Source organism: Triturus cristatus, chromosome 2_2 (genome assembly GCF_964204655.1).
Source record: "Triturus cristatus chromosome 2_2, aTriCri1.1, whole genome shotgun sequence".
In the NCBI taxonomy this organism is placed as follows: Eukaryota; Metazoa; Chordata; class Amphibia; order Caudata; family Salamandridae; genus Triturus; species Triturus cristatus.
The window spans coordinates 455,748,168-455,820,256 of record NC_140582.1 but is presented as its reverse complement, the minus strand read 5'-3'; the positions used below and the strand labels follow the sequence as shown (position 1 = coordinate 455,820,256).

Genomic DNA, 72,089 nt, shown 5'->3' with positions numbered 1-72,089 from the left:
TTTTGGTTATTGATTGGTATTGATTTATGTACTAACACTCTATGTTGAGTTACGTTGAGTTATATGTTGTTTGCACGGCTTCTGGGATGTAGGAAGTCGGAAGTTTGTAACGGTTCCGTAGTAGAGCAGAGGTAAGCGCTGCTCTCGGGAAAGACAGAATTGTTGTTGCCCTGTAGGTACACAGGGAAAACGTGTAACTATTGAAGATTCACAACGCATTGTCTGGGTTCGATTCGGTGACATCGTCGTGTGTTGTCATTAGAGACATTTTCTGTGTGAGAGAAGTGTGTATGATAGCAAAGGTTACCTGTGAAATTCTGGTCTTAGGTACCAGGGATCCAACTGGCATTCAGATAACGCTTATCACTGGAAAGGTAATAGGTACTCTCTGAGCTTGTTAGAAGGACAAAGGAGAGGTAAGCGCTGCTTTGTTAACGTATGTCATAATTCTGTAGTAGAACAAACTGTTCGCTGTTCTCGGGAAAGACAGGATTCTGTGTGAATGTACTACATTTTTTGTGTGAATGAGTGAATGCAAAGGCATCTGGGTTGATTGCGAAACTCTAGGTTTATTTCTCAGGAGCATTGGGTCTCCAACTATGTGTCTTAAATACTAGAGAAACAATTAGCTAATGCTTGTTAGAAGGGTGAAGTAGAGGGATGTGCTACTTTATCAACGGAAGTAATGATTCTGTAGTAGGGCAGAGGTAAGCGCTGCTCTCGGGAAAGATGGAATTCTCGTGAGAAAGGTCTTTTGCTCTTCTTTGGTTAGCGAAGCGGACAATGGAGATGTGTCTATGTTGTTACTAACAGAAGTGTAGAAATTTAAACAAAAACTTACTGAGCGGAAATGTAAAGGAGAGGTAGACAGAAGCAGGAGCAGGAGCTGCCGCAGCGGCTGCTGACGTCAGAACGACCGCGCTGGGATTGGACAGTCGGTCAGAACTGTGAAACGCCCTGGATTGGTGCGTTAGTGTATGCTGCACTAGGATTGGAGGAAAACAGGGCGACGTAGACACTCCTTATTGGTGCGTTAGTGTAAGTCTCGCTAGGATTCGAGGACTGTGACAGTGACGTGGATGTTCTGAATTGGTGCGTTAGTGTGAAGTCGCGTTGTGATTGGATAGATTAGCGGTACAGTTGTAAAGAGTGACTAGCGTTGCGCGAAAGACAAGAAAATGTATTACGACCCACCAGAGAAGGAGAAGAAAACCTGGTTAGGCAGAATCAAGAAGTGGTTTAAGAAGGACAAACCAATTAAAACTGGGGAAGGACAGTTACTTCCTCCACCGAAAACCCCTGCATCCTTTATGATTGCCAAATATGGGTATCATACTTGTATTTGGTTAGATAATTGGGTGAGATACACCAAGGACGACGGAGTATTAGCTTTTCCAGAGCATGGTTCATTTAATTTGGCGGTTTTAAGAAATTTAAGGGAAAAGATGATGAATTTGGAACCAACACCTAGACCGACACAGTTTGAGGCTTTGACAGAATGGGAAGACGAAATGCATGAACGAGAAAGACAAAGAAGTGGCAGAGGATATAGGTACTGGTTTGGAAGACCATACGGACACGAAACGCATAGCGATCGAATGAAAAGATGGCGAGATGCGAGCATGACTGAGGGTGTGTTCCCTGTAAGAACTGTAGGAGAGAATGAAGGTCGAAAGTGTGCAGAAAAGAGGCATAATTTGGAGTCGAGAGGGTATGGAGCGAATGAGTCTGAGGATGATGTTCTTGATGATATGTTCTATAAAAATCCACCACCGTATCGACCAGAACCAGAAATGTTAACTCCAAGTGCCCCAATGAAAGAAACGATGCGAATTATGAAATCGGAACCAGAATCCCTAAGTTTGAATAAAAACAGTGGTACCAGGGAAGTAGAAAAGAGATCAGAAGGAAGAACAGATGGAGAAAATTCTGCAGAATTAGCAAAAACAACCCTGGAATTAACTGAGAAAATAAGAGAATTGACTAAGAATCTAGAAACAGTAACTGTTCCAGTAACGATAGGACCAGTAATGCCTATTTTTGAAAAACAGAAGGACAGTGAGCATTGTTTGACAGTCCCTAACAGAAATAATAACCCTGTAGAACAACCAAGAGTGAGTCAGAATGAGAATCCATGGAGGCAGACTATGAGTGTAATGGAACCAAATTTTACAAATAATCCATTTGTAGATCAGAATTGTGCAGAGAGACGTATGACAATGATAGAGACAGTGTCAGAAACACAAAAGGATTTTGGACACGGAAGTATAGAAAAACCAGTAGGACCATCAACAGACGAGTTAAGTGAATGGTTGAGAAGCTTGCAGAGGAAAGACAAAGAATCCCAATCAATTGATGTGGCCAAGTTACGAATGGTATTGGAAGAATTAATCGTAGGGACTATCCCGACAGAAAAATTGAAAACCTATCAGGATGAAGAATTATTATTTCTGTGCAAAAGTGTGACCTGGAGAGCGAAAAACTTGCATGAAAGGTTAGAAGAAGTAGCAAATGAAATGGGTATTGATATTGAAAAGGTAAAAGCCTTACAGAAACCATATCGAGTAGAATTCACTGAAAAGGATATTGAAAATATGAACACCACAGGACGAATAGGTCAAATTAAGGACATAATCATTTTGCTGAGAAAATGGGGAGACGTGGATAAATGGAGAAGCAGGTGGTGTAGAAAACGCAATGATGCCCCAGATAAGACATTTTCAGCCTTTCCTGTAAGAGAAAAGGAGAAGATAGTGACTGAGTGCCCTATGAGAGAGATTCCAGGAGGAGGATATGTACATGTCCCATGGACAAGACAGGCTATTTTGTCTTTTACGAATGATTTCCCTCGACTACGTGAAAAGCCCGTCGAGTGGTACAGATAGGTAGACAGATTTGTGAAATTGTCTAAAGTACTATGGATTGATTTGAAAAGTCTATTTGACATAATAGTACCAGCAGATCTATGGTCAGAATGTAAGTTGATGATAAATTGGCCAACCAAGGAATATCTAAGGGATCCTAAAACAGGAGCACCAGACCCCGAGGTAATGAAGAAGTATGAGCAGGTTATGGTATTTTCGAAAAATAAAGTGCCCCCTAAAGAAACAGACTGGGTAAAAATTGATCGAACACACCAGGAAAGTAAAGAGTCAGTACATGCATACTACGAGAGGCTAATACAAGCTTTTAAGTAGTTTAGCAGAGACGAGTGAAAAGGATTTGAGCCATTTTGTATACAGATTTGTATATGGTCTACAACCAGAAATTGGTGAAATGATTAAACAGCATACGGTGGATTGGCAAAACAAGAAAATAGATGAAGTATTGAGACATGCTGAATACTTCAGTGATGAAATTGAAGCAAAACAGCGGAAGTTAAAGGAGAAGGCAATGTGGGCACAGGTAAAGGTAGCGGAGAGACAGGAACCACAATTGGTAGAACAAGCAGGGACAAAGCCAAAATTTAGTAATGGGAAGTACAAGGGAAATATTGAAGAAGCGAAAAAGAAGTTCCCGTGTCATAATTGCGGCAGGATAGGGCATTGGAAATCTGAGTGTAAATTTCCCCCGAGTACTAACAATGAAAATCCATCCTTGAACCCACAGGTGCAGCATGAGGTGAGTGGTCAACTGCAGCAACAGCAGAAAGTTGTTCCCCCACAGAATCAGGTGCCAAAACCCCCTTTTCCACAGAGCAGAAACACACAGAAGTATAGTTGTGAATCGGGATTCTACCAAGGAAGAACAGGCAAATAAGCTGCCACGCGCTAGCGCTGTCTCGCAGTATTGGCTGCAACGCGATGAGAGTGACGCAGAAGAGAGTTATTGACGGTGCCGAAGGGAGGAAGAAGAGTGCGTACTTGGCGCAACTCTAGAAGTAGACCAGACAGGACCTTTTGTAGATGGGAGGGTTAATGATGAAAGTATTACTTTCCAAGTGGATACTGGTGCTACTCGATCAACTGTTAGATCAGCTGATGTTAAGAATCTTCCTCTCTCGGATGAAACGATCCAAGTAGTTGGTGTGTCCAACAGACAAATTAAGACATATCTTACAGAACCAGTGAAAGTCAGCATAGGGAAATTTTCAGAAATGCACCGCTTTGTGGTGTGTGACTCCAGTCCTGTGAATTTATTAGGTAGGGACCTGATGTGCAAAATGAATTGCACTATATTTTGTACTCCGGATGGAATAGCTTTTGAAACACCAGATGATGATGTATTGTATAAGATGACCCTAGCTAACAGAGCAAGTGAAGTTATTGAAATATATGCTGTATTCAACCCAGATGAATTACCAGAGCTGAGAAAATCTGTAAAGGCAGAAGTTTGGGATTTCACTGGAGAAGATGTAGGACTAATGAGAAATGTAGATCCAGTTAAACTAACTGTAAAAAAAGGAGTAACATATCCAAATGTTCCACAGTACAGATTGACACCTGAAATAATTGAAGGTGTAACTCCTGTGATAGAGAAAATGATCAGGCAAGGAATTTTAAGAGAAATAATGAGTAGTCCATGTAATTCACCAATAATGGGACTGAAAAAGCCTAATGGGAAATTCAGGATATTGCAAGATCTGAGAAAGGTGAATAAAATCGTGGTATCATGTTGTCCCATTGTACCAAATCCATCAGTGATTTTATATCAGATTCCCCATGATGCAGAATGGTACACAGTAATTGATCTGTGTCATGCTTTCTTTTCCATCCCATTGCACCATGACAGTCAGCAAATCTTTGCATTTCGTTTTGGTGAGCGTATTTTGGCATGGTGCTGAATCCCACAGGGGTATACAGAGAGCCCCTTAATATTCAATCAGTTATTAAAGAAGTCTTTGGAGAGTCTAGAAATGCCAGAGAGCTTTGTATTGGTCCAATATATTGATGACCTTTTGGTAGCGTCAAAAACACGTGAAGCCTGTGAGGTAGATACAATAGCCTTGCTGAATCATTTGGCAGACGGAGGGCTTAAAGTGTCACCCGCAAAACTACAGTTTTGTAAGAAGGAAGTGCAGTATCTGGGACACAACATTGAGAAAGGACTAAGGAAAATAACCATAGACAGAATCAGAATAATAAAAGGAATGAGAGCTCCCATGACTCAAAGAGAAGTGAGAATGTTTTTGGGAATGGTAGGGTACTGCCGTCAGTGGATTGGTAACTTTTCCTTGATCGCAAAGCCTTTGGTGCGATTGACGAGAAGTGATGTGAACGATCCCCTTGAATTAAACAAATAAGAATTGGCAGCATTTAGACAATTGAGAAATGGTTTGTGTGAAGCACCTGCATTAGGCATGCCTGACTATGAAAAAGAATTCGAGTTGTATTGCAGTGAGAGAAATGGATGTGCACTTTCTGTGTTGACCCAGAAACATGGAAAAATGAGAAGACCAATTGCATATTTTTCATCAATGCTAGATCCAGTAGCTGTAGGTTTACGTGGATGTTTGAAAGCGGTGGCTGCAACATGTCGAAGTTTGGAGCAGAGTGAAGGAATTGTGATGGGATATCCATTGAAAGTGTTTGTACCTCATGATGTAGCGATTCTGTTGACAAGGAGTCGTACTCAGTATATGGCACACAGTCGGCTTACTAAGTATGAGAAGGTCATATTAGGTGCGACTAATGTGAGTCTTGCAAGATGTGTAAATGTGAATCCTGCAACTTTGTTGCCTGATGCTGAGATTGTGGAGGTAAGAGATGTAGTTGATCATGATTGTCTGGATGTACTTGATTTTTGTACAAAACCACGACCAGACATAAAAGATGTAACTTTGCCAAAAAGTGATTTTGTGATGTTCGTTGATGGGTCATGCTTGTGAACAGATGAAGGTGTACTGAGTGCAGCGTATGCAGTATGTACGGTCGCAGCAGTAATAGAAGCATCATATCTAAAAGGAGTGAAATCAGCCCAGGTAGCAGAACTTGTGGCTTTGACTAGAGCATGCAAGATTGGGAAGAGTGTGAGAGTGACTGTGATAACTGACAGCCAGTATGGCTTTGGAGTCGTTCACGACTTCGGCCAACTATGGCTACAAAGAGGTTTCCTGACCTTTAAGAATGCAGAAGTGGTTGGAAAATTGCTTGAGGCGATACAGCTGCCTAAACAATTGGCTGTTGTAAAATGTGCTGCACATAGTCAAGGTGGTGATTACATTGCCACTGGGAATAGGTATGCAAACGACATGGCGCAGTATTGTACACGAAATCAGAATTTGGTCAATCGGGCTAAGGAAAGAGAAATGTCTTCTTGCTCATTGATGCTCACTAACATTGTGGGAACTTGGGAAGAGGTAAAACAATTGCAGGATGAGGCAGGAGATGAGGAAATGAGACAGTGGGTAAAAGCAGGATGTGCCCCAAGGGAAAAGGATCATGTGTGGGTCTATCGAGATGGAAGGCCAGTTATGCCTGATAGCATGATGTCTACCATGGCACGGATGTATCATGGCCAGGGACATATTGGGAGAGATGCCATGATCAGGTCATTTAACCCCTTCAGTGCCCGCCCCTTTCCCCGCCCTGTGCCGCGCCTTTCATTAGCGGGCGGGGTCTATGACGAGCTGGACTCGTCATGGGCACAGCGCAACCGCGGCCCATGACGAGTCCAGCTCGTCATGGGCACTGAAGGGGTTAAGCAGACCTGGTACAATGCAAAATTCAGACTTGTGGCAGAAAGTCTTTGTCAGAGATGCTTAATATGTCAGCAGTACAATCCTGGAAGGAAGACAGTAGTGAGTTTGGGAACAATAGGTCGAGAAGGAGGGCCTTTCACCAGAATGCAAGTAGATTTAATTGAGATGCCTCCCTGTAAGAGACTGAGGTATGTTTTGGTAGTGGTCTGCCTATTCTCCAGGTGGGTGGAAGCATTCCCAACAAGAAGAAATGATGGGTTGACAGTAGCCAAGCTACTGTTGAGAGAATTCATCCCCAGGTTCGGGTTCCCAGTGACAATTGAGTCAGACCGAGGAGGACATTTCCATAATGAGATTGTAGGATTAATTTGTGAAGTATTGAATGTACAACAAAAACTACATTGTGCCTACCGACCAGAGGCTTCTGGTGTGGTTGAACAGATGAATGGTACTATTAAAAATAGAATAGGAAAAATGTGTTTGGCTACAGGTATGAAATGGCCTGATGTCTTGCCACTAGTACTCATGACAATAAGGGCAATTCCAGACAGAACTACAGGATTGAGTCCTCATGAAATAATCATGGGACGTGCAATGAGACATGTGTTTATACCAGTCAACAAGCTGATGACAATAACTGATGACATGGTGTTGGAATACTGTAAAGGCCTGGCTGACGCAGTTCATTCTGTGTTTCATCAGGTTGGACCAGATGCCACCACACTTGAAAAGAAGCAAGCCCATGATCTGAGCCCAGGTGATTGGGTAAGGATAAAGGTCCACAGAAGAAGAAATTGTCTGGTTCTAAGGTGGGGAAAACCACGACAAGTCATTCTGACCACGACCACAGCTGTGAAGTGTGCTGGACTGAAAACTGGATCCATGCAAGTCATACATTGAGAATTCCAAATCCGGTGGACAGCACAGGAAAAGAATACTTTGATGAATCAGAATCAAGCACTGAATCAGATGACGAAGGGTCAAAGACACGAGGAAACTCTGAAAGGGGGGAAACAGAACCAAGTTCAGCCTTAGTCCCCAGAAGTAGCTCTCTGAGAAGAAGATTGCAGATTTCTGAATCCACGACACGGTCCATTTTAACAAGATGGCTAACATAGAAAGTAGTAAAGGTAGATGTACATTCATTAAAAGATGGTGTAAAATGTGTTGTTGTTGTACAGGATTATTAATGCTTTTATGGAGCATCTTTGCTCTTGTCATTTCCTTTAAGGCCACTATAGATACATTAGAAGGACATAGTGAGAACAAAACTAATATAGGGAAAATTCCAAAGGTAGTTCCAACTAGAATAGATAAAAATTATTTGCATAAAGACAGGTCAATAACAGATTTTTCTAATAATGTGTTTTCAAAATTATTGTATGAATATGTAAAGACAATGGACGTACGGGACTGCTACGTATGTATGCAGTTACCTGCATCTGTTTCTGAGGGAGTGACATATCATCACCTTCCGGCAGCGTATGGAATAACATGTAGTGTAATAGCTAGTTTGTTTTATGAGACAGGGAAATTAGAATATTACTTTTCAGATGTAGATAACATTTTTGCGCAAGTGCCTTCTTATAATAAATTGAACAAAGTAAAACCTGCTAAGGTATTAGGTGAATTCCTTTTAGAAACTATAGAACTAACATTAGAGTATATTTTTAGAAACAATCGAACATGCAGTTTGAAGAAGGAGGAAAAGACGTTCCTAGACATGGTTGAGGAAAGAAGATTGAAAATGCAAAGAAAAGCAGCAGAAGGGAAAGTAGAGAAAACAATCTGGGATATAGAGAAAGAAAAACATTTGAAAGGAGAAGCTAGTCCAACTATAGCTTTAGATTGGCCTCAGAAAGGAAAATTTTGCATTCGAAGGAATCAAACTGATAATTATTTTTTAGGTAATAGTGAGTGCCATGATACATATCGAATCATGGGTGGATGGGGATTCAAAGGTGGAAGAGATCCAGTCTTTCCTGGATTATATTTTATTTGTGGGAACAGGGCATATTATCGTTTGCCAGACCATTGGTATGGCACATGTTACGTAGGCCTGGACTTTCCAAAAATCTTTCATATGGATAGAGGACAAGATGGTGTACATAGCTTAAGTAATCATTTAGCTAGAACCAAGAGAGAATCTTGGGAAGAAATTGTAGGTGACATTTTTCAGGCATTGATACCAGCAGTGGGAATAACTCTGAATGCAAGCAAAATTAGAAAATTACAACAGTAGTGGATCGCTTGTCAACAAGCACCGCTGGAGGATTTTTATTGTTTAACACTGAAATGGTTGCCATGCGTGCTATGGTAATGCAAAATCGACTTGCCCTTGATATTTTATTGGCAAAAGAGGGTGGAGTCTGTGGAATGCTGAAAGTTCAACATTGTTGTACTTACCTTCCTGACGAAAGCAAAGATCTGAAAACTTATATTAAGAATATTACTGAATTGCATGATGAACTTGCACAACTGGAGGTTGAAGGCGTTTGGGATAGAATTGGAAAGAAAATAGCTGCTATTAAGAATTTCTTAGTAAAACTAGGTAGTACTCTTATAGGTAAAATATTGTTTCCATTAACATGTGTAATCTGCATAGTTTTAGTGATAAGATTATGTTGTATGTGCTGTAGAAACAAGAAAAATAAGAAAAGAATAAAAAGTGAAAATTCGAAAAGATAAGAAACAAGAAGGAGAAATTGAAGAAATAGAATTGGAGGAGAGGAAGGAGAGTATGTATGAATCAGTAAAAAGAGAAGACGTAGGTGAAACTGAATTATGATTAAGAGCAAGAAAACATTTTGAAGATTCCGTAAAGACAGAACAAAATTTTGGGTGGTGTGGTGATAAAATCACCAAAGGGGGGATTGCTGGAGCGGGTTATGCAAAATTTTGTATACCCACCCCAATTTGCATGTTGTTTTAATAATTAGATTAAATAATTAATTATAATCAAACTAATGGATTGGAGTGATGTAGAAATAACTAATCAACCTTATTAATGACAGAAATACATGTGGGATTTTCATTTGCATGGCCTTCTTAATGACGTGAACTAAATTTTGTATGCATATTAATGATAGATAAATAGAACATTGCATGATATATGTCGCTTTGGTGATGTAATTATGATTCGTGCTTTATTTAGTAAGTATAAATCGCATTGAGTGTTGCTTTTGGCAAGATAAATACACACACATATGGGTATTAGCGAGGGAATAACATTTAATTAGTAATTTCTATGTATTAATTACGTGTTTGTGTTTCTTTGCTTAAGTTGACTATTCTGGCCTTTCGAATGATGGCTGCTTTTGGTGCCTAACCCGACTGCCAACGCTGAACCAGGCTTGGGTGAAGTGCGCCTGTGCTAAGATGAGCAACAATGGCCCCGTCCTGACCCCAGGCAAGCTGTACTTATCAAGGCCACTGGGAATAGTGCCAATGCTACAGACAAAAGACTTTATTAAAGAACCGGAACCAGCAAGTATGCTGACACCATGGACTAAACCTTATGAGAACTTAGAGGACGACCCCTGATCAGCCAATCAGAACAGTTTAAAACTCAATTTTGTTACATTTTGTTATTGAAATTATTATAAAAACCCATAGAATAGAGAGGTCGAGAGTCACTCCTTCGATTTCCTGATGATATGCTGACGGAGAGGACGGTGACACTGCAGGACAGCTGTTAGCCAGAATCTTTGACGGACTGAATTATTGCCCAAACACCTGATGAACTGAACCTGCTAAAATTGATGGGCATAGATTTGCAAGACTGCCAGATTTGACATAGAGGACGACTTTAGCCAGAATAGGTTAATATGAATGGCAACTTGATCAAATGCATGATTTAATCTGCAATATTAATATAAATTTGGATTTGAACATCTACAGAAATGAGTTGGGTTGTTTATTCATTGAAATGTGTTAATGAAAAGGTTAATTAGAGTATTAGAAATTCACTTAAACCTACAACTAACAGATCCGTCCCGTTTATGAGGGGAATACCAAATGTGTAATCTAGGGCCTAATGAGTATAAGAAGGTTTTGTAGGTTTGTTGCTCATTAGGGTAAAGTGGTATCTTTCCTCCCTCATTATCCAGCGCTTGGAAGGATAATCGCCTCTCGCATGGACTGATGGTGAGTGTGTGTTGGTGTTATGGGCCCCACCAGCGAATGTATGGATAGTGTGCGTGTGTGAGATCTTTTGGTCCGTGACGGTAGAGAGGGATTTTGCGCTCGGCGCTGCATCACCGGCACAGAAATATGATGCTGTGCGCCACGGACACACCTTTGCGCCATAGTGCAAGGGTGTCTCTGTGAGTCTAGTATAGGTTATATATTTGATGGGATCCTTCCAGTACGACATACCATGCTTAGACTAACTTGAAGCCTTTTCCCGCTTTGTAGGTGTGCTGTACAGTGCAGCACACGTACTAAGTCGGAAAAGAACGGAGAACTGAAAAAAAATTGCTTTCATAGTGCCTATTTGAAATTGGCACTATTTTCTCACACTAAACCCTGTCTACTTTTTCATGTAAATAGGGTTTAGCGTCAGAAACCTTGGGTGGTTGCATGGGAATGCCTATGCACCACCTAGGGTATTCCCCCTTGGTGCTAAGTAATGCAAAGCAGCGCTATGCACTGCTTGTCATTACTTTCAAGTGTTTTCCAGAAAGTAAATTAGTAAAAAAAAGATTTTACATAGTTTGTGTCACATTTGTGATGCAAAGACGGCGTTAAATCTTAGTAAATAGACCCCTCAGTTTACTAGGAGATGAAGGGCTGTACATCATGGTACTGTTGTGTGTCTTCTGCTAAATTAAGATAGAATTCTAATTTGTTGTATGATGATGTATCAGGACTTGGTAGTAAGCATCATACATGGTCAGCATGCTCAGAAACTTTGAAGAAATCAGGCCAGATTCTACAGATCCAACACTAGACTTTATTCCCCCATATATCTTTCAAGAAAAGATGGAAAGAATGTATATAGAGAACAAACCTATCCTTTATTCTTCACTGCACAGGAACAACTTTCCAAAACAGTTGTTTGCTTGCCTGCACCATCATTGTTCTTTTTACCTTGTCCTCGAGTCATGAAATATGTACCATGCCTGTCTCTGGAGGAATCTCAGATAACTTCAAAACGTATTCTCATTATATCACGTTCAACCCCATCAACTCAATGCAGATTTCTGCCATACGTGGAAAATCCAGATAGCTACCCTTCTACAGGGAGAGTTAGATCTGAGAAGTCTCCAGGATGGTACTGATATGGCTTTGAGGTTTAGCTGGAGGTGGTTTTGAAATGAGAACCACAGAGGGTTTCTAAACAAACTTGATGTTCCCTATTTGCAGCCGGGGTCCGTGCAGGTAACAGCGGTGGGACGGTGGGGCCATGTAAGGGTGGATTTCGAGGGACGATGCCGAGGGGAAATTAAATAAATAATTAATTTTCCCTCGTCATCTTCCCACCAAATCCCCCGTTACACGGCCCCACCTCTGGTACCTGCACGGAGCACGGCTGCCTAGTTGTTGGAAGAAATTATCTGAAATGCTGATGACAATGTGGGTACTTTTTGATGATATTTTCTACATAACGTGAACGGGAGGGACAGCTGTTTTACTCAAATGCCTTCTTCAGAAAGGCTTCAAGATATGACATTGCACCCTGGTCATTCCACTGAGCAATAAAATACTGTATTTAATTTGTATGTAGGCACTTATGGAGTTTGTGTTATCCATGTCGTAAATGTTCTCTTAAATGTCAGCATTGTGAGTTTATACCTGCCAGCAAGGGGGAAGGGGGAAGGGGGAAGGGGGGAGTGGGGGAAACGTTCAGGGAAACTTTTTGCATAGTGAGTAACTAGTAGCACATGACACAATCCGCTTTACCATGTATATGTCACTGTTACACGCTGCATGACTGGATAATATGTGTTTACCTATTTGTCACAATTGCAAAACTTGTATACACCTTTCGAAACCCTAATAAAGTTTGTCGAAAAAAGAAGGTTTCAAGATATGACCAAAATCACTTCTTTTCATGGAAAGGCAATTTCAGGATGCTGTTCCTTTGCACTGCATCTGAATTCCAATCCCTCAATTACAGATGGGGTAGCTGGTGATAGAGACCTGCCAGGGCTGCGGCCCTAGTAGGGTCAGAATTCAATCTGCTTACAATGGTTTCCAGTAGCAGTCTGAGCCCTTGTTGAATAATCCGTCCAGTGACTGGGAGGCCTTAATGAGGGCTGTGAGATGTAGGCTACCAGAATCGCTGTTGTAATGACAGGTCCAATCCTGAATGCATCTCCCACTGTAGAGGCGTGGCTATGTTTTCTGCGACATTCATAGGGTAGATATTGTCTAGTGTCCCTGTCAGACCCAGCTGTATTTAATCCACCTTCACAGAACCCTGTAGAATGATCTCAGAATCCTGCATCTCATAAACATAGCCACTGAGCCTCTGTTCCATCTCTGTCCACTGGTCGATCTTCTGAACCCATCCCATGCCAGAGCTTCTTTTTTTATAAATGTTTTTATTGTGTATTTTAACTGTCACAATTAGTACATTCATGCAGAAATACAAATAACAGCAAGTCATTTATTTCGCATACGCGTTGTGTTTGTGTGTTCTTTGTCCTAACTACATATTCATGTCTGGCGAATAACAACAAATTGTAAACTTCAGTGCTATAGCCCAGATTAATGCATGCTGTATAAGTATGAATTTTAGTTTCTAAATGACAATGCCTATGTGGAAGGTTGGATACCTTGGGTGACTGTTTATTGAGGTCATCCACGGAATCTGTGACAAGATAGAAGGAGGGGTACGATTTACTCAATGCTGGCCATTTTGCGAGTTTACTTATTATACTCGCAACGCGAGGCTCTTTACATGTTTGGGCTAAAGGTCTTTTTTTCCCACATAGGTCTCGAACTGGGGCATGATATGGGCCCCTTACACCAGCTGTGGACGGGATGGATGTAACCCCGTGATATAACGATTGCAATAGGATGGTACATCAACCAATACTCTAAAAATACTGTAAATACCCTATACTACACCTTAAGGTGAGATCCGTCAGCAAATAACAACATATATGAGAAATAGAGTGCCTGAAATGCTATACTAGTAGTTTGGAATTTGTTATTATCATGGAAAATCAGTAGAATGTAATTGTCATTCCAATTCGAACAGACAGTTCCATTAGGCCGCTTTTGTGTTCTCCTTTCTCTATTACTGTGCTGCGACCTATCTAAACTCAAGTTTTCATTGTACATTCACGTGAGGTGGGGTAGGATGTGGTGTACAATTTTATATGTAATCAATATCTGTATATAAATGTGTGTGTTTGATATGAATTTCTATACTACGTAGCAGCTTTTTTGTGATGACCTCAACTATATGTATTTGTGGGTTGCTTAGGGGTAAACTACTTTTATTGTGATCTTTATGTGGTATGTCATGTGCCTAAAACCTGTATGAGATACATAGAGATCCAACTGTGTTGTATATCTTTTTATTTGTAAGTATGTGAAGTCATTTTACATGTTTTATATTTGGTGACTTTCTATTGTTATTTATGTGATTGCTTCAGCCCTGATGAAGTTCCTAGGCATCCAGGAACGAAACGCGTTGGCTGAGTTTTAAAATATTTTGGAAAAATAAAGGAACATGATGGACTCAATCTTGCAAAATTGGAAAGTTTTTCCTGGTGCACCTTCCTTTCGAAGAATTTCACGTTCTCTGGTCTCCAGTGGCACCGAACGGCAGCAAGTGCCGGAAGCGTATGCACAGAATACTAAACTTTATTAGACTGAATTGAGGTGCAAACACCTGTGGTCCGCCGCTGTTGGTGTTGTGTGTATGCACCAAGTCAATCTTTTCCTCTAACCCCGTCCTGGAACCTTGTATGGCTGTCATTAGTTGTGTCCTGGTGGGTTCCCCCGTGGGAGGGGGTGTCCTGTGAGCTGTCAGATGCTCTGGCACCTTCCTGGCATGTGATGAGCTGGTCAGTGTCTGGGTATATTGTGTGTTGCCCTGGGTTGCACTGGATATTTTGTCCACCCCAATGGCTTGGTGCCAGTGGCATTCACTAATCCTCTTCTCTGAGGCCCTCTTTTGTGGCTTGTGACAGGGGCCACCTATATCCATGTGCCTTCGCCTCAGTAAGTCCTCCTGTGTCAGCAATACATCTCCTCAACATTTGGCCAGCAGGGCTACTTCAACGACTATAGATGGTGACCTATTGCCAGGTAAGCGTTCTGCGATGATTTGTTGACTGTATGCTCACTAACACAAAAAGGTGTTCTTTCTGGGGAAAGAAGCCATCCGGAAGGGAGGGGAGACCTTCTAAACAATTAAGGAAGATTCTAATACGTTCTACCGGATTGTGAACTTCAAACCAATGAAGTATCCTTCTGCCAATGCAAAAGAAACCCACAGAACCGAAATAACATTGTTGGAAGTCTTGACTTTCAGGTGAGGTAAAAGCTTTTATAAACAGCCCTCACTCACTCTAGTGAGGGTTCACCCTTACTGCTAAAAGCCAGGATGGGCTTAAACTCTTTTTTATATACAAACGCCGACGCCGCCCCTACAAATAACGCTGATCACAAGCGCCGCGCACTAAGATAGATGTGCTCTTGAGGCGGAAGCTGAGAGCGTTTGCAGCTAATTTTAAACTTTTACCCTTATAATCACTTACTCTTGTTTGTTGCACTTGTAACCTTGGTGTCTGTTTGTTGGCGCGCAGTGGACATAGCGCTGTCGCGGACCCAGACACTGCAACTTCTCCACACCGCCATCTCGGCGAGGATGGAGGAAACGCCCCTTTCCGAGGCGACGCCCCCGACGCCGCCCCTCCACATCTATAAATAATGTGTATATCTAGGACACGCAGCGGACGAGCGCAGCGGGCGCGCCGCCTGCGCGCCAAAGGCGCGCCAAAGGTAAGCCCGTCTGCGCCCGTCCGCGCCAGGCCGGGCACTAGGGCACGCCACGCTGGCCATCCCATTTCATATTCGCCGCAATCCCTCAAAGAGTTACAGCATCTTGCCCCCCTGCTTTCCCCTAACACCAACCGCCGTGTACACATTGCAGGCCTCACGCGCCTTGCTGCACACTCCCCATGTGGACACACACCCCCAGTCAACTTGCCTATAAATGCTACCTCCATCAGGGTATCATACCTGAACACCCGCTCTTTAGTGAAGCATTCTGAAGATATCTTCATCTTGATGTCCGACAATAGGCCTGATATACTCCTGCTCACGGAAACTTGGTTAACGTTCCTCCCTGACATCTTGGCGGCCCTCCCCCCTGACTATTACATTCTTCATGCCGACCGCCCCGGTGGCCGGCCCGGTGGTGGGGTGGCAGCCATCATATCTAAGCGCCTAACCTCTATTTCCTCCCTTTCTCTCCCACTCCCTGAGGTGGACAATCTACTTATCAGCGTGGAAACCGGCACTGGTGCCTTTACTTTCCTCCTTTTATACCGGCCTCCTCACTCTATGCCATCCTTCTCCGCCACCTTGAGCGAACAACTCCAATCTTCTAACACAGCACTCCTGCTTCGCCCTTTTTGGCGACCTCAACTATTGGTTCAACGACACTAGCGCCGGTCCCCATGCTCTAGAGCTCTTTGAGACTCTTAGTAGTCTGAATCTTAACCAACAGGTCACTCAACCCACCCACACTAAGGGCCACATCCTCGACCAGATCTGGACCTGTAACCTGGCCCTATCCCAGCCAGCCATCTCTCCCTGTGTCTGGTCAGACCACTACTTAGTAGACACCACCATCACTATCGTCGGCCGGACTCCTGCTCCTCTGATGACCGGCGGCTCCTCACGAAAATGGAGTACTTTTGACTCTCAGGGCTTTCTCACAACTCTGGCTGACACCCGGCCAGTCCTCGACTCCTCTGATAACATCGAAGGAATAGAACACGACATCGGTTCCTGGCTGAAGTCAGCCAGCGACCTCTTTGCCCCCTTGATCAAATTTCCCCCCACTAGGCATCTCAATTCTCACAGGTGGTTCTCTGATGACCTCAGGCAACATAAACTAAAAACGCGCTAGCTGGAGCGTATTTGGAGACGCAATTATTCCAACTCAGCCAGGCAGTCCTATCTGACCGCACGTAGAGAATACAAAATGGCTATTATTCTAGCTAAATCGGAACACTTTTCCAACAGGATCTCGGCAGCAACTAACAAATCAAAGGAGGTGTTCAAAGTCATGAATGAACTCACCACTGACGATAGAACCCTCCCAGCCCAGACCCCTACTCAAGAGGCATGTGACACCCTCAACCTCTTTTTTGTGGAAAAGATTGCAAAAATCAAAAACTCGATACCTCCCTTACCCCAGCCATTCCCATTAAACTTTCTTTCTGATGACTCCCCTATTTTCTCCACCTTTCCTGTCCTGAACCCCATCTCATTAGCGGATCTTGCCACTCGTGTGAAATCTGGCTCTCCCAATGACAGTTGCCCGCCATCTGTTTTGCGGAGTATCTGTCTCAGCCTGCCTGACTGTGTTCTACCTCTGCTGAATGGCTCACTCAGTAGAGGCATCGTCCCTAGCTCTTTCAAGGAGGCCATTCTTGTGCCCCTCCTCAAGAAACCTGGCGCCGACCCCACGTTACCGTCGAACTATCGTCCCATTTCCCTTCTTCCCTACTTTTCTAAATTGATGAAGGCTCACGTTACCCGATGCCTGTCAAACTTTATTGAATCCTCTTGTCACCTTGAGCCCAATCAAGCCGGCTTCAGGCCCGCCCACTCTACTGAAGCCGTCACCCTTGGCAGTCCTGGACACACTCAGGAGTAATGCGGACGCGGGGTCTCCTCAAGCCCTCGTACTCCTAGATCTGTCGGCGGCGTTTGACACGGTGGACCACAACATCCTTCTCCACCGCGTCAGGCAAGCAGGCATCCAGGGTCCCGCCCTCAAATGGGTCGAGTCCTTCTTGACGGGCAGAACACAGGCTGTCCGCCTAGGCCCCTACACTGCAACTAAAACCTCCTCGACCTGTGGAGTCCCTCAGGGCTCATCGCTCTCACCGCTCCTGTTCAACCTATACCTTCGGCCCTTGATTCACTCCCTCCAGAAATGGGACGTCATTGTCTACAACTACGCCGACGATTTGCAGATTATCCTTCCCCTTAACTCTTCTCATGCCATCAAAACATTTCATGAAGTTATGATTCACATCCAATGCTGGATGAACCAGAATCAACTGAAGTTAAATCCCGGTAAAACCGAACTCCTCCTCCCTGGACTTAGCCACGTTCACTGGGGCCCGCAGTTCTGGCCTCCGGAGCTCGGTCCCCCCCCAATCCCGGCCAAATCAGTGAAGAGTCTGGGAGTGATTATCGATACCGAACTGTCCCTCAAAGCCCAAGTGGGTGCGATTATTTCATCCTGTATGTACCAGCTCCGGAAGATTCGTAAAGTTCGTCACCTACTTCCGCTTGCCGCACTCACCCAAGTCGTTATCTCACTTGTACTCTCCCGTCTGGACTTCTCGAACTCCCTTTACTACGGCCTCCCACAATCTCTGTTACATCGTCTTCAGGTAGTTCAGAACCAAGCGGCCCGACTCATTCACAAAATCCCCAGACGGCAATCGGCCAAACCTCTACTTCACAGACTACACTGGCTACCAATAGGCCAAAGGGCAGCTTTTAAAGTGGCTTGCCTCACATTTAAAACTCTCCACTGTCCCGGCCCCGCGTTTCTCAAATCCTTAATTATTCCTCATTGCCCAATGCGCAACCTCCGATCAGCTCACCGCCATCTACTTGTCACCCCCAAAGCTAAAACCAAGAAATTTGGTGGTCGCCGCTTCTCCCACCTGGCTCCCGGGCTCTGGAACCTCCTCCCTCCCTCCATCAAATCCACTCATTCTCTCCTGAACTTCAGGAAATTATTAAAAACTCACCTCTTCCCTCTCCTTGGCTAAAACTTTACTCTCTACGCTTTCTCCCTCAAACTCACTCTGTCTTATAGCGCCAGGAAGCCTTTGGTGTCAGCGCGCTTTATAAATTGCACTTAAGATAAGATAAGATAAGATAAGATATAGTGACCGGGAGTTCATATTAAAAATGACGCATCCACACCCATGTATCCCTTCATTAGCGGGGTGGATGGATACTATAAAAATATTTATACTAATGACATTTATGGGGATGGGCAATCAAGGAGTACAATGGTCCTATGTGCCTCAGCTTGTCAACATGTTTCTGCCCTATTCTTACGGGCAAAATTGGTCCGGGGCATTCATTAGGTCAAAAAGAAATGTAATTGCCTTGGGGACAGATGTACGACCCTAAATTGCATGCGCAAATGGGTTAGCAACCCGTTTGCGCATGCAAAAATGAATAGGGCCATGTACAATTCCTATTTAGTGAGTTACAATTTATTTGTGACACGCTAAATATGAATTGCGACTCGCTATTAGGAAGGTCTGTTTCAAGGGCGTTCCTTCCTAATAGCGACTCCGTACCCCATGTATTAATGTTTTGCGACCGCAATTACAAACGCTCACATTTTACCACCCTCTTCAAGAGGGTGGTAATGCACTCGCAAATGGGATGGGGTCCCCAGGGAACCCCTTCCCCTTTTCAAATGCAGGGGAAAATATGTTTTAGGGGCAGGCAGTGGTCCCAGGGACCTGCCCCTAAAAAATGAAACGAAAAGGTTTAATTTCATATTTTTTAAATGTATTCCATTTTCCTTTAAGGAAAACAGGCTGCATTAAAAAAAAATGCTTTATTTAAAAGCAGTTCCAGACATGGAGGTCTGCTGAGCCCAGCAGGCCACCATCCCTGGGAGGACCAGCCATTCCCAATGGGGTCGCAAAGACAAACACAATGGTATGTAATCACAACACGATAGACATATATGAAGCATGCTAAATGTAGGATTTCTTACATACTGTTCATATCAAGTCCATTTGTAATAAACGGGTGAATATCTGGTCATTTGTGAACTGTGAGACCGACAAAAGGTCAAAGTGAAAATACAGTTCATAAAAGCCCAGACATTCACCCGTTTATTACAAACAAAGTTGATGTAAACAGTATGCAAGAAATCCACAGATTCGGTGCTTCTAGTACTTTTGTACCAGTTTCTGGACAGGGAAGAAGACTTACCTGTCGCATGCAAATACGTTTGCATGCCATTTTTGTTTATGAAGTCATTGAATAGTACCAGGGCAGTGACATTTCGTTTGTCCTGATGAATGCCAAGGACCAATTTTGTCAGTGAGAATAGGACAGAAATATGTTGACAAGCTGAGGCTCATAGGACCCTTGTACTCCTTGATTGCCCCCCCATCATTGTTATTAGTATAATCATTTTTTTAGTACCCATCCACCAGCTCAGACAAAGGGCTACTTGGGCATGGATGAGTCATTTTTAATAATAACTCCTAATCACTATGTAAAAGGGGTATATATACACACACAAAGTGCTCCCTGGAATACGGTCGAGCCCATCCTGACTTTTAGCAGCCAGGATGAACCCAATGATAAAGCATATCACTACTAGAGTGAGGGAGGGTTGTATATAAAAAGAAAAGCCTTTCCCTCCCCTGAGTCTCAAGACACCTAACAACGTTATTTCTGTTCTGTGGGTTTCTTTTGAATTGGCAGATGGATATTTTATTGGTTTGAAATAAACTGTATGCTCCTGGTGGAAACTGCAATATTGTTTCCTCATTTCAGCCAACATCCGTGGTCTGTCATGGGGGCTTGCTCACTTGTTCCATGTGATTTCTACGTTGCTGCTGTCACCCTCCAACCAGCTCCCAGGGTCCTCACTCCCAGCACCCTCCTTATCACAGTCTAGATCAAGGGCTTTCCGCCCAGTGCTCTAGGTCTGGCTAGCCTGGTAGAGCCCTCAGGACTACTAGCCCAGTGTCTCAATGAATCCTCAGAGCCCCTACTCTGAGCGCTGCAGGCCCAGAGCTGATAAAAGGAGCTCCGCAGTGGGAGGTGTCTCTTGTCTCCTCAAGGACGATTTGGGGGGCCTTCCACACTCTGGGCCTGCATAATGTTGTCTCACCTCTCGTGTTGCCCCTCAACGGCCCGTGGAATGTCCGCCCTCACCTCGCAGGCCGGGGATCCTCCATCATGAGAGCCCAATCCAATAAAGCCACCACTGCTCTACTCCAGTGAACCTCATATGCCTGCTGGGGTAGGGGGTCTCCCCAACTGTGGCCCTCCACTAGAACAGTTTGTGCGATATGACGGCTCTAGATGGCCCTCCACAATGTGAGGCTTCACCTCTCAGGCCAGCATTTCTCAATGCGGGAGCCAGATCAAATATGGCCACCGTTGCTTCACACCAGGTCCGGTGCACCAACACGGCTCAGCCAGTCATTACAGGGGGAGCTGGCTGCCGCAAGGGACCTAGCTCACAAGCCCAATCTGGCAGAGCGCCGTCCGCATAGGAGGAAACTGCTGAAGCAACCGGCAATGCAGTCTGCAGCGCACCAATGGCGCCCCTGCACCGCTCCTCAGCAGTATGGTCATACCTCTGCTCCCTGCTGTTCTTTAGGTAGCACAGGAGAATACACTCTTTTGTGTTTGTGGTGCTTGTTTCAATTATTGGCAGGATTCTGTAGGCTTTTAATTTAGGGCGACGTAGCTCACTAGTTGTGCATCTCTTCGGTCATCTTGCTTGGCCACGCCCCACAACTATGGTCAACATTAAAGTGAAAATCACCCTTTATATACTTGGGCGTGCAATTATTAAAAATGTTGTGCAAAACATAAAATAGTGATAGAGTATCAGCAATTCCCCCCTCCGATGACTAGAATCGTCATCACACAATACATTCACAAGTCTCCTGGTGACTGGATTTCTAATTCCAGTTGTTGACTTCTGCTGTTGAGACTCTTCCAAATCGCGTAACTCGTCCTAAATGTGACTCTGCAAATCATCAAACTCCACTTCTTCTCTCTTTCATTTTCTCCCATTTGACTTTGTCACCAGCTCTCCTACCTTACATTTTGATCCATTCCTTGCAGTCATTGGTCTAATTCCCCTTATAAAAGAAACAAGCATACCGCAAGAATAGTTAAGATTAATATAGGGGTCAGAATAGTCCCTAATTGTTCACTCCCAGTGCAACTAAGTAATCTACCAAATGCAGAAAATCCTTTCCCTTTTCTTCCCAAGCACCTTTTCCTTCCACCTTTTTCAAAATTTTGTAAATATCAGAAATATTAGTAATACACTTGTTAATCTCACTACTGTTGTTAGGCACATAAGTACAGCATTGTTGGAAGCATGCAACAGTCTCCTCCCTCTTTCGAACGTAAGATATCTAAAGCAAGCCTGTTCTGCAAAACCATTTCTCTAAATACCACGAGCTCTGTATTTATAGCTGTAAGTGTCCCTACTGTATTGGTGACAAGATGTTTCACTATTATAGAATGCTTTCTAATCATCAGGCCATTTAATACTACTAATTGCGCCAAATATATCATCAGCCCATTTAAAACTACCCATAGCGCCAAATATGTCATCATCTACTTGTGAAGCACTATGTTTGGCTCTTCCATGAAGCACTACTTAGCATCTATCTCATATACATAATAAACCTTAGGAAACACTAAAGCTACCTATCCAATTAGCAGGAAGCTGAAAATAAACATTCTTCAAGCACACACGATAAACTCCTACAACAACACAATTCTTTCCAGAAAATACTTGATCACTCAGAATTTCAAATCATTCACTCCATCCCTTTATTTAAGGAGTTCTAACCCTTTCCTTCCTTCTCATAAACAGGGAAGGAGCAAATGTAGTAGACATGCGCGTGCATTACTTTCGAGTATTCATGCAGAAGATTCAATATACATTATCGGAAACTTTGCCCTCAGAACCATCTCTGTGTACAATCTTCATATTAAATCTATGCTGTTATTCTAGGTGAGTAGAATTAGGCTTAATTATGATGAAAATATGCTCAATAGGAGAATTCAGGCCCACTAATAGACCAATCACGACCAATTGCCACTACAGTTATTATCACTCTACATTGTAAGGTGAATTAGGCACCATGGTTCCTCTCGAGTCAGATTTCAGAGAACACACACAAAAAAGTAAAAGCAAATTCTATTTATTGTCTTCTACTTGTACAAAGCAGCAAAACATTGATTTGTGCAAAGTTGATTAGATAAGTTTGATTATTTTCAGAAGTTATCCATAACCTTATATCAGCTTTGTCTAATAATGACAAACCTACTCTTCTACTTGACCTTGGCCTAAAGAAGTTTCAAAGTTTCCGTTTGACTGTATAATTTGCTTTAGTTTAGTCAGTCAAAAATCAGGAATCTGTCAATCTTCACAGTGGTAGCTCTTAAACACAGGTTTTTTCCCCAAAACATTCCATTGATCCTCAGTCTCTAATGTTCTTAACTCTGACTATTCTCAGCCAAGTATGTCCATTCTGGAGCAGAGTACCTTTGACTAGGCACCCACGTTCTCTTTGATCTCCTGACTCCTGGCTGTTCACCATCACTTTAATTGCTTGTTTCTGTCTTTTCGTTGACTGTGTCTGAGATGCATTTTTCTGAAACAACAGCTCTCAGTCTTTCACCTTGACCACCTTTCCTTTCTTAGCCCCCCTCTTGCTGCATTGCTTGTCTCTTCTTCAGGCTTGGGGCTTTCATTCACAGTCTCTTCAGTTTGGTTAACGGTGGCTACTCTTTGATCATTCACCACATGTTCAGCACTTGTCTCAGATCAATTTTTAGACTCTTGGGCACACTCCTTCCCCCCTCTGGTTGTTTAGGGTGCACTGGAATTTGACTATAAATTCACAAGCTTGTCTCATTTTCCTGGTATGAGAACCATGTACCCAGTTCGGGAAGCCACCACACATCACTGCAGTGTTTTTCACAACAATGACTTGAAAGGAGCCATGCCAGCTGGACTCCAAGCAGCTCTTCCTGAAATTTCTTCACCAGGACCCAATCTTAAGTCATGACACTGTTCATGGACTTAAGGAATGGCACTATTCCTGCACAGGAAGAGAAGTCGCTACCTCAACCTGGAGCAAGACAGAACGCACCACGTCAGCCAACCCTTTTCAGAAGTTGAGAACCATATCATCTGTAATATTCACAGCTGAGGGCTCGGCGAGAAGTCTCATGGATCTCCCCATTAGGATCTCATGGTAGGACAGTTCTGTTCTCCGATCAGATGTGCTTCGGAGATTCATCAGCACTAAGGGAAGGGCATCAGGCCACTTGAGGGACGGGGACGCACAAACTTTGGCAAGTCGGGATGTCAGCTTCCCATTGATCTGTTTAATGATGCCAGACGCCTCTGGCCTGTAACTACAATGCAAATTTTGATCCACCTGTAGGGCTACACACAGCATATGCGTAATCTGACTTCAAATAAACCGGCAGGCCGAAACAAGGAATTCATTCCCTCACTAACAACTTGGCCTGTCATTCCTCCTAGTCAGGTATGCCTCCACCCAACAGGAAAAGATATGCACTACCACTACGATGTAGCAGAGCCCATTGCACACAGGCATCTCGGCAAAGTCAAGTTGCATGCAATAGAAAGGCCCACTTGATTTTCCTATATGGCTCATTGTAACAACTGTTCATCTGCCTCAATGTAACTGCTGGCAGGTGACACATCAATGACATACATTCTATGCAATAACATAGAAATAAGGATTAAACCAATATGTCTTGAACAGACATTATCATTGCATCTCTCCCTTTGTGGGTTGGGCCATGGAGATATCTTGCCATTGGCAACAGCATATCATCCAGTAAACAGGTCTCCCATTTGTTGAAACTCAAATCTTATCCTGATTCTTCACACATCCTGCTCTGACCCAACTTTCCTGTTCAGTTTCTGGACTTCCTCCTCCAAACTTTAGATCTCTTCCCATAAGGCTTGTAGTCACATCTTTTCAGAATCAATTGAATGATCTCAATTCAATTTGCAGGACTTAAGAGCACAGTATATGGCCATCTCATTGGCATAGTGGTTGTCAGCAGTCCCAAAATCACATGCACTCCTGTGCGCTGCACATTTTAAAACTGCTGTTTCGGTGGACAACTGTAATGCCTCCAACAGACCCATAACATAATTCCCATTGAGGAGAGGGAAGCCAGCCAGAGGAGGTCATAACATCCCTCTGGGACCATTACTGGCCGATGTCATGGATGATGCCAAATCCATATAAGCTATCAGTGTAGAGGGTGACTCTCAAATGGTTAGAGACACAAGCTCTAGTAAGAGCGATCAGTTCAGTCACCTGTGAAGAGCTTACACTGCAAAAATAGAAGGCTTCACTATTCAGTCCAAGGTGTATACAGCATAGGCTGCTTTTAAAATTCCTTGTCCACCTATTAAACAAAAGCCATCTACAAACAACATTTAATTAAGCTCTTCCAGTGGGACATCTCGATTGTTGGGTCTTGGTTTGGTATACAACTCTGTAATGTCCAGGCAGTTATGTTTGACCCCATCATCATTTTCATCAGACACATGCAAAGGCAACAAACAGTGTGGCATGGTTGAGACAGGTGCACCTCCATAAAGTGATGTTATCAGCAGTAAGAGTTAACTACTCTTAATGGGTTAACCTGCTATGTGTCATGTTGTGTTCACTTGTGGGTAAGATCTCAACAAAATGAGCAACCATAACCCTAAGGAGGCACCTTATAACTATGCCCTCACTTTGCTAAATGCTGGCATCAACTGTAGCCTCTGCCTTTAGACAACCCAGCAATGTTGTGGCTACTGGATCAAGAGTGGCTGAAAAATGTGCCACTGGGCATTTAGAATTTACCTGCCTCTGTATCAACACAGAGAGAGCATACTAGTCCCTTTCACAGCAGTGCAAAGTAAAATGCTTTTCATAATTAGGGATTCCTAGATCCGGGGTATGAAAGAGACTTTCTCTCAGCTCGAGGAAGGCACTCATGCAATCGTTATCCCTGGGTAGCGGATCGGACACTTCTCTATGTGAGGGCCTCTGTAGAGGCTTTGTCACTAGTGAAAAGCTGTTAATCCACTGATGACAGTAGCTCACCATTCCTAGAAACCTTATGACCTCTCTTTGTGTTGTGGGAAGGTTCATTCTGAGAATGTTAGAGATTCTCTTTTGAGACACCTTTCCACCTCTCTTCTCAATATTGTGTCCCAAATACGGAACTTCTGTTTGGCGGTACTACCATTTGGCAGCAGTAGGTCGTTGTTATATTGGACATGGACTGAGTTGCATAGGAACGACATGGTTTCCAGATTCCTCTTCAAAATCTGATTAAAGATCAAGGGGCTCACCATATACCCCTGTGTGACTCTGCACCATGTCAGAACTTTGAAATCAGAAGGTAAAGAGGAACTAGATCTCCTCAAGATGAGGAATGGAGAAAAAGTCTTGACACAGATCAATAACTGTGAACAACTCAGCGTCACAAGGTATTTGGAAAAGTATCCTGGAAGGATTCAGTACCACGGGACAATATGGGACGGCACTATTATTGACCTTTCGCAGATCCAATACAATTCTCCACTTCTTATTTGATTTCTGCAAACCCACTATAGGTGAATTGCAGGGGTTCATTAATATATCTTTTAAGATGCCCTGCTTTATCTTAGAATCAATTAAGGGGGTAATTCCAGCTACCGTCTCTAGTAAAAGGTTGTACAGGAGTGTTCATGGATACTCGGTTTCATTGTTATTCTTAAAGGTTCAACATCTTTGACTTCCTTCTTCACAGAGTCTTTTAAGACAGAGGGTAAGTCTTCCATCATCAAGACCGGAAGCAATCCAATGGTTGACCTTTGTGTGCTCAGTTCAAAGCCTGCATATTCATCATGTGTCTAAAGCTTGACACCATCCAGTGTACAATAGATCACACAGTTGAACTTGCAAAAAAAATCCCTGCCCAATAGATCTACTGAATTTGATTTGCATATCAAAACTGATGGTCCTCTCAAAGAGGCCCTATTTTTACAGGGACTTTAGTTGAAACAGGATTCACAGTTTGCTATTAGAAATGCTTCCAACTTGGACTTTCTTTTCCCAAGAGGGGCAGGTTTGAGACCTCAACAGTTCTTACAGTAGAGCAGGAAGCTCCAGTATTGATAGGAAACAATGCAGGGTGGCTGTTCAGCTCTCCATCTACATATGGGAAACTCTGATCTACTTCAAAGACTGCACCAAGCATGCAACCTGCCTCCCCTCTCGGGACCCCTCATTGTGATTAATCAGAACAGGGATCTCCAAAACCGTTGAAGACAGTAAACTATTGAAAACTGTCTGGGCTCATAAAAGTGTTTTGCTGAACTCTGGGGTTCGGATTTGTAGTAAGTCTAGGTCTATTCCTATTTTGCTGCATCAACGTGGCTTGTGGTATATTAACATTTTCAGGTCTTTGCATATGCATATTTAGCACCGCCATCGCTTTCATGCTTGACATCTGATCATCAGTTTACATTCAAGTGGAATTCACCCTACATTCCTGCTTCCAGTGGCCTGCCTTGTTACAATAATGACATGGAGTAGTCTTTTTCAATATGGCTATGTCCAGCTCTGCTTTCAGGTCAACTGGCTGACCTCTCCCTCTACATTGTGAGCCGCTGTTCCCATTCTGCATCATCTGACCACCACTTTGATAACCAACTCCCTGCATTCCTGCACCAACACCAGGACCACAACCTGCATTTGGAATATATTGGCCATTTTTAAATACCTCAACTGCTTACTTCGTTTGGGCCAACGTGAATTTCTCCTTGATCTTCCTCTGTCTTGCTTCTTAATTATCACTGCAATACTGTGCATACCGCCAAAATCTCACATAGGGGCTTCGATTGACATCAGATCAAATACGTCTGAATATATGAGATGATCTTCGGCTGCAAACCAAGAATAAATTGAGGCAAAAAATCACTGAGATTTTCCCTTTCTGGATTCTCAGCACCACTGTACTGCCAAAAAACCTGCAACAGCCACTCGTAATAAGTGGGAAACAGCGTTTACAACGCTGTCTCCACATTGTTACCACGCGTACCATTACATCGCAAGTTGTTTCAATGACCTGCTGTAGGGGGCGTACTGGTGTTGGATTCACAATCCAATACCTTCCCTGCTGTTGCACAAACTAGAGTAGGAATAGTAAATAATACTATTCCTAAGTCCAGCGCGCCCCCCTACAGCAAGTCTTTGTAATGACTTGCGATGTACTGGTTCGTGTTGTAACAAAGCGGTCGTTGTAATGACATGCAATGTTTTTGCATGCATTGTAAGGAGACAAATTCGTAATAAGTATACATACACTCTTTAGAATCTTGGATAAATTTCAATGAATCAATCTTTTTTCTGTGGAACCCTAGTTTTTAAAAAGTTAATCACTTGATTATATTGACAATAGGAGATAGTTAATTCATTTAGGCAACTCTTGGTGGTTCATTAGTCGGCCACTTCAATGACATTTTGCACTCTGCCCACAAATCGTTAGATATGGCAATATCAAAGAAGGCATTTAAATCCTCCCAAAGCATCTTTGAAATATTTACAAATCTCTCCACTTGAGGATACCAAAGGTCAGGATTTTCTTTCAGTTTTGGAAATTGATTTGTAGATTTGATAAGATCTCCATGACACATGCACATATCTACTACCATGCACCTTTCTCAATACGTAAACTTTGACCTCTGGGTCACATTTACTATCCTCCCCATCTTCTCCATCAGAACCATCTTTCTTTTTTTCTCTTTTCTTTATGAATCCATTAGGCCTTAATCTTTTTAACATAACTGCACTTGTGGCTGTTACCAAATAACTCCCTTAGGTGTTATTTAAGACTTTATGTATGCATGTTCCTTATAGTTTTCTCCCTTATGAACATACTGATGTTCTTCTTTAAAGTCTGATGTTTAGACAGATTAATTCTACTCTCCCAGGCTATTCTTTGCAGGATTTCATGAGTCTCACAAGCTCACCTGTTACCTTCCTTGCTTAGGAACCAAAGTTCCTCTTCGTTGTATCCGCTTATGAATCCCAACTCATGATTCCCCTTGATAATTTCCTCAAATTCTGCAGGCAGTCTCAAAATGTCTAGCACTGTTGACAGTCTATCCCTCTTAGGGGATTGTGGCTCTGACCTCCCCAGAATTTCTACAGCAGACACACTCACAATAGGAGCTCTGCCTGTTTGGGATCTTGCTCCCAAGTTCACGGTGTACCAGCACCCGATGTACCAGGGGCTATCATAGCTGTGGGTGTATTCAGGGCTGTGATAATGAAATTAGTACTTGAGCCTCCCAATGTTGGATCTGGTGCAACAAAGGGTAAACCTCCTTCAGGAGGACTCCGATCGATCGGTGCACTTGTATCTGTGTAGACACACCAGTGTGTTGATTTCCTCCAGCCTGATAAACGGTGTTGTATGGAGGTGGGCAGAAAGACAATAGATCATCTAAAAAGTCATCACTGGAGTCTCTATCACTAGTCTCATCTCTCATTTCTTCTATTCCATCACCCTCTTGTGATTTCTTCCTCTTCGCTCTTCCTGTTGTTAGCGTGTGGTAGATCATTATACCTCCAATTACAGTCCCTCTCCATTCTTGCTTTTCTGCATCTATCTTTGCTTCCATTCAATTATGGACCATAGTCTTTGTTCAAGTCTGGTGTTTCTCCTAATCTTTCTCAAGTGCGACTCGCTCCCATGCATTCAAAGCCTCACATTGATCAGATCTAGGTGGAAGTTTCTTCTCCTACAACACTCACCTCAAATGTTCTATTATTCTCAGATTAAATGTACCATGTGGATGTAACAGCAGGGACCCTTTATTCATTGTGATCTTATTCCATTATGTAAACCACTTACACATATGCAATCCAACCTTGGTTGTCATGAAATAGGCAGGCATGCCCTAGGAGGGGCCTCCTCAACCTCACGGACAGTTATTCTTACATCATCAGTAAGCAAAGCTCTCAATTTCTTGATAAAATATAATCTTTTCTCTGTATGCCTGGCAACAAAAGAAACAGTAAACTCCAATTCAAATAGCAAGACGTTCTCAGCAAATCACCAGGAAATATGCAGCAACACTAACATCCAATCTCAATGCCACACCACTGTGCTGACCACTGACGGCACGGCACTCTCTGACATAATGTCCAGTCGCAGCCCGGCAGACCGGCCAACTGACAACTTGTACAGTGTGTTTTTATTCTTTTACAGCCCAATCACTCTACGCGTTTCGGAGAAACACCTCCTTGTTCACTCGTGAGATCTTGAGATTGACAAAGGCCTCTTGAAGGCCGAAATGCGTCTCTCCTTGTGTTTGGGATTGAGGGAGATCTGCACAAATAAAGAAATGCCGAAGCCAGAACTACTTTGTGTCCGTGCCTGCTTTCCTGGAGTTTCTGTGGGAGTTGGTTGTTTGGTTCATTATGATGCAGCGTGAGCGGTCGTCACGCTTCCACTGAACACCAGTTGTTTTGTGGCTCTCCCATCAGACCAGTTTTTGTGGAGGTCTACTGGGATATATATATATATATATTATCTACTGGCGGTCGCCAGTAGATAGTTATAGTTAGGACCCTGTTTCCATAGGAAATCCGCAACATTCTATTTGGAATAACTTTGGCGCCGGTCGACGAATCCTCGCGAAATTTTCAAAATAGGTGGGGCGCTACGCTCCGCTCCTACCCTGAAAGTCTCGGGGGGATTCGTCAAGCGGGGGCTGAGAAAAAAGGGGGGTCCCAAAACGCGTTTTTCCCATGCATTTTTCCATAGGACCTTTAGACACAGCTACAGCCCGAACGGCTGAACAGAGTTACTTGAAATTTGGCAGAGAGGTAGTCCTCAGGTCAAGGAAGTGCCTTTTGTAGGTTTGGTGTAAATCTGTTCAGTAGATCCTGAGAAAATAGCATTTAAATCAATATATATATCTGTGGCAGCTTACGGTGCGCTTACCGTGCGCTTACGGTAAGCTTACCGTACGCTTACGGTAAGCTTACCGTAAGCGTACGGTGCCGTGCGCGAGCGCGATTCTGATTGGCTGTTAGATCTAAGTAAACATTCGAATCGGTCGAAACCAGGAAGCGGCGGCCGCCATTTTCTCTCTCGCACTCTGAGTGAGGCAGCAAAAACAAAGGCAAAAAACATCTAAAGGGGCAATGTATTCAGTTCCTAACCACCTAGCATTGATGATGGTGTCCCCAAAGAGCCCCCAAGGCCAAAAATTCAATTTTTTTTTTTTTCGAAAAATCGCCGATTACGCTTACCGTACGCGTACGGTAAAAATTAATAAAAAATAAAAAACTATCCACACTATCCCCACCCCGTGTGCAAAAGGTGCCTGAAGGGCACCTTTTGTGCATGTCATATGTATACCAAATGAAAATATAAATGATTACCTTTCACAACGAAGCGCATAATATGTCCTCCATGTGCGCACGGTGCGCGAAGCGCATCATGCGTACATGGCCCATCCCGCGTAACGTGGGCACGCGGTGCGCGAAGCGCACCGCGTGCTCACTGTGCGCGCACGGTGCGCGAAGCGCACCATGCGCGCACGGAACGAACTGCACCGCGTGATCACCGTGCGTGCACGGCACTAACTGCGTAAAGTGGGCGCGCGGTGCGCTTCGCGCACCGCGTGCTCACTGTGCGCGCACGGTGCGCGAAGCGCACCATGCGCGCACGGAACGAACTGCGTTAACTGGGCGCGCACGCCACGAATGGCGTAAATTAACTTAGCATTTAAAAAACCGTACAAATTCACTGAAAAAACCATAGGTTTCACACACGTTATAGTTAGGAATTAGCATTTAAAAAACCTTGCAAATTCACTGAAAAAACCATAGGTTTCACACATGTTATAGTTAGCGGAAATTTTAATCATAAAAAACCATTGAAATTCCCCTGTTATAGTTAGTGCAGGCAACTATAACTCACGCAACCGCAATCCTCTGCTGATGCTAATACTGTATTTAGACACTTATTTGCCCATGTCTTCTTCCATTAAATTTTAGCTATACATATATTGCAAATATTTTTTTTTCATGAAGACACATATGTCATCAGCAGAGGATTGCGGTTGCGTGAGTTATAGTTGCCTGCACTAACTATAACGGGGGAATTTCAATGGTTTTTTATGATTAAAATTTCCGCTAACTATAACGTGTGAAACCGATGGTTTTTTCAGTGAATATATATATATATATATATATATATATATATATATATATATATATATATAAAATATTCACTGAAAAAGAGATAGGTTTTACAGATGTTATAGTTAGGAATTAGCATTTAAAAAACCTTTGAAATTCACTAAAAAATCATAGATTTCAGGGACGGTATAGTTAGTTGGACATTTGACTAATATAAAACCAGAGAAATTCGCCCGTTATAGATAGTTGAGCTAACTATAACTCGCGCGCCCGCAATGCACTGGTGATGACATCACATATTACATCACTCATGACATGGTCAGTGACATCACGGTCTTCAGTTAAAGGACAGACCCCCACCCCTGAACAGAATAACAAAGTTAACAGCCCCCTTATATTTATTTATGTAATATCTTATGTAGCATCGACTCCACCCAGCGGGGCTTCATAGCGCAGTACGACGCACTCTTAAACACGGGCGGTCAACCATTTATTGATTGCTGTAAACACGCTCCTAATGCAGTTGAAATCAGTTTTGCCTTTCTTTTAAGAAATACGTCCTAAACGCTGACAGTGTGCTAGTTTCTTTATGTCTCAAAACTATATCTAAATAACTTTAAAGTGTATATGAGAGCAAACGATAATCTAAAATATTTTAAACTTTTAAATATTTCTAACTGTAATAAACTTATATTATGGTAAATATATTTTCTCAAAATCGCGTTGGGTGCGGTCTCCTTGCGCGCTGGGTGCGCGATTGCCATGTGACCTTAAACAAAAGCATTTGATTAGTTCATAACATTTCCCATTGTAGCAGTTGGAGAACGCCACCCATTTTAGTCATTCTCTCTACAGCATTTGATGAGACACACCTCTTCTGCTTAGAGAGCTTTTTTGAAAACTTTTTGCTATGTACACATGTCTTACACTATACACAACATGCAACCATCATCTTCATCAATATTCATGGTCTGTAAAGTAGCCTTCCACCTGTGATAGCCATGCACCTAACAGTTACATAACCGAAGTTTTCCTCACTGCCAAAGGTAACATGGTTGCATACGCTGTCCACAGCACAATGTAATGTGGTACAGCCCAGGGGCAGTATCATGCATAGATAATGAACACACGGACACAGATAGATAGTGGTAGTGGGTACGGCCACGTGCGCTCGACTCCTTTTTATTACCAGGGTCACATATCCAGTGACGTCTGTGCTGAATGCGTGTGGGGTGAGTGTAAACCAGCCCTCAGGGAATGGTTGCTGTTAGCATCAACTACAACAGTAATCATTGGATCACACACAGAGATTCAATAATAAAAGGGTCAATAGTTTGTGCTGCAGTGAGGTAGGGACAGTAGATGTGAAATAATACACAAAAGATTCTATCGTAAAAGAACCATAACTTGTGGTATACTGAGATACAGGCAGTAGATCTGAAATAATACACAAAAAGATTGTATCATAAAGGGTCAATCAGTTCTAGAGCACTCAGATAGCCACATCAAAAGCATTCAGCATGTGCACAGCCAGCGATGATCCGTGTTGCGGGCAGGCCGTACTAGGAGCAATGTCTGTTGCCTACAGGACTGCATCATCTGCAATAGCAACTTGATCTGAATTGTGAACACTGCTGTCTACAGTGTAGGCCAGAGAGGGCGGTCAGCAAGTGCCCACAGCCACGTGGCGTTGACTTGAGCTGTATTGTTTGTAGTACACGAAGCAACAAAAAGCATATGTGGAGCCTGCGATGATGCGTATGCGTAGTGCAGACAGAGCGCACTGGAGCAATGTCTTTTGCCTACAGGACTGCGTCATGTACAATAGCGACTCAATCTGAATTGTGAACACTGCTGTCTGCAGTGTAAATTGAAGGCAGTAGTCAGCACAGACATCCATGAATAATTTTTCTCACTTCCTCTTCACAAAATACAACAACAGAACTTACAAACAAGCATTTACAATGCAATGGTCTCGGCAATATTATAGGTAGAGCTATTGGTATTGCTCATTATTTTTTTATTATTTTTGTATCCCTAAATAAATGGCATTGTCATTTCTATTGGCATTTGCTTTTTTTTTGCATATGTGATACCAGTCCTGGGGCTCCTTTCCAAATCATTATGTTCAGGTGTGTACATTAGACTGCATCGACTGAAGTGAACCAGGACTACAACTCCCAGCAGACATCGGGTTGGTAAAAGAACGTCATGGCATGCAGCACTGCGCCCGTAGCAGTATTCTCAATGTGGGTGCTACAGAAAGTGTAGCTTGCCCCTGCAGGCATTTTTAAGAGTGTCCACGACAGCTTGTATTTTTAAAATACAAGTGGGATTATTTACAAGCCCCTTGCGCGTCACTTTTAAAGTGGGAAACAGTGACGTACCGGCGGCAGAAGAGGCTTGTGCATAAGCCCCAATAATTGGAAGTGCACGGGCCATTGTGCATGTTTTGGACGGCGCACGCTGATGCACAAGTGTGGAGGCTTTGTGACTCATCCCACGTGCTGGGTTAACCTTACACACATACAATTGGAAGGCAAGTACTAAAAAGAACCTTGCAGCTGCTACAAAGACGCCCATTCACGTGCTTGTACTAAAACGCGTTTATTCTGTGCTGGGGGTGCACTATTGCTTTTGAACACCCCTGCTAGGAGCCTGCCATGACAGCAAGTGCAAATATGGAAAAATGCAACTTACATTCAGCTCGAACGTCTTGAGGGCCACCCTGAACGCCCCTGGGACAGGGGGTCTGAGCCGCAGGGTTTCCTTGATGACGCAGCCCGTGTACTTGAGTTGCTCCAGGGCCTCCAATGTGAGGGGTCTGCTCTCCTGGCCGCCACTGCACAGTAAATCCTGCGAAAAAACAGCGAGGGGTGACTATGTCGGCCCGTCAAACAGGCTATACGTGCTGCGAGGGGTGGCTTGGCGAAAACAAGGCCTATGGTATACAAAGCTAGTAAGGGTCTGCTTGAGACATATTTATTTCGCAGGCGCCAATGCATTATTCTGTACGGTTTCTGTAAAAGTGTGCTTAACACCGACTGCAGTGAGGCATAAATGTGTGCCCCTACCCCACCCGCACCATAAGAGTGAACAAACACAATATTTTGACGTAGCCTCGTAACACAAAATGTCCCTGCATACCGTGCAAACTTTGTGTAGAACCTCCGAATGGAGCGCCAGGAAGGTCATGAGGGAGGTGGCGGCGCTAGCCGTGGTCTCGTGGCCTCCAAATAGGAGCTCAGTGGCGGATTCCTTCAGTTCCTATTTGTGGAAACCAGAAGGGAATTGGTAAGCGCCCAAGGGCCACTGAACCGAAGCACACTCAGAGGGTGTCTGACTTTAGCGACATGTTCCCACTACAGAGGGTCGTGCTGTGTACCGGGGGACTAGAGAAGCAATGACAGCAGGAAAACCATGCAGGCGCCCAGGGACAACTACGCGCACTTAGCAATAAAGTGAACATATGTAAATAACGGCAAATGCTGCTTCCCAGTAGCTACGCCTGGATGCGGCTACATGGACTTTGCTCCCGAATAATGCATGCACTGGTCACCCCGGTGCGTCCTGCTGCAGAGCGCCCTGTGCGCGCGCCCTCGCCTCTCGGCACCTTACCTGCATGTTCAGCTGCTCGCCGTTCCTCTGCGTGTGCTCGATCAGCAGCTGCAGGGCGTCCTTGTACTGGCAGTTCGAGTTTTTGGCCATCTTCGCCTTTATGTTCTCTTCGATTTTGGCATGGATCACATTCCGAGCCTTTAGACCCTGAAGAGAAGACAAGTTTTACTTAAATGTATATGGGATTTTAATAACACAGCGAGTTCTCAACCATCCCCACGCACCACCCATGGCCGGCTCAGGAGAGTACTGTGAGGAAAGCCCGAGGCTACCCGCGCTTCACTCTTGAGGCGCAGGTCGCATTCCACCACTTCCAGCAATGGGATAGCTCAGTCGATAAAGAGCCTGCTGCGGCGCCATGGCAGCCGGGACCACCCCCTACGTACACGAGCTACAAGCAGTGAGTGCCTTATATATACACTAGGGCCCTGACTTTGAATGCCACACAAGTGCCTCTCCAATTTAGGTAGTGCCCATTAGAAAAGACGGGCTGTCTATGAAAATATTTAACAATAAGGTGTAAACTCAAAGTACAGTTAGGGCTGGGGAAAGGTCACTCACGAGTTGGGCAAGAGCCGTCGAAATGAACTTTTAACGTGTGATTGACTTTGACCCAACACCACCGGCCAGCCCACTCTGGTGCACCCGTTTCACACCGCCAGTCCGCACTGCCAGGAGTCCTCCTTACCCGGTAGAGGCCGCTGAAGGGCACGTCGATGGGCAGCGAGAAGAGGTTGCGGATCATCTCCTCGAAGGCGTGCACCAGCTGCTGCTCGGTCTCGGTCTGGTGCGGCTCGAAGCCCAGCAGGATCCTCATGGCGATGCGGAACATGAGGCGCTTCACCTCGGGGTAGACAAGCACGCAGGCCCCGCCAGACAGCCACTGCGCCAGGGAGCCGCGCACCTCCTCCTCGATCACCGGGATGTAGTGCTGGAGCGCCTCCCGAGAGAGGACGCCATGAACACCACCGCCTTTCTCCGAGGGGAAGCAGAAATGCCTCGGAGAAACGCAGCGGCGGTTTCAGATTCGGGGGCGTGTTTCTTTTTCTCTCCTCTTGCCATTGGCTGGAGGAGAGAAAAACACGCCTAAAAAAGGGCGTGGCTAAAAAGTGGAAAGTAGAGCACGGAACACGCCCCCGAATCTGAAAAAAACAGAGCCTATTTGGAGGGACGGCTCTCTCCTCCAATGGCTGGCCTCTGTTTAGGAAGCCAGCCAATGGAGGAGAGGCAAAAAGAGAGGCGGGCTAAATAGCCACTCTAAGAAACATAAGATCTCCGGACTTCTGGTTCTGCCTTCGGCAGACCGGACGGTCCCTCGACCTAAAAACTCTGGAATAAATAAATCAAAACAATTCGAATTGTGAATTGCGATCTCTGCTGTCCACAGTGTAGACTGTTATTCAGTGTTCTTTTCCACTACCAAGAAGAATTTGGTCATTGTACTAAACCTATAACTCATCTAAAAAAAGTTCTCAGCCAATCAGATGGCAGAATTCCCAAATTTCGATATCTGTAAATTTTGATACTTCTCCAAAGCTACTGAACGGATTTACACCAAATAAACAAAAGCGTGCTTTCTAGACCAAGACCCTTCTCCCTGCCAAATTTGGGGTAATTCCATTCACCCGTTCGACCTGTAGCCTTGTCTAAAGTTTCCTATGGAAATTGCATGGAGAAAACACGTTTTGGGACCCCCATTTTTTCTCGGCCCCCCTTGACGAATCACCCCCAAGCTTTCAAGATAGTAGATGATATGAACAAAAAATTAGTTTGGAAAATTTCATGACGATTCATCAAACGACGCCAAAGTTATAGGCAAAACAAAAAATGCTCTTCCCATGGAAACTTGGTCCTAACTCTAACTACCTACTATATATATTATCTACTGGCGGTCGGCAGTAGATAGTTATAGTTAGGACCGTGTTTCCATAGGAAATCTCAAAATTCTATTTTGAATAACTTTGGAGCCGGTTGACGAATCCTCGCGAAATTTTCAAAACTAATGGGGCGCTCCGCTCAGCTCCTACCCTGAAAGTCTCGGGGGGATTCGTCAAGCGGGGGTTGAGAAAAAAGGGGGGTCCCAAAACGCGTTTTCCCCATGCATTTTCCCGTAGGACCTTTAGTCGAAGGTACAGCCCGAACGGCTGAACAGAATTACTTGAAATTTGGCAAAGAGGTAGTCCTCAGGTCAGGGATGTGCCTTTTGCATATATGGAGTCAATCTGTTCAGTAGTTCCTGAGAAAATTGCAGTTAAAGAACATAAATATCTATAGCCGCGCAACGTGCGCGCACGGTGCGCGCACCATAACGTGCGCGAGCGTAATTCTGATTGGTGGTTACATGTTAGTCAACGTTCGAATCGGTCGAAATCAGGAAGTGTCGGCTGCCATTTTGTTTGTTTTGAGTGCGAGAGTGAAAAAGGAAGGTGGCGAACGTGAAAAGGGGGCAGGGTAGAGAGTTCCCGACCCCCTAGCCTTTGTCAGGGGGTCTCTGAAGGACCCCGAAGGCAGAAAAAAACATTTTAATTCTTTTTAAAAAAATCGCGGGGTGCGCGCACCGTGAGCGCACAGTGAAAAACCATAAAAGTTTTTTTTTTAATACGTCGTTTATTGTAAAATAAATATATAAAAAATATAATAATAAATACATAACTTAGCATTTAAAAAACCGTACAAATTCACTGAAAAAACCATAGGTTTCACACACGTTATAGTTAGGAATTAGCATCTAAAAAACCTTGCAAATTCACTTAAAAAACCATAGGTTTCACACATGTTATAGTTAGGTGGACATTTCACTCGTAAAAAACCAATGAAATTCCCCCGTCATAGTTAGTTCAGATAACTATAACTCGCGCGACCGGCACTCTATCAAAAGGATGATGTCATTAGTGATGTCATGAGTGATGCCACTGACCATCTCATGAGTGATGTAATATGTGACGTCATGAGCAGTGGATTGCGGGCGCGCGAGTTATAGTTATCTGAACTAACTATAACGGGGGAATTTCATTGGTTTTTTACGAGCGAAATGTCCACCTTACTATAACATGTGTGAAACCGATGGTTTTTTTAAGTGAATATATATATATATATATATATATATATATATATATTACCTACTGGCGGTCGCCAGTAGGTAGTTATAGTTAGGACCCCTTTTCCATAGGAAATCCGCAACATTCTATTTTGAATAACTTTGGCGCCGGTCGATGAATCCTCGCGAATTTCTCAAAATAGGTGGGGCGCTACGCTCCGCTCCTACCCTGAAAGTCTCGGGGGGATTCGTCAAGCGGGGGCTGAGATAAAAGGGGGGTCCCAAAACGCGTTTTTCCCATGCATTTTTCCATAGGACCTTTAGACAGAGCTACAGCCCGAACGGCTGAACAGAATTACTAGAAATTTGGCAGAGAGGTAGTCCCTATGTCAAGGAAGTGCCTTTTGTAGGTTTGGTGTAAATCTGTTCAGTAGATTCTGAGAAAATAGCCTTTAAATCAATATATATATCTGAGCCCGCTTACGGTACGCTTACCGTACGCTTACCGTACGCGTACGGTGGCGTGCGCGAGCGCGATTCTGATTGGCTCTTAGATCTTAGTAAACATTCGAATCGGCCGAAACCAGGAAGCGGCGTCCGCCATTTTGTCTCTCGCACTGAGTGTTATTTATCAAACATGATGCCCAAAAACATGTTACGGGGCTGTTTTGTCAACTCCCTCCCACATAGTCATGTTGAGGGAGTCCCCAAACATCCCCCAAGAGCAAAAACGGTTTTATTTTTTTTTCGGCAATTTCGCCGAGTACGCTTACCGTACGCTTACCGTAAGCGTACGGTAAAAAATAGAACTAAAAAAAACACTATCCATACTTACCCCACCCCCTGTGCTTTTGGTGGCCGTAGGCCACCAAATGTACAGGGCTTATTACATCAGTAAAAAAACTATATTTTGGCAACATGAAATTATAAAATCGAAATAAAAAAAACACTATCCACATTGACCCCACCCCCTGTGCTTTTGGTGGCCGAAGGCCACCAAATGTACAGGGCTTATTAAAGTTGATAAAAACCGTGCACGGAACGCACTGCGTTAAGTGGGCGCGCACGCCTCGAATGGCGTAAAGTAACTTAGCATTTAAAAAACCGTACAAATTCACTGAAAAAACCATAGGTTTCACACACGTTATAGTTAGGAATTAGCATTTAAAAAACCTTGCAAATTCACTGAAAAAACCATAGGTTTCACACATGTTATAGTTAGCGGAAATTTTACTGATAAAAAACCAATGAAATTGCCCCGTTATAGTTAGTGCTGGCAACTATAACTCACGCGACCGCAATCTTCTGCTGATGACATATGTGTCTTTATAAAAAAAAATATTTGTAATATATGTATAGCTAAAAATGTATGGAAGAAGACATGGGCAAATAAGTGTCTAAATACAGTATTAGCATCAGCAGAGGATTGCGGTCGCGTGAGTTATAGTTGCCAGCACTAACTATAACGGGGCAATTTCATTGGTTTTTTATCAGTAAAATTTCCGCTAACTATAACATGTGTGAAACCTATGGTTTTTTCAGTGAATATATATATATATATATATATATATATAGGAAGTCACAAAAAAAAAACGGGAGATAAATAGGAAAAGGGGGCAGGGTAGAAACACCTTGACCCCCTGGGCCTGCTCAGGGACCCCCAGGGCCAAAAAAAGCATTTTAAAAAATATATTTTGGCGGGATTCGCGGTGGATCGACGAATCTGTCAGAATTATTTTTTAAATGAAGCATGGGCTATGAAAAATAGTGATGCAGGGGCCCAGCCACAGGGACTGCCATCTCACCGGGGGCTAATACTTTGGAAATGAGGGGGCACGTGGCCCCTCCAGTCTCAGGGACCGCCACCTCCCCGGGGCACTTTGTACAAAAATGCGTGGGGAGCTACAACCCCCACTCAGCCCCGGGGACCACCACCTCCCCGGGGCTCTGTTTTCACAAATGCGTGGGGGGGCTCCTGCCCCTCCATGCAGCCCCAGGGACAGCCACCTCCTCAGGGCTATCTAAAAAAATATGTGGGGGGCTCCAGCCGCCCCCACAAAGCCCCGGGGACTACCACCTCCCTGCATGGCTCCCCTCCTGGAGCTGTAAATGGCCCTGGGGACCACCACCCCGAGGACCGGCTCCAACAATGTCCCGGGGTGCCCACCCCCGGGACATTGCAGTCTGCTATGGCTTGGCGGGAGCCAAGCCATAGTGGGACACTAGGGGGATCTCCTCTCTGTGCACCTCCGTGTCCAGTTCAAGTTGACCTCAGCCCGTCTCCATCATGGTGCAATAGGCACCGCCCCCACAGATGCACTTTTGCAGCCGGCGCATCCCCTGACACCGGCTGCAATGTCCCAGCAGTCTCCGATCCTCCAACCGCTATCTCTGGGTACAAGCTGCCATCTTGTGGGTGCGGCACACCGTGGTAGCATGCAGAACTCGCGTCCGCTGCAGGCCTCTTCACTCACCTCAGGGGGAGCCACACAAACACCTCTGCCACCTTGCTGCAGGGTCTCCTCTCCGAGGGTTCCAGCACCGTTGGGCAGGCTATCAGGCTTATAGCCTGCCTACAATGCTCCGTCATCTTTGCTGTGACAATTGCCCACGGCTTTGGCAGTGTTGTCACTCATTTCAAGGTGATTTCATTGCCGATGGTGACTAAAGAAATGCTCCTGAGACAGCCTAGGGGTTCTCACCCGACATGTCGCCGTCTACTGATGCAGGGGCACAGGAATCTGGATTCCAGGGCTTGTTCAGTGGTGGGAGCTCAACCGAGCACTTCTACCTTCTCTTCCAGGCAGGCCATGCATCCCATTTATTAACCTTTTTGATTGCTATAATTTGTTTTTATGATGTTTCCTGTTTGAACTACAATGTCGATATTAAATTCCTACGACAACAAAGTGATAGTAAGTCTGAATTTCCTGTTAAACTTCACTATGTCTTGCTTCAGAAAAGGCCACTTTATTGAAACAGAGGCACATCCTAAAAATTCCTGGTCAACCGCCTTACAGAACTAAAACCTCGCTATACATCCATAGAACTATCCACCATCCCACCCCCATCCCTCTGATCCCCCCAAACATGCCACCCTGCAGATAACTCATTAACTGTATTGCATTCAACATCTCCAAATTGAATTCCCCCTACATCCTATGACGTATCTATATGAGCCTGTAAGTAACCAAATGTCCTAAAGTGAATCTTTAACTACCTGCCTACCCTCCCCTTGCACATGGATGCCCCACTAGCAATGCCAAGTAACTTCTGCAAACTCCTGTCCAACTTTTCATGCTCCCCCTATACACCTGCTCAAGTGACAGCAAATACAAACCCTACCCCTGTCCACCTGTCTCAACGCATGGCCCAATAAGGGGTACTCCTGGCGTTCTCACTCCCCCAAAAGCCCTAATGAAGGGAAAGGAGGGAGGGACAAAGCAACACCACGAGGTTTGTGCTACCAGTCACCAGGTCCCCGGTACCTAAAATGGTGGCTGGTAGCCCAAAACATGCTCCTAAATAAGTGCTGGCCTGCATTTGGGCTGTAACCCCCCAACCCAACGCAGCCCAACACACAAAATGGCAGTTGTTGGACTCCACCACCCTCTCAATCTGCACGGGGGCAGACCTCCCCTTGGTCAGCTGCCCCCCAAGCTCCCCTTGGGAGGGAGGGGCACAGACAAACACTGACCACTTGTGTGTGTGAAAAAGGCTGCTTTATTGAAATAGGTGCACATCGCAATATATCCTGGCCAACAGCATTACAAAACTAAAACCTTGCTATACATCCGTAGAACTATCCCCTATCCCACCCCTACCCCTACAATCCCCCCAAACAAGCCCACTCTGCAAATAACTCATTCATTGTATTGTAGTCAACATTTCCAAATGTAATTCCAACCACATCCTATGAGTATCTATATGAACCTGTAAGTAATCAAATGTCCTAAAGTGAACTTTTTACTACCTGCATATCCTCCCCTTGCACATGGATCCCCCACTGGCAGCGCTAAGCAACTTCCGCAAACTCCGCAAACTCCTGTCCAACTTTCATGCTCCCCGCCACCAAGCAAGGGGGGTTAAGGTTAACCTTTTCTGGTCCCTACCCCCCGCCGCACCTTCAAAACCTTACCTAACACCTCCCTGATCTCCAACAGATACAAGTCCATACCCATGCGAGAGATGCACCCCGTCCCCCCTAAAAAACTCCACCACCTCAAACTTAATGACAGATCCTACCAAAACCAATTTTCCTACAGAAATTAATCATTTCCCTATTCAGCTTTCGCCTTGCCCTGTCAATGGCTGCTGGCTTGGCCGACCCTCTCCATGACCACCATGGAACAAACTTCGTCCATAAAACAAACGCCTGAAGCATCCTGACGACCACCGCCCTAAGCGCATGATATCATTCTCTGTCCATCCCCGGAATGCTGCTTCTGACGCCGCCCCAATGCGGAAAGAATGAGTACCAAATTCAGCCGCCCACATCCCCATTCTACCCAGCACCAATCCCAGCATCGCTAGCAGCTGGGAAGCTGTCGCCCTACCCACTTGCATGTGCCTGAAAACCAGCCCGCTATGTCTCCCACAACCCTGTGCCCAGCGTTCACCCCAAGCTACTGGGCACGGTCCAGGGAAGCCTATGCTATTCAAATCAACCCGCTTCCATTGTGCCCTTAGGTCGGTCTTGGAATCGCCGAATCATAACCTTCCATCGCCCAGGTGCCTGTTTCACGTCTTCCCACAACAAACCTCCCTTATCCCTGCTCCCAGCAGTTCGGATACCCTGAAAGCCCTGTAAAAAACCCATACCATTAACGTGGAAAACAAACATGTCTCCCCAGAATCACGGCACACTGTCCGCATTTGATCCAGTACTCTCATTAACAAATTATGCAACAGGGGTCTCCTGACTCTCCTACTCTGCCCCTGCTCCCTCACCCAGCCTTTCAATATCTGGTGTCCCAATTCCCCTGCCGAAGGGGGGTCACTCCACAACAATATACCTATGAAAGCTAAACCTGCCAACTTCCCTGCAATAGTCACCTTTGACAGACCCCTTTCAATCAAACCCAACATGAATTGTACCACTTCTTCTCTGCATGCCCATCCCGGCACCCTGCGCCATGCTCCAGATGCAAACAATTCCTCCCAAGTCTACAAATACGCCCTGCGCGTTGAGTCCGCCAGCGACCCTTCCACCAGTGGCACCATCCAGCATTGCCAATGGACCATACCTTCTCTGGTATTGGTGTCGGGTCTGTGTCCGCTTTCTTGGCTAACCCACGGAATCTTCTCCACTGTGAATGAGACAAAGATGTCATTGTCTACACCCCGTACGTTGCGCGCTCTGAATGTTAAGTCATGACACAAGTAACACTGCACGAACGCCCGCAAGAACTTCAGCACCTGTAAATCCCTGGCCGACTGGCTATTTACTACGAGTACCACTGCCATGTTGTCCACCTGGAATAGCACATGCCTGTGCGCCAACTCTGAGCCCCACGGCGTCACCGCTACTACCATTGGAAAGAGCTTCATGAAAGCAATGCTTCTCCCTCTGTGGGCCCACGCCACCGGCCACTGCTCCGTGCACCATCTACCCTACCAGTACACGCCAAAGCCCAGGCCTCCGGCCGCATCAGGGAAAATGTCAATGTCCCACTCCAGATCTTCCCGTCTCCCCAGTGGAATACCGTTGAAGTCTTGCGAGAACACGTGCCACATACTCAGATCCTCTTTAACTCCTGCCGCAATGCGTATGTGATGATGGGGGAGAGCCCTCCCCGACAACGACTTTCCCAACCTCCTGCAAAAGGACCTCCCCGCCCGTACTACTCTGCACACGAAATTGAAGTGACCCAGCAGCACCTGTATTACCTTCACCTTGACTTTCTCCCTCCCCAGTATGCACCCAATTAAGTCCAGCATCTTTTCCTGCTTGTCTCCCGGTAACCAGGCCTCAATTCTCACTGAGTCAATTTAAATGCCCAAAAACAACCTCGGTGTCTCGGGGCATGATGTCTTTTCGCGTGCCAATGGCACTCCCAGGTCACCCATGAGCTCCTGGAAGCTAGCCAGCCTCGTCTAGCAGTCCGCTGAGCAGGGTGACCCCACAAAAATAAATTGTACAATTAATGCATCACCATTTGATGGCCTGTCTGCCGTGTGAATTCCCATTGCAAAAATGTGCTAAAGCACTCAAGCAATGCGCAAGACACTGAGTAGCCAATTAGCAGCGCTTTGTCCACATACCAATTGCCTTCGAAATGCATACTCAGGAGCTGAAAATCCTCTGGGTGTACTGGAAGAAGCCGAAAGGCTGATTTCACATCGCATTTTGCCATCAACGTGTCTGGGCCCGCCGTCACAACCAGTGATATGGCCTCATCCACCAACAAGTAAGACACCGACGATGCCTCCTCCATGATAAAGTCATTCGCTGACTGTCCGGCCGCCCACGACAAATGCTGAATCAAACGAAACTGCCCTTCCTCCTTATTAGACACCACCCCAATTAGGGACACAATAAGGTTCCCCATAGGTCAATCGGTGAATGGTCACACCATTCTACCATCCCTCACCTCCTTTTCCAATTTGTCCCTCACTACCTGCTTATGCTCCACCGCTGAACGCAAATTATCGGCCCGTCTTTGAATCTACGGACCCTCGTACCCCAACCTGAACCCGCAACGTAACTCCTCTCTCAATAGATCTGCATCCTCCGTTCACCTGTAGAAACACAACCAATACTCCAACCTCTCTAGGTTAACTGGAGTATGAGCCCTTCGCACCAAGTTCTTTCCCCCTATACCCTCTCTGGTACCCATAAGCTGTTGCTGATAGCCCCCATACTGCTGCCCGTTGCTTTCTCCCTGGTTGTTGTACCCGCCCCCTGCCCCATAGCAGATGACCAAGGGGTGTCTGACGGAACACTTGGAGCATTCATGTTGGAATTTGCAATATTCCCACATAAACACAACCCTTTATTAAAATCCCAAAACCACCCACCTGACTCCGGCAAAGGCTTTGATGGTCCACCCACCCCTCCTTGGGTGGGCGGCCCTTGAAAGGGCCGATATATGATGGGCAGTCCACTTGCCATGAATATCATCTTCCCCCCTTTTGCAGCCCCCATAGCGTGCTGCCAAAGATCAGAATCCAACTCACCCCATTTGGCCTCTGGGTCCAACGCCAAAAGCGCCCAATACTCCTCGTCGTACTGCGCCCACGCATATCCCCCTCCCGTGATTTGCTGCTTTCCAATCACGTCCATGTAGTTGAACATTGTCACGCAGCAATCTGGATATTTCTCGCAATACACACTGGCATATATTAAAAATGCCGCTGTCCAATTCTCTATTTTATGGGGAACCTTTCGATGCTTGGCCAATTCGTGTTCCTTCTCCTTAGAGTCCTCTTTCAACTGCTCTTCTCTATGCAGGAGTTTCAGCATTTCAAAGTACTCCCCTTTCCAAATGCGCTCTCTAGTCGCTAGCATCAAATAGGCACCAAACGGTTTGGACAACCTCATATATGGTAACTTCTTAAACCTCAATTCTTTGCTGTCAGGACTGTCCTTCTTCGCCTCCCCCCTGCAGCCACCACAAGATCCTCAATTTTGCTGGGGCCCCCATGCTCCCAGAACCCGCCTGTTTCTCAGTGCCCACTCCCACATCAGTCACGTATTTACCTATGCACAGCCTCTTTCCCCCTGCCGCGCCAGCACTAGCATCCATGCCTGTGGACACCATTGTAGAAGCAGCAACCTCTTTTATGGCCTTACCTGACGCCTAGTTTTGTGCCCGCGCTGCTGCTATCTGCCTCACCTTTCCAGCCCTGACTGGTCTTTCTACATCCAACTTAGGCCTCTGCAAAACACTACACACTTTGCTAGACGGCCCCAGCAGGCTCCTCCTCCAGGAGCTCTCCCTCCTCCAGGCTGTCCTACTCATATTCCAATGTAACCTCACACAGTGGGTCCTCCACACACTCCCATCCGCTGCACTGCACCAAGAGTATGGGGGGGGCTGAAGTGACCCTGCCCTGCTGGTTCGCCGCTACCATATGTGCCTTCGTCATCTCTCGCATGCCAAAGGTCGTGCGTGACCTATCGGTTGCTGGGTCCAACGAGGTCGCTGTGAGCCTTCTTGTGTTGGCCACGTCGGGATCTCTCGCTGGTTTTGGGTGGACTGTACGTGGCCCTGTCCTCTCTTCACCTCGGCTTGAGGGAGCCGTCCCCAGCTCTGCAGAGTCCACTCCCATGCCCCATTCCTGTCTCTGCAATGAAAAAGACTGGTGTGCTGGTGTCCCGAAACCAACACTTTTCACCTTCCCAACGCCAGGGCTCATTCCCGTCCACACCCCTTGACTATGAGGTTCCCGAGGCCCACCTGTCCCGCAACCACCAGGGACCAGCCCACTATGGGGGGTCCTTACATATTCAATCAATACGGAGCTGCAGAGGGAAAGAAACAAACAGGTTGCCCTCCTCTCAACATGCAATATAAATACAAAGACCTGTTCATATAGGGCTCCTTTTGTTGGGGATATTCATATAATTGGAGGCAAGGATTCCATCACTTTTTCTTACCACTCCTCACTTTCATCGGAGGTAGTGTCCTACCACTTTACTGCCCAAAATGATTTAAAAACAAACCTTTTTGCAACTGACAGTCAAGCACCACGTACCCCCTATATATATATAGGGATGTACCTTAAATAGTGTATTAGACACTGGTTACACTAATCTATGTGTTACCCTTACAAAACATATGTGAAAGGACAAGATGGCACCTCACGTGCGCACCACCAGTCGAGCTTGCTGATTGGTACTCACCCTCTATGCTCACTTTTCTCATCATTGGCAACCATCTCGCCTTAAAAAATAGATGTGTCCCAAAAATTAGTGCCAACAATTATAATACCACTGTGATGTGTATTTCACAATTACCACAAAAACATGACCCCGTGAAAATAGAATTGAGCTAAGTAGCACGATTACCAACTTTATTCTTCACTTGTGCACTTATTCAAATTTTAAAACCGGCTGCTTTGATGCAGACCACTTTATTTACTCAGCCGACATGTTTCATCAATCACCAATCTTGGACACTGGTGTCGTTTGTGTATAATGACTGTCAAGAGCAAAAAGAGGCACTCTTCGGGAATTCGAACACACATCATTACATCATTAGTTACTCACACCCCGCCATGGTTGACACTAAAGTCACATGAGAATGACGATAGATTGGTGTAACCAGTGTCTAATACACTATTTAAGGTACATCCCTATATATATAGGGGGTACGTGGTGTTTGACTGTCAGTTGCAAAAAGGTTTGTTTTAAATACATTTTGGGCAGTAAAGTGGTAGGACACTACCTATGATGAAAGTGAGGAGTGGTAAGAAAAAGTGATGGAATCCTTGCCTCCACTTATATGAATATGCTCAAGAAAAGGAGCCCTAAATGAACGGGTCCTTACATATGCCAAAATCTTCGTTACCTAAGTCCTCATCACCCATGTCCTCCCTCCTTGAATCCTCCTCCCCAGGATCCACTTCCTCCTCACTCCAATCTAGCAGTGCCGCCACTAAGGCAGAAGCCGGCCCCGTTGCGATTCCCTCCGCACCCACCCAGGGGACTCCCTCCCCTGTAAGCAGCCGACTTCTCCCCCCCACCCCAATTGACCCCCCTCCACTCATATAAGCATCCAGGAAAGACACTAAATCCCTAAACTTAAGAGGGCCCCTGAAGATAAGATGCAAGGGGGAGAAAGGCAGGGGAAATACTAATTATAGAACAACAAAAACTCCCCCTATTCATTTTTCATTGGTAGTTTATCCAACAAATTAAAACAAACCTCATTTGACCACAGAAATTTTTTGGATTTTTAGTTTATTAGATATCAAAAGTATAAAAAGAATGCACGAGTATGTTAAATGTACTTAATACTTGAAAGAACTCAAAACACTGAGTAGACCAATGCTTCAAAAAGCCCTAATAGGCTATACATATACTCGCTCCTCACAGTACAAATTAGAACAATAAAGATACTAAACAAAATATAATAGGAAAGAATGAAGAAAAAGGGAAAAGCAGACCAAATATGTCACAAGGTTACAAAAGAAAATGCAAAGACATTTAGAAAACAAACAGGATTATAAATAACAAAGGAAAATGCTTCAGTTCTGTAGGTTCACACACTAGGCGCCGACGCGCGTTTCGGAGAAGGACCGAGGTCCAACAAGTCCTTCGTCAGGGCACAGGAAATCACAGTCATTAGTTAGGTCATAGATCCAATCCACAAGTTTCTTTAAGAAGCATATCAATGCAAACTGTGAGGTATCAGGACTTCTTGATCACACAATAAGATCTGTGGATAATAATGAGGGTCAAACAAATATATATATAAATATAAATATTATGAACTAGTAACAAATATATCTATTGGAGCTAAACACCACCAAGAATCCACCAAGGTTGTGCAAATAGAGTTGGAAAAAGTGATTAAGGTTGATAAGAGGGGTGTGAAGTCGAAATATATATAATGAAAAAAGATGCCTCTAAGAAAATACAAAAGATGTAAGGAATGAAGGCGACTGACTACATTCAAATCAGTCATACAGAATATAAAACACACTCATACTGAAGACAGGATACCTCCTCTGTGCGAATACGTTCAACCGAGACCCAAGACGTGACAATTAAAATATAAAAAAAGTACATCACATGACCGAGAGAAGTGTGAAAGATTTTTTCATTGATGCACAGTCAATGGATATGCCGCAACGTTAGCACGCTGCATACTTAGAATAAGGGGGGTGGAGACAGCTTTCTGCGTTAAAGTCAATCACACGGGATATGGGGAAGAGGACAAAGTACCTACTGTGGGGGAGCCCAGCCGGTAATTGCCAATTACATCAAAGGGGTACAAATTGAGTACGTCTGAATTCAATCCAATGTGAGACGTTGCTATAAAGGGATACAAAGATTATATAACTATACTGTTCAAGGTCTGTACTGATCAAGGTAATGCAATCGTAAGGGAATTCTCTTACTGTAAATCCGATATTCAGAAGCATGTAGTAGAAATCACGGGCACAATGGCGTATAAAAATAGGTCAACAAACGATATGAACGTGTCCTGAGGAAAAACAGACACAGACAGTGCAGATTCGTTAAAGCATTCCACATAGTCATTGCGTTAGCTAAAAGTATAATGAAATGGCAAAGACCAGGGAGCCTACAGGGGAATACAACAAGTGGCTTACTTGATAGCGATTTGAAATAGTCAAGAGCCGCATGAGGTCCACAGTTCCAAATTTCCAAACACGTTCACATAAGTAAAGAGCCAGATGTAAGAGGCTAGAATATAATCAAGAGAAATATAAGAATACAGTAAGGATCAAGTCGGTACACATACGAACACTACTGGGACTATTCTAAGGTAACACGCCATGTACACTAACCTGGCAATAAGGTACAGAATCCCGCATACGATTCCCTTGGTTCTACGGCGGTCCGGTAGAGGCCTCCCCGGACCGGATGTATAAATACCGGAAGTGATTGAAGCCGCCAATGATGTAATGGGGCGAGAACGCGGACTACTAGCGTGCGCACTATTGCAGGCGCCATCTTGAGAGTGAATACAGGTCTCTAGTCCCGTGGCTCAAAAGGGATAAAGAGCTAAAATAATTCAATATACAATGAAGGTTCATACGGGGCTAATGAAGAGCGGAAAAAGAAGCCCGCTGGATAGTTGACACAATAGTGTCCTCAATTAGACAAAGTCTGGGAGTGTCATGGACATAGAAAACAGACTGCCCGCAAATATCGGAACAGATTCACAATTACGTGAACATGTCCGTAGGATGGCTGACGTCATGTAAGGTACTCAGGGTGTGATCAAAAATAAATGATTTATACACATAGAAAAATATGTGTATAGAAGAGAGAGGTCCATACAAATGGATGTTCAGAATAATAAGTATGGCCTGTAGAATAGAGCAAACTAGCTCATGGAAGCTAATGTTGCAGGCTAAAACTTAAGGAAGGACAAAGAGATTGTGGAACCTCTAAGAAATGAAGAAGATACTCGCAGGGGGTCAAACAGTTACAGTAACGCATTTTGCCAAGGACAGTGCTCATTAAGGCCGATAAGGGAGGTCCGGAGGGTGTAAATCCAAAACACTTCTCTTTTGCCCCTGAGTCCATTGATGTTGTTGTCTATCGGGTTATGGACTTTTTCTAAGATGGTCCATTTAAGTTCAGTTTCCGAGTGTTGATGGTCAAGCCAATGTTGTACGAGAGGGGCCCCTCTACGTTTGTTTCTGATTGCTGATTTATGCTCACTGAAGCGGGTTCTAAACTCTCTACCTGTCTCACCCACATAGCCCTTAAGCCAGGGGCACAGGATAAGGTAGATGACATTGGCAGATCTACAGTTGGTCATTTCTTTCAGTTGGAAAGTTTGTTGTCCCCAGCGAAGTTCAGTTGATACCAAGGCAGAGCTACATGCATGACAATTACCACATTTGTGGTTACCTTTCACTGGAGTGGTGCTCATTATAGATCTCTGATTGAAAGATTTGACTTCATCTAATTTCGATCTCACCAGAATGTTTCGCAGATTTCTATTTCTTCGAAAGGCACACAATGGTCGGGGCAATGGGTTGGAATGGGGTCCCGAATTGAGAATATGCCATTGTGAGCATATAATTTGACGGAGGTTGTTGTTAAGCGTGGAGTGTCGAGTGACACAAATGAGTTTCGAATTTTCCTTGATGGGTTTTTCCTGAAAGAGAGTATCCCTATTGAAGTATTTAGCCCTTTTGTAGGAATCCTTCACAAGCCTGTGAGGGTATCCTCATTTGATCAACTTGTTCCGAAGTTCTTCCGCGTGGGTCTCAAAGTTCCTGAGATTGGTACAATTTCTACGCAGTCTTAAGAATTGACTGAAGGGGATACTGTCTTTCTGGCTGCGGGGGTGAAAACTTTGATATTGGAGTAGAGTGTTTCTAGCTGTGGGTTTAGTATAGAGGGAAACCTCTATGACTCCATCAGTCACCTGAATCCAGATATCTAGGAATTCAATGTTCAGTTTGCTAGTATTGGGGCTGAATTTGAGATTAGGATCACACAAATTCAGCCAAAGACAAAATTCAGCTAGTTGTTCCTCAGGTCCGCTCCATATAAAAAAGATGTCATCAATGAAGCGATGCCAATGTGTTATATTTTCGGCAAAGGGTGCAATTTCATTGAAAATGAACCGGGATTCGAACTGCCCTATGTAGATATTAGCTACATTAGGGGCACAAGCTGCCCCCATGCTTACGCCTTGAATTTGTTTAAAGATGGATTTGTTGAATTCAAAATAGTTATCATGAAGAACTATACTGAGACACTCGAGTATGAAGAGTTTGTCATCGATGTTGTTATTAGCTTCTAGAGAATGTTTGACTGCTTCTAAGGAACCCCTTTGGGGAATGTTAGTATATAGTGCCTCTATATCCATAGATACCAGAGTGTCTAAATGGTGATTGAATGAAAGTCCTTCGATGGTACTGATAAGATGGCCGGTGTCTTTGATGTATCCCCGAAGGCTGCTCGCCAGTGGTCTCAGAAACTTGTCCACATATTTGGACAAAGGTTCTGTGATAGATCCTATAGTAGAGACTATAGGTCTGAAGGGAGGTTGAGTGGCACTTTTGTGGGTTTTAGGTACCCCATACAGAATAGGGATGGTAGCGTATGGACGATTGAGATAATCAAACTCTTGTTGGCAGATGGAGCCTCTTTCTAGTGCTCCTTGAGTGATGTATAGGATGTCTTCTTTAATTCTTTTACTGGGGTAAGAAGTAACCTTTAAGTAATGTTCAGGGATACTGAGCATGTTTTCAATCTGTTGTTGGTAGTCGGAACTATTGAGGGCCACAATGCCTCCTCCTTTGTCACAAGGTTTGATGGTAATGGTCTTATTCATAGAAAGATTTTTAAGAGCCATATATTCCTCATAATTGAGGTTATATATGGGTTTGGGAACAAACTTCATGATGTCATTGATTTTAGATGTGACTACCCTTTCGAAGATACCCACCTCCAGACCCACTTCCTCAAGGGTGGGAGTGAAGAGCGAATCAGGACGAAGTCCTGACCTATTGGTGATCTGTGGTCCATGGTGATTTTCAAAAAATTTGTTCAATCGGATTTTCCTGAAAAATGATTGGAGATCCCGTTGGAATTCAAATTTATTGAGTCCTGTACTTGGGACAAAAGATAGTCCACGTGATAATACATCTAGGGCCTGTTGGTCCATGGGTATGCTAGATAGATTAAAAATGGGTATTAAATCACTAGTGGAGGGAGATGTCATTCCCGCCAGTATTGATTTCTCCGTGTCTGTAGAAAGTGTTGTGGGTTTTCTGGGTATAGGTACTGATGTTCCTGGTGCTGATATTGCCCCCTGGTCTGATTCCTGAATCTCGTTCGCGGGGTGCCCTGTCTGTTCCCTAAAAAACGATTTCCTCTTGTAAAATTTTCATAGGTTGGTCTCCTATAGTTGGTGTTTCTGGATGGCCCTGCTCCTATTTCACCATCTGAGTCGGAGGACTCAGAAAAAGTGAGAATTTTCTTATTAGACCAATGTTGGTGGTCACTCTGGTAGGGCTGTTCTCTAGTGAGGTTATAATACTGAGTACCCAGATATGGGTATACCTTTTCTTCTGAGAAATATCGTATGTCTTTTTTTAGTTTGTCAGTCTTCTTTTTTATGAGGTATTGCTAAACGATTGGAGTTCAACATTGACCTCATCTAGTTTCTTTTTGGCTTCCTCAATGGGATTCTTCTTCTTGAGTGACTCTTCGATTTCAGATATTTCTCTAAGGAGAATTTCGACTGCTTCTCAGGCTGTTTCAATGATAAGGATCATTAGGTCCCTGGAGAAACGGTTAGCTATTAATGACCATTTCTCTAGGAACTTCCTCACTTCTACAAAGAGGCCAGGGATGTTCCTAATTCTTAGTCCATTGGGAATAACGCCCGCTTTAAGGTATTCTAACATAAAGTCAGCATGGGATTGTGTTCTCCTTGTTTTCTTTTTCAAATTCAGGAGTTTGAGCCATTCATCGTTTTCAGTTCTATTAAGGGAAAAGGGACGCTCAACAGAAGCACTCTGTCCAATCAATCTAGAATAATCTTCGTCAGTGAACCCAAAAGTTTTCATACTATCCATAGGCACAGAAGAGATCTGTATGGATCAACAAAAAATAAGGAAGAAAAAACACCCAATGAGTGAACAAAGTAGAAAAAGGATAAAAAATGAAAATGGGAGAAGAGAAGATAAAGTAATAAAGAGAGCTCCAAAGGATAAGGGAAACAGCCAACCCTCACAGCAACGTGCTGGGAACTAACAAACCTAAACATAAGAGGGCCCCTGAAGATAAGATGCAAGGGGGAGAAAGGCAGGGGAAATACTAATTATAGAACAACAAAAACTCCCCCTATTAATTTTTCATTGGTAGTTTATCCAAAAAATTATAAACAAACCTCATTTGACCACAAAAAATATTTGGATTTTTAGTTTATTAGATATCAAAAGTATAAAAAGAATGCACAATTATGTTCAATGTACTTAATACTTGAAAGAACTCAAAATACTGAGTAGACCAATGCTTCAAAAAGCCTTAATAGGCTATACATATACTCGCTCCTCACAGTACAAATTAGAACAATAAAGATACTAAACAAAATATAATAGGAAAGAATGAAGAAAAAGGGAAAAGCAGACCAAATATGTCACAAGGTTACAAAAGAAAAGGCAAAGACATTTAGAAAACAAACAGGATTATAAATAACAAAGGAAAATGCTTCAGTTCTGTAGGTTGACACACTAGGCGCCGACGCGCGTTTCGGAGAAGGACCGAGGTCCAACAAGTCCTTCGTCAGGGCGCAGGAAATCACAGTCATTAGTTAGGTCATAGATCCAATCCACAAGTTTCTTTAAGAAGCATATCAATGCAAACTGTGAGGTATCAGGACTTCTTGATCACACAATAAGATCTGTGGACAATAATGAGGGTCAAACAAATATATATATAAATATAAATATTATGAACTAGTAACTAATATATCTATTGGAGCTAAACACCACCAAGAATCCACCAAGGCCGTGCAAATAGAGTTGGAAAAAGTGATTAAGGTTGATAAGAGGGGTGTGAAGTCGAATTATATATAATGAAAAAAGATGCCTCTAAGAAAATACAAAAGATGTAAGGAATGAAGGCGACTGGCTACGTTCAAATCAGTCATACAGAATATAAAACACACTCATACTGAAGACAGGATACCTCCTCTGTGCGAATACGTTCAACCGAGACCCAAGACGTGACAATTAAAATATAAAAAAAGTACATCACATGACCAAGAGAAGTGTGAAAGATTTTTTCATTGATGCACAGTCAATGGATATGCCGCAACGTTAGCACGCTGCGTACTTAGAATAAGGGGGGTGGAGACAGCTTTCTGCGTTAAAGTCAATCACACGGGATATGGGGAAGAGGACAAAGTACCTACTGTGGGGGAGCCCAGCCGGTAATTGCCAATTACATCAAAGGGGTACAAATTGAGTACGTCTGAATTCAATCCAATGTGAGACGTTGCTATAAAGGGATGAAAAGATTATATAACTATACTGTTCAAGGTCTGTACTGATCAAGGTAATGCAATCGTAAGGGAATTCTCTTACTGTAAATCCGATATTCAGAAGCATGTAGTAGAAATAACGGGCACAATGGCGTATAAAAATAGGTCAACAAAGGATATGAACGTGTCCTGAGGAAAAACAGACACAGAGAGTGCCGATGCGTTAAAGCATTCCACATAGTCATTGCGTTAGCTAAAAGTAAAATCAAATGGCAAAGACCAGGGAGCCTACAGGGGAATACAACAAGTGGCTTACTTGATAGCGATTTGAAATAGTCAAGAGCCGCATGAGGTCCACAGTTCCAAATTTCCAAACACGTTCACATAAGAGCCAGATGTAAGAGGCTAGAATATAATCAAGAGAAATATAAGAATACAGTAAGGATCAAGTCGGTACACATACGAACACTACTGGGACTATTCTAAGGTAACACTCCATGTACACTAACCTTTTCATTATATATATTTCGACTTCACACCCCTCTTATCAACCTTAATCACTTTTTCCAACTCTATTTGCACGACCTTGGTGGATTCTTGGTGGTGTTTAGCTCCAGTAGATATATTAGTTACTAGTTCATAATATTTATATTTATATATATACTTTTTTGACCCTCATTATTGTCCACAGACCTTATTGTGTGATCAAGAAATCCTGATACCTCACAGTTTGCATTGATATGCTTCTTAAAGAAACTTGTGGATTGGATCTATGACCTAACTAATGACTGTGATTTCCTGTGCCCTGACGAAGGACTTGTTGGACCTCGGTCCTTCTCCGAAACGCGCGTCGGCGCCTAGTGTGTCAACCTACAGAACTGAAGCATTTTCCTTTGTTATTTATAATCCTGTTTGTTTTCTAAATGTCTTTGTATTTTCTTTTGTAACCTTGTGACATATTTGGTCTGCTTTTCCCTTTTTCTTCATTCTTTCCTATTATATTTTGTTTAGTATCTTTATTGTTCTAATTTGTACTGTGAGGGGCGAGTATATGTATAGCCTATTAGGGCTTTTTGAAGCATTGGTCTACTCAGTATTTTGAGTTCTTTCAAGTATTAAGTACATTGAACATACTCGTGCATTCTTTTTATACTTTTGATATCTAATAAACTAAGAATCCAAATATTTTCTGTGGTCACATGAGGTTCGTTTATAATTTGTTGGATAAACTACCAATGAAAGATTAATAGGGTGAGTTTTTGTTGTTCTATAATAAGACACTAAATCCCCCCTCTCCCCCTGTACCCCCAAGTCATCAAAAATATCTAAGCATACCCAGTCCTTGAAAACCTCCCTCTCCGCATCCCCTCCGTCCTCCCACTCAAGGTCCAATGCCTCATTCGTAATACCCAGTCCCTGTGTCATCTCACCCCCTTTTGGGGGTTCTCGCCTTGGCAGAGACCCCACGCATCTGCAGAACCAGAGCAGGTGGAAGAGCCTTCTCCTACGTCGCAGAAAAGACCTGGAACAAGCTCCCAGTCAACATCAGATGCTCCTCCACTCTGCACACCTTCAGGAAGAGCCTCAAGACCTGGCTCTTCGACTGATTCAGAGCTGCACGCCTCCCCCCACAGCGCCTTGAGACCCTCACGGGTAAGTAGCGTGCTTAAAAACCCCTGATTGATTGATTGATTGATCTTCCCCTCCCCCACTGCCTGTCCAATTCCAATCACCAGCTGGTGCCTAAGTAGCTGGCCCCTCCCTCCTGCCCGCTCTGCAGTATAGTGCTCTTTTCCCAGGGGTCCGCAGAGGCTTTGTGCCTCCTGGAACCCTGCGTCATTACATTTCCACTGGAAACGGGTGACTCCTCAGACGCCACCCGCTTCCTACCTCTGTTTCATCCCGTAGCCCCGTACACATGCAGCATGCATAACGGGCCAGCTTCACTTTGTCCCGCCCCACGCGCTTGGCCGTGCCTGCTGCTGCCTCTGCACTGGCCAGCCAGCCCCCAAAGCTTCACAAGCGTGCCTGTGGCCCTCCTCTTCTCCCACGCGCCGCCCCTGCAGGCGCAGAAGACTGTGCCAATGCAGGCCTGCTCTCTGCCCTTGCCGTGGCCACTCTCTGTGTACCAGAGCGGCTGCGGGAGCTTACCTCAGCTATCAAGTCCCTGCGGTACGCCCAGACCGTGGCAGCGAGCATGCCAGCACCGCCGCGGCCACTTCTGCAGAGGATCCACGAGGAACGCGAGCTGGTGCCTCCTGGACAACTAAGTCTATCCTGCCAGCTTTCTTTAACAGGCGCATTGCCTCAGCAACCAACGACTCGCTGGACATGGTTGGCTCTTACACACTACCCTGCACCTACAATACACCACAAAAAGCGACAAAACAACACCACCAGGTTTGGGCTACCAGTCACCAGGTCACCTGTACCCATCATGGTGGGTGGTAGCCTAAAACAGGCCCCCAAATAAGTGCTGGGCTGCATTTGGGTTGTAAACCAGCCCAACATACAAAATGGCAGTCGTTGGACAGCGCCACCCTCCCAATCTGCCCGGGGGGCAGACCACCCCTTGGGCAGCTGACCCCCAAACCCCCGTAGACCTGGACCTCTGTTTGATTAACATTGGCTCTTGACACACCCAAGCCTCTGATACTTTGACTAAACATATTGGTATTCCTACCTTACCAGCCTGTCAGCAAGAATACTGATACATGCCACTCCCTTTTGAAGAGGTTAAAGAAAATTCTTCCTTGCCTCTGAGTTGAAGGGAGAATGTTGGCACACCATGCAGCTGTCTCATGCTGTTTGTATTATAGGAATGCAGTCTTGCTTGGTTTACATAAATATCTCAAGTGTCAGATTGTGCAAAATGCAGAAGCCATGTCTGTTACTTAATGTTCCTCAGTTTACTGGGGTGTGATCCCAGTTGGACTTCCTCCACAGTTTACCTGTGAATAAACAGATCTTACAAATTACAGTTTGCATGGTGCAGAAGGCACCTGCTGGCACTTGTCCTAAGTATCCCAGCTGGGTTGTGCCCATATTCCATCCCCCCAGAGCCGGCAGACACTCTTTCTTGGTTCTCGCTATTTCCGGTAACAAGAGGTAAAAGGCTTTTCAGTGCATGGTTAGCAAGGTGGCTGTCAGATCGAATGGCTTTGAAAATGCTTGTTAAGATATGTGTGCTGGGGAAGTCTGGTACACCTGCGAAAAAATAAAAAAAGAAGGGAAGTAACTTTGGAACGCTCTCTTAAATTCCCAAAAAAGTAATCAAAGGACCCATATCTGAAGAATGTGAAAAAACAATAAATGTCAAGGAAAATGGGTTAATTTGTGGATGAAGTAAGAACACCCGAACATGCAGATTTCATGAGTGTATAACCAGCAAACCGGATCAGTGCTATTTATGACTAGGTATGTGTTTTCTCAATCATCATCTCTGCCTGCCCACCCACACGCCTATCCTTCCAGTGCACACCTACTTTTAACAACCTCACACCTTTGATTTCCATCTTATCCACAGTATCTGTCCATCTATTGGTTCACCTGCCCATCAAGGGGCATATCAACAAGGGCTTTATCTCTGCTTTTTTGGCTTTAAAAGCCAAAAAAGGAGAGATAAAACTAGCGCCCTATCAACAACAATGTGCTAACATGCAAATTTGTATGTTAGCACCCTTTTACTCTACGCTTCCCTTGCATCTCTAATGAGATGCAAAGGGGGCGTTCCAGAGTAAAATAATAGGAGAAATGTCGCTAAGCGACATTTCTCCTATTATCAAGAATATCGCTAACCCTGTTAGAGACAAAAAAAGCAGTGCTAACCGCGGTTAACGCTGCTTTTTTACGTCTGGTATTTTTCTGACTTAGCCATGATATCCTATGGAAGGAGGATATCATGGCTAAGTTTGTCTGTCCCTATCAACAAGGTAACGTGAGATTATTGCTGGGTTTCCAGCGATAATCTCACGTTAGCCACTTAGCTTGAGGATTTTTATCGCTATTGAGATAAGCCTTGCTAATAGCACGCTATCTCAGCGTTAAAAATCAACGCTAGCCGGCGATAATTATCCTAGCGCTATGTGCGCTTAGCGATAATTATCGCCGGTTGTTGTTGATATGCCCCCTGGTGTTCTATTGTTTCATAGTTTGTCATAGGCACCTGTGTGTCGATCTGTTTACATTATAAATCATGCACAGTTATTGTCACCCACATTCTAAACGTGGATTTCGAACAGGGCCTGCCGAGTTTCAAATAAGATGCACTCCGCAGAGGAATACAAATGTTGAAAACACGAGTCTGTTTTTGTGTTTAGATCTCCTGATTTTTCCAATTTTAGCTTCGGCAAAAACAAAACGTACACTTTTCTAATCCAGAGAATCTTTAATAAGCATTTAGCCGACCCTGTGTGTTTATTCAACTAAATATCGAGCCCACAAATCTGTATAAAATATACATTTCGGAAATAGGGTGTCAAGAACAACATAAAATGGAAAAGGGGGAAAAAATCTGTGTTCATCTGTTGAGACTAGTACATCGTGCCATTTGCTATTCCTCTCACGGTTTTCAGTAGCCCCGAAAAGAGACAAAGTTGAAAACCCCCCTGGAGTAGGATTCAATGTGAAATGCCAGCCCCATAAAGCTGGCATGCCAGCATGAAAACCAACGCAGAAAACTCGACGGAATACTAATTTAGCGTCCTGGCAGCAGGGGAGAGACTGCTCCTCTGTCTGAGATGGACGGACGTGAGCTGGGGCCCGAAGCGAAACATGTGAAGTGTGCTCTAAAGGAAGAACGCGCCTGGGCGCTGCGTCCATACTGCCCGAAAAACGCTCGCCATTTCTATCAACTTGTGTTGTAGCACTGGCATCTAGGTCATATTTGACTGTTAAGTATGTCATGACAGACAGGCAAAACGACACTTTCATGAGTTAGTTCTCTCCTTCAGCTGTCTTCAAATTTCGAGACTGGTGTGAAATCTCACGTTAAAGTTCTGTGTATTAAGGCATGTGTCGTCACGCGCTGTCGACTAATGATGCTTTATTACAGTAACAAAACATTCAAAATCCAAATATTGCAAACTACTAGAGTTTACGTGGAATGTGATTTTTTTGGCCAGAGACTGAGGGCTGCTTTACTTAAAGCGACCACCCGGAGTGCAAAAAATATAGGGGCATATTTACAAGCCCCTTGCGCCACCGGTGCGTCACTTTTTGGTGCTCCATATTTACAGGGATACGTAAAGCTACCCTGCGTGGCTTTTCGTGTCCTTGTGCATACGTTCCCTTTTCAGGCAGCACTGTACTATATGCCACGTCACTCTATGCAATTGCATTCTAAATCATGGCACTCTATGCCACTCTCTTCTACACTGCACCATTGCCCTCTATGCCACTACTCTCTAAGCCCCTCTTCTCTGCACCACTCTATGCCACTACACTCTATTGCCAATGCACTCTACCCCACTCCACCATGCACCACTGCACTTTGCAACTGTCTAGTCGGCAACACTGCACTCCCTGCCACTGAACTCTACGGTACTCTACTCTTTGCCGCTCTACGCCACTGCACTCAACACCACTGCACTTGACTCTACACCACTCTATTCTACACCAATGCAATCTACAACACTACACACCACTACACTCTACCCTGCACCATTCCACTCTGTACTACTCTATTCTACACCAGTGCACTTTACGCCAATGCACTCTACACCATTGCACTCTACACCATTTTACTCAAAACCAATGCACTCTACCCCACACTACTCAGCACACTGCACTCTATGCCTATGAACTCTAAGCCACTCATCTCTGCACTACTGAACTCTATGCCACTCCTCTCTGCATTATGTTATTCTTCAACACTCTACTCTGCACTACTCAAGTCTACACCACTCTACTGTTCTCTATGCCACTCCACTCTACTCTGCACCACTCTACTCTATGCCACTCTAATTTGCATCGCTCAACTGTGCGTCACTACACTCAATGCCAATCAACTCTAAGCCACTTTGATCTCTTCTACGACTCTTCACTTCATGACACTGCAGTCTATTCTGTGCCACTGCACTCAACGCCAATGTGCTCTACACCACTTTACTCAAAACCAATACACTCTACAACTGCACTCTATGCCAATCTACTCTGCACCATGGCACTGTACACCACTATACTCTACACTGCAACAATCTACGCCTCTCTACTCTACACAATTGCACTCTTTGTCACTTTACTCTGACCACGCTGCACCACTGCACTCTACACCAGTACACTCTACAACATTCTACTCTGCAGCACTGTTCTCTGAGCCACTCTACTCTGTGCCACTCTACTCTGCGCCACTGCACTCTATGCCACTGCACTCTAGTCTGCACCACTCTACTCTATGCCACTCTACTGCACGCTACACCAATGCACTCTACACCAATACACTCTGCACCACTGTCCCTTTACGCCTCTTCACTCTACTTTGCACTAGTCTACTCTATGCCAGTGCACTCTGCCCTACTCCCACTGTGCACACTGCACTCTACCCCCCTAGATTTTAGGCCACTCCACTCTACTCTGCACCACTCCACTCTGCGCCACTGCACTCAATGCAATGCACTCTACGCCACTACTCTATATCACTGCACTCTACCCTGCACTGCTCCACTCTGCACCACTTCACTCTACTGTACAACAATCTACTCTATGCCACTCCTCTCTATGCCACTCCACTTTACGCCAATGTACTCTACTCTACCACACCCTACTCTACTCCACTCCAATCTTTGCCACTGCACTCTACACCACTACTCTACGTCACTGCACTCTATCCTGTACCACTCCACTCCTCCATGTACCACCCTACTCTACTTTATGCTACTTCACTCTACTCTGAAACAATCTACTCAGTGCCACTGCACTCTATGCCACTAGTCTATGCCACTGTACTCTAACTACACCACTCCACTCTATCCTGCAACACTCCACTCTATGCCACTTCACTTTACTCTGACGCAATCTATCTTACACCACTGCATTCTGTACCAGTGCACTCTGTGCCACTGCACTCTACGTCACTCTTCTCCAGTCTGCATCACTGCACTCTACGACACTGCACTCTATGCCATTGCACTCTAAGCTGCACAACTCTATGCCACTTTACTCTACACCACTCTGCTCTACGTCAATCTACTCTAAACGACTGCACTCCACGCCAATGCACTCAACACCACTTTACTCAAAACCAATGCTCTCTATGCCACTGCACCTTAAACCCTCTACTCTGCAACACTGCACTCTACACCACTGCACTTTACTCTGACGCAATCTATTTTACACCACTGCATTCTGTACCAATGCACTCTGTGCCACTGCACTCTACATCACTCTTCTCCAGTCTGCTTCACTGCACTCTACGACACTACACTCTATGCCATTGCACTCTAAGCTGCACAACTCTATGCCACTTTACTCTACACCACTCTGCTCTACGTCAATCTACTCTAAACTATTGCACCCCACGCCAATGCACTCAACACCACTTTACTCAAAACCATTGCTCCCAACGCCACTGCACCGTAAACCATCTACTCTGCAACACTGCACTCTACACCACTGCACTATATGCCCCTGCACGCTATGGCACTCTACTCCATTGTGCTGTATGTCACAGCACTCCATGCCACTCTACACAATTGCACTCTATGTCACAGCACTCTATTCTTCTCTGCACCTCTTAACTCTAGGCCACTGCTTTCTGCACCACTGTACTTTACACCAGTTTACTCTACTCAACTGCACTCTACGCCATTTTATTCTGCAAGACTGCAGTGTCCGCCACTGAACTCTACGCCACGCTACACCATCGCGCTCTACGTCACTGCATTCTATGCCACTCTATTCTACTTTGCACCACTGAACTCTACACCACACCTCTCTGCACCACTTTATTCTGCAACACTCTACTCTGCACCACTCTACTCTGAGCCACTCTGCTCTCTGCGACTGTACTCTACTCTGTACCGCTTAACTCTACGCCACTCTACTGCCCTCTACGCCACCACACTCTACCTCACTCCACACCACTCTAATCCATTCTGAACCACTTCACTCCATGCCACTGACCTCTACACCACTGTACTCTACGCCACTGCACAGAGTCCTAGGGAGAAGAGCAACAGATGGCCTAATTAGCAATGGGAGCAAAAAAGCCAGGTTTTCAGTTGTTTCCTGAATTTTAAGAGATTTGGCTGGGTCCTCAGCTGGTCAGGCATTCAAACATTTGCATGTGGAATGTGAGAAGCACAGCGCATTCAATCATTTGCATGCGGAATATGATAAGCTTATTCCTCCTCAGTGAGTCTTTTTAATTCTGGGGATATCTACCTTTCGTGCCGCAAAAGTCCACGGGTTGCAAGTAGGTGCATAACATTTAAAGATATTTTGGAAGAAGAGAGGGTCCACCTTGTGTAGGGACTTAAGGGTCCATCACAAGGCTTTGAACTTGATCCGCTCCCTAACTGGAAGCCAATGCAGGTCAATGATGGTTTGTAACACTGAACTAAGGGCCCCATTAGGATGGCGGCGGTCCCGCACCGCCAATTAGGATGCGACCGCCACCGTGGCGGTCGCATTCCGTATAGTTAACATTGCGGCGGGTGCTGCTGTAAGCAGCACCCGCCGCAATGGCAAACATACATGCTGTGCATTGCCATGCACAAGGTGGCAGGCACCACGTGGCGCCTGCCACATTGTACATGGCAATGGTACCCCCCAAGTGCAGCCCCCCACCCCCCGGGTCCCGCAACGGGCCCCTGAAGCAATTTCCGCCGGCTTTTCCATGGCAGCATCGGGCCTTGACCGCAGTGCATCCTAATATGGATTTTAGGCACCCTGCACTGTCCGCCAGGCAATTGGAACGATTGCTGGTGGCGGACAGTCTTTGCGTCCGCTGCGGGTGCAGTCAAATTCCCACCGCCATCCTAATCTGGTTGTGAGAAAAATCTGTTTGCTGGCGGAAGGACAGCCACCGCCGGCCCTACAGTGGCGGTCCTTCCGCCATCCTAATCACCCCCTAAATTCGGCAGTTTCATCAACACTCGGCCTGCCATATTTTGGAGAGTCTGCAGTTTGTTTTGTAGGTGCTGCTGGGTGTCAACATAGAAAGCATTGCAGTAATCTAATTTTGAGATTACCAGAGCTAATTTAACTGATGCCTGCAGCTCTGTGGGACTGAAAGGAAGGATTTTCTTTCGTTTTTTTAAAGTGAGAAAGCAAGAGGATGTTACCTGATTGATATGATCAGCAAATGCTAGTTTGGCATAAAAAATGACCCCTAAATTGTTTACTTTTTGGACCAGAGGCGTGAGCGACCCTAGATTAGGTGGCCACCAGGCAGTACTCCAAAAGAGGTGTCACTGCCAAAAAGCAACACCTCGATGTTCTCAGAGTTTAATTTTAAACAGGTTTTCTGCATCCAATTAAGGATACTGCTCATGCAGATGTTAAATTATTTGGCCACATTTTCCTTATTATAGGAGACTGACACCACTATCTGGGTGTTGTTGGAATATGAAAAGACTGAGAAGCCACACGATCGAATGAGTTCAGTCAGAGAGATGACATACACATTAAAAAGGGTGGGACTTAGCGAGGATCCCCATAGGAACTCTCAGGGAAATGTGAAGGTGTCTGAGCACCATCCAGAACGTAGCAGCAAGAATCATCATGGACCTCCTCACATCCCCCCCCCCTCCCTTCGCCTGCACTGGCTCCTTGTCAAAATTAGATGTCACTTCAAACTGCTCACGCATGCCTACAGAGCACTCCACAACGCCGGACCAGAATACCACAACAAGCGTCTAACCTTCCACCGGCCCACCAGACACCTGCGGTCTGCCGCCCTTGCCACTGTCCCAAGCATGCACCCGAACCTGAGGTTTCATCTTCTCCCACCTCTCAGCCACCTCCGAACATCACCATCCCTTGGCGAGTTCAGGAGCGGACTCAAGCTGTTCGAACAGACCCTCCTCACGCTAGTGCCTGGATACCCCTCGGGGTGATGCGTGCGATTGATTGATGTTAAGTCCTCTAGAACCACAACTTGCTGTCTATTGGACAAAAAAGAGCTGAGCAGTTCTACTGCCAAGCCCTTGATGCTGATACTTTCAAGCCAGTTGACCAGAAGAGAGTGATGGACAGTATCAAATGCGGCCGAAAGAGACAGTAATATTAGTGCTGTCTTACCACTATTATCTACAATGGCTTTAATTTCTTCTGTGGCTGTCACAAGGGCTTCTCTGTGCAGTGGTTGGGTCTGAACCTTCACCGCGATGGATCAAGGAGGTTGTCCTTTTTGAGAAAGGTTATCATTTTTTGGTTAATTGTTTTCTCTATACTTTTCGCTAGAAGGGGAAGGTGGGAAATCGACCTGTAGTTTTTTGCCTCACAAGGATCTAGAGATTTTTTTTTAGGAGTGGCAGTATGGATGCATTTTTCCAGGCTGATGGAAATGTCCAGAGATTAGGACTTTAGTCAGAAGCGCCGTGAGATAGACTGAGACTGTTTTTGATACAGAGTGGAGCACCTGTGGGGGGCAGGGTTCTGATGGGGCACCTGATTTGGAAGTTTCAATTAGCGTTGCTGCCTTCTCTTCTGTGAGAGTGGTGAAAGTAGTGAAAGTTAGTGGGCCTTGCTCTGGATTGGGGGCGATTGCTTCCTCTAATGTCTCTTTCCTTGGGGAAGTATCTGAGTTTGCCGACAGTGAGGTGAACTCCAGGAATATAATATTAACTTTTGATAGGAAGAGGCCAGCTATTTTGTTGTACAATAATTGATCAGGGGCAAATGTGTGTTTATTGTTGAAATTGGAAAGTGATTTAACTGTATTGAAGAGCTCCTTAGTGGAGTTTTTAGCAGTATTATTTTTTTCTGTGAAATATTCAGTCTAGATTGCACTTATTTGTTTTTCATGGTCCTTAATCATGACTTTATATTTAACTCTTTCATCAGGGCTATAGTTTAATCTCCAAAGTTACTCCTGGAGCCTGCATTTTTGTTGAAATCTCTGAGTTCCTGAGTGTACCATGGAGCTGAGGGCATGAACCTTTGGCTTGTTCTGGTTTTAAGGGGAGCTAGCTGGGTGACTGCCATGCCACTATTGTTGGCTGACGGCACTTTCAATTATTTTATGGGACGGACTCCATTAGCAAGTTGTTAAGTTCCGTATTATCAGTTTTTTTCCGGGGGCGATATTTTAGCACTGTGAATGCCTTGAAAGATAGAGGGTTTTTGGTTGGTATTTTTAATATAAAAATGATAGCCCTGTGATCTGTCCAAGCCAGAGGCACCACCTTCTCAACCATTAGGTCAGGGCTATTGGTGAAAACGCCATCAAGCATGTGATTCGCTTGGTGGGTTGGTAATTTCACCAATTTTGTGCGATCAAAGCTTTCCATGCTATCGATTAGCTATTCCGTGTCCTTGTCCTCTGGTCGTTCTAAATAAAAATTGAAATCCCCCAAAATCATGAAATTGGGAAAATCTTCATAGGTCCATTAGAACTGTAATTTTGAATATATATATATATATATTGAACAACTTATTATGGTATAACTGATTATGGCCAATCGTATGACCAGCACGGAAGGTTTGGGTTGGTTATTGTGACACGACATTGATAAAGGTTATAGGTCTGATTGCATAACTGATTATGGCCAATCGTATGCCCAGCACGGAAGGTTTGGGAAAATCTTCATAGGTCCATTAGAACTGTAATTTTGAATATATATATATATTGAACAGCTTATTATGGTATAACTGATTATGGCCAATCGTATGCCGGGCACGGAAGGTTTGGGTTGGTTATTGTGACACGCCATTGATAAAGGCTATAGGTCTGATTGTTTGTTACGAAGTCATGATAAATGAAGTAGGCCTGATGTATCAATAGTGAAAAGCATATGTTAAAGTCAATAGGCATTTAAGTGTAGATTATTATAACTCTGTATTAAAGCCTACAGATAGGTCAGTTGTTACCTAAAATCTAGCAGAATATGAAGGCAAGTTAGGGTTTTTGGTGTTGGTTACCCCCTCTGACTTTCATGGGTGCAGAAGATTTGTACTGTGAGAGACCTTGTTAGAATCTCTTAGGAGAGATAGTATTTTACTTTTCCATCTGCAATATTGTATACTGCCTTGAGGAAAGATCTAAGCTGAATACAGTAGGCCTGAATTGGTTATGGTGATAAGCCAACAATAACAACTAAAGGCATGATTGGTTCACTAGGAAAAGGTACTTCAGATGCCACAGGTCTGATCTTTTTGTTATTAAAAGTTATGAAAAAGGCAGTAGGTCAGATTCATTTAATATGTAATACATGTGTAAAAGTTAATAGGCCTCAACTGGTGGATTGTTTTGCATCATAATAAAGCCTTCAATCAGGTGTTGTGTGATATGAAATCCTACAGATTGCCTTTGTAGGGAAGGATTATGCTGCTGGTTACACCTATTAACAAGCCCTAGATAGAAGATTTGTGTAGTAATAATTCTTGCGAGAATCTCTCCATAAGGACTGATAACTTAGCTGTCTGCCAGGATCTTGTAAAAAAGATAATTTCATTCATACATACATGCATCCATATATATATAAATATATACTGTATAGATACATAGAGGATCTGTGGGCTAGCCCTCTTCTACTATTGAGCAGTCATAGTTTCATTTACACTCTACTTCCATCCATGACAGCATACTATATGGGGTAATTGTTCAATCCACATCAGCCATTGGATCGCCGTGGCCCTGTGAATGATGCCATTTTCTGATCACACATGTACATACACCTGAAAATGAGTGTGCATTAGTGTTAGAGCTGCTAGCCAGTCCTTTTGTTTTCAATTACCTTGTTTTATAGTTATTCTTTAATTTCTTTGCTTCTTGTCTTTTTATTTAGTGGGTAGTACTAATGGGCTGCTAGTTTGCTCCTCATTTCATCTGCAGTGCGCTGCATCCTGCATGGTCACTTCTGCTAAACCAGGCGACCATTATGGGACGTTGTTTTCCATAGTGTATCATTGTTTTAACATTCTAAGATGGTCAACATGTTGGTTCTAAACATGGCAGCCATTCTTGAATTTGAAAATGACAAGAGACTATGAACTGCAAAACGGACACCCGCTGCTATGTTTAGTTTCATTATTCAAGCATATTCCGATTTACACAGCAGCATGTTTTCTTTTAATTTATCTTGCATATGTTGTTGAATTTGTATCTGTGTTTTTTATTGTGATTGTGTCAGAGGGTGAATGCAAGAATGAGTCAGTGGATGCATGAATGGATCCATGAGTGTAATGATTAATTATAGAGTGTATAGAAATGGTGACTTATTGAGTGCCAAAACTCATCAATGGCACAAAAGGCATTTTCATTCGTAGGCCAGACCTATTGGCATTGCCAGTGCCTACTGCTTTGGTTTTTGATGGTTCACTAATAGAATATCTATAGTAAAAATATCGATAGTAAAGATATCGAAGTAAAAATATATAAAATATCGACTCCCTATACTTAAACAAGTATGTACAAAAATATTGAATCAAAAATATCGAAGTTAAAAATATAGATGTAAAAAATATCGATTTTATGATATAAATAAAATAAAATAATATATATTAAAAATATAAAATACTAATATTATCTTTAACAAAATAAATTACATTTAGGGGCCGAGTCCGAGTCCGATTCCGGTCGGAAGGGCTCCAACCGACGGTCAGAGCCCTTCTGACCGATTCGGATCATGTCGGCGGGATTCCTTTCCGACCGAGCCATTCCGAAGGGCTCGGTCGGAAAGGAATCCGACACGGATTTCCGGACTGTGGACGACAGGCTCGGAGAGCCCGTCTGCCGTCCGGAAATCTCCCAGTACTCCCCCGGCTGCCTCTTTGTGACCGAGGGAGTACGATGGCAGCTTTTCGCTGCCTTTTCGTGCTGGTTTTTCCGGCACGAAAAGGCAGTTGGAGACTGTCTTTGGGGGCACCCAGTAGGGCCCCCAAGGGTGCGAGGCTGCCGAATGGCAGCCTGGGGGCACCTATGGTGCCCCTCTGTGGATCCCTGCAACCGCCCACAGGGTGCACGGATGAACTGCACCCCTGCTTTCAAGGATGCAGGCATGCATTCCGCTCGGAATACATGCCTGCATTGTATTGTATACGAGTGCGACCGAACCCTGTTCGGTCGCATCGTACTAGCAGGGCCGTAACTGATGACAGCAGGTCGGTCGGTTACGGCTCCTGACCGATGTCGGACGGACCGACATCGGAGTCGGCCCCTTAATATACATTTTAACTAAATATAAAAAATAAACTGAATTAAAAAATATATTACTTAAACAAAGGGATCCACCCGCATGTGTAATATATCAAGAGACTCCCGTTCATACCATGTGTGTCCCACGGTCGTGGAGAATACACATCAGTTGTTAAAATACCCCTCACACACCAAAAGGGCCCTTGGTGTCATGCTTCATCATAGGGGTCTTCCCGCCCCTCTACGGGACGGGGCGTGCTACGACCAGCGTATACGTGGGAGCACTGTTCTTGGTAGGACTACTATGTGTAGTGCAGGGGTGTGCAAGGAAGGGTCAGGAGTGAGTGGAGAGTGATTTTAAAAAATACCTGGCTCACTGGACTAGGAAAAAAATTTTATTCTGCCATCTAAGCTGGTATTAGTAAAAATGTGGGGGATGGAGGGTGTATGCCTCAATGAGCTTAACCTCCTGGTGTCGACATGTTTCGAAGCTTACCCCAAGCTTCTTCGTCAGGACCTAAGAAGATCCCTTCCAACGATGCACTGTGATGTGGTGAAAAATAGTGGGTGAAAAAATAATAAACATGGGAGGTAAATAGCCTCCAAAAGTTGGTACCGCCCCACTGGGTCTTACATACTCCTCGTAACCTAAATGGAGAAAATGGTATGAAATGAGAGATACACAAGACATTACTGTTATAAGGATAGACGTTCATTCCGTCGTGTTTAAAACAGTGATCTGAAAAGGAAGTGAGCGATGATCGTCTTCTAACGCTATCACGTGATCTGTGATAAATATAGTGTGACATACTACATTAAAAACACACACTAACAAAACAACAGAAAACACACACTCTACTCAGAAAGGAAACGAGGTTCCTGTAGGGCGAAAATGTCATTTGTGGTTGTTTGCATGCCCAACAAAGCAGAGAGAAAAAAAAAAAAAAAAAAAAAAAAACAACACATACTTGCTGCAAAGAGGATAATTTCCTCATGAGCTCTTTTACCGGGTGGTTGAAGTGCCAAATAGGCTACCTAAACAGCGGGAGCGGGACACTGATCCTAGGAGGCGTAAGTACGGCACAGCCGGCAGGTGGAAGGTCTACCTTCAAAAATGACGATTGGATTACATTTCCCTCTCCCGCTGTTTAGGTAGCCTATTTGGCACTTCAACCACCCGGTAAAAGAGCTCATGAGGAAATTATCCTCTTTGCAGCAAGTATGTGTTGTTTTTTTTTTTTTTTTTTTTTTTTCTCTCTGCTTTGTTGGGCATGCAAACAACCACAAATGACATTTTCGCCCTACAGGAACCTCGTTTCCTTTCTGAGTAGAGTGTGTGTTTTCTGTTGTTTTGTTAGTGTGTGTTTTTAATGTAGTATGTCACACTATATTTATCACAGATCACGTGATAGCGTTAGAAGACGATCATCGCTCACTTCCTTTTCAGATCACTGTTTTAAACACGACGGAATGAACGTCTATCCTTATAACAGTAATGTCTTGTGTATCTCTCATTTCATACCATTTTCTCCATTTAGGTTACGAGGAGTATGTAAGACCCAGTGGGGCGGTACCAACTTTTGGAGGCTATTTACCTCCCATGTTTATTATTTTTTCACCCACTATTTTTCACCACATCACAGTGCATCGTTGGAAGGGATCTTCTTAGGTCCTGACGAAGAAGCTTGGGGTAAGCTTCGAAACATGTCGACACCAGGAGGTTAAGCTCATTGAGGCATACACCCTCCATCCCCCACATTTTTACTAATACCAGCTTAGATGGCAGAATCAAATTTTTTTCCTAGTCCAGTGAGCCAGGTATTTTTTAAAATCACTCTCCACTCACTCCTGACCCTTCCTTGCACACCCCTGCACTACACATAGTAGTCCTACCAAGAACAGTGCTCCCACGTATACGCTGGTCGTAGCACGCCCCGTCCCGTAGAGGGGCGGGAAGACCCCTATGATGAAGCATGACACCAAGGGCCCTTTTGGTGTGTGAGGGGTATTTTAACAACTGATGTGTATTCTCCACGACCGTGGGACACACATGGTATGAACGGGAGTCTCTTGATATATTACACATGCGGGTGGATCCCTTTGTTTAAGTACGCTTTGTTGGGAGGAAGTATCCACCTCCACCACTCGTTGAGTGGAACCTCTCTACTCCCCCCCTTGTTTTTCTTTCTTAAAAAATATATTAACACACAAACATAATAATTTATACATATATTTACTTTAAAATAATTTATTAACTATTATCTTTATTTATTTTTTAAATGATATACAAATACAATATATACATATATCAATAATTTTAAAAAAAAACATGCTATAATTAATTAAAACACTAAACTATTAAAACAAAAATAAAACGTACATTTCACAACACAATAAAAACAACAGTAGGGAAAATGTTGCATGGAGTAGGGATAAAAATTACTATTCCCATTCCAGTGAGTGCAAGAGTAGGGAAAGTATTGGATAGCGGAGGGGTAAAATCTACTATTTCCATTCCAGTGAGTGCTACAGTAAGGGAAGTGCTAGATAGCGAAGGGGTAAAAATTACTATTCCCACTCCAGTGAGTGCAACAATAGGGAAAGTGCTGGATAGCGAAGGAGTAACAATTACTATTCC

The 72,089-nt window shown here is 44.3% G+C and overlaps 1 protein-coding gene across 1 annotated transcript; it reads right to left on the bottom strand.

Moving 5' to 3' along the window:
- Window positions 1-29,636: 29,636 nt before the first annotated feature.
- Window positions 29,637-46,043, bottom strand: LOC146862348 (cytochrome P450 26A1-like). The gene is made up of 6 exons (XM_085643078.1): window positions 45,680-46,043; window positions 36,152-36,435; window positions 35,464-35,610; window positions 35,002-35,112; window positions 34,546-34,725; window positions 29,637-29,690 (listed from the first exon to the last, which is right to left on the bottom strand). Exons 1-6 carry the CDS (start codon window positions 46,041-46,043, stop codon window positions 29,637-29,639), a joined length of 1,140 nt encoding a protein of 379 aa, XP_085499204.1.
- Window positions 46,044-72,089: the final 26,046 nt, after the last annotated feature.

Excerpts from the sequence above, each read along its gene's own strand:
- LOC146862348 (XM_085643078.1), bottom strand. The coding sequence starts at position 46,043 with ATGAGGTTGTCCAAACCGTTTGGTGCCTATTTGATGCTAGCGACTAGA. Across the intron at positions 35,113-35,463 it reads GCGAGCAGCTGAACATGCAG|GAACTGAAGGAATCCGCCAC; the intron begins GTAAGGTGCCGA and ends TTCCACAAATAG. Across the intron at positions 29,691-34,545 it reads TCAAGACGTTCGAGCTGAAT|GCATACAGAGAAAAGATTAT; the intron begins GTAAGTTGCATT and ends TTTTGTTGCCAG.